At 32.9% G+C, this 72,089-nt stretch overlaps 4 protein-coding genes across 5 annotated transcripts; 3 read left to right on the top strand and 1 right to left on the bottom strand.

Moving 5' to 3' along the window:
- Nucleotides 1-20,555: 20,555 nt before the first annotated feature.
- On the top strand, nt 20,556-22,644 carry LOC111390330. The gene is made up of 5 exons (XM_023015350.1): nt 20,556-21,139; nt 21,441-21,513; nt 21,624-21,794; nt 21,866-22,004; nt 22,103-22,644. The coding sequence occupies exons 1-5, from the start codon at nt 20,556-20,558 to the stop codon at nt 22,642-22,644; spliced, it is 1,509 nt and encodes a 502-aa protein (XP_022871118.1).
- Nucleotides 22,645-28,727: 6,083 nt separating this feature from the next.
- LOC111390329 lies at nt 28,728-29,579 on the top strand. The gene has a single exon (XM_023015349.1). It carries the CDS (start codon nt 28,728-28,730, stop codon nt 29,577-29,579), a length of 852 nt encoding a protein of 283 aa, XP_022871117.1.
- Nucleotides 29,580-37,152: 7,573 nt separating this feature from the next.
- LOC111390328 (probable protein S-acyltransferase 19) lies at nt 37,153-46,183 on the top strand. Its single transcript, XM_023015348.1, has 12 exons — nt 37,153-37,689; nt 38,724-38,837; nt 40,051-40,362; nt 40,787-40,843; nt 40,954-41,070; nt 41,157-41,291; nt 42,584-42,652; nt 42,760-42,831; nt 42,909-43,037; nt 43,153-43,233; nt 43,452-43,652; nt 44,618-46,183. The coding sequence occupies exons 1-12, from the start codon at nt 37,645-37,647 to the stop codon at nt 45,812-45,814; spliced, it is 2,529 nt and encodes an 842-aa protein (XP_022871116.1). The 5' UTR covers nt 37,153-37,644; the 3' UTR covers nt 45,815-46,183.
- A 17,637-nt stretch (nt 46,184-63,820) lies between these two features.
- LOC111390323 (tRNase Z TRZ2, chloroplastic) lies at nt 63,821-68,455 on the bottom strand. Of its 2 annotated transcripts, XM_023015343.1 has the most exons (8): nt 67,986-68,455; nt 66,436-66,598; nt 66,283-66,353; nt 65,553-65,648; nt 65,337-65,450; nt 64,561-64,629; nt 64,353-64,427; nt 63,821-64,151 (listed from the first exon to the last, which is right to left on the bottom strand). In XM_023015343.1, exons 1-8 carry the CDS (start codon nt 68,370-68,372, stop codon nt 64,062-64,064), a joined length of 1,065 nt encoding a protein of 354 aa, XP_022871111.1. In that variant the 5' UTR covers nt 68,373-68,455; the 3' UTR covers nt 63,821-64,061. The 2 variants fall into 2 exon arrangements, with proteins under 2 accessions (XP_022871111.1, XP_022871112.1); XM_023015344.1 differs by lacking the exon at nt 63,821-64,151 and having other exon boundaries at nt 64,352-64,472.
- Between the last annotated feature and the right edge of the window lie 3,634 nt (nt 68,456-72,089).

Genomic DNA, 72,089 nt, shown 5'->3' with positions numbered 1-72,089 from the left:
AAAGTCAGCCCATAGTCGATCGTCCAAGTTATCTATCACTATTTTAATGTACTTTAAGTTGCTCCATTGCGAGATGCGTGCGGGCAACCGTACATTCTCGAGCACCCAAAATTGAAATTCTATAATTTCTGCAGATGAAATAATAATGGTCAGACCATAATTCAACAACAAATGAATATTACAAATTACAAGCGTACTTCCGTAGAGCATACAACCACATGAATCGGAACAAGTAATACGAGAAACGTATAAGAACAAATCATCTACCCATACTTGCAGTAAACATTTATTATGGCGAATTGTGCATGCAATCTTCAACAAAAAAAATGTTACCTAAAAATTTTTTGAATGTGCGAAAATGCGTGCGGTAATGAGATATGAATGTTCAACAGACATGTTATTTCTCAACGCACGTGCAAGTCGTTAGTGCCCACAGTCATGTGTCGAGATATTGTCACCAAAGCCTGTGTCGACAGATGACTGCACTCTGCCAGACAGTGGCATCTGTCATCTATCAAGAATGCCTGCAACTAACTATCGGGAACGATAGTTCATCTGTCGGGATTCACCCAACTGTCGAGAATAATAGCAGCCAAATGTCGAGAACGACAGTTTTCAACATAAATATGGCATACGTATGCATGGTGCCCCAACCCACAAACTTGGTACATAACAGCGGAAAACCAGGCTTTCGAAAATTCACAAAACGCTTTAAAACTTAGATGTTACATATACATGGTGCCCTATATCAAAATGTAGAACATGCCAAAATTCGGTCATCCCAAAAATCACAATGAAGGTGAAAACGTAGATGTTAATTCTATAATGTCATTTGATAGCCAGCCATGCAAATAGGTACAAATGTAAACACATCGAAGCAATCAAGTAAAAAACGACCGTTAGAGTAGAAGGTAAGAAAACAAGACTAGTTTTCCCTTTATAACTACATTGAAAACACCAAATCATGCAACTGCCTACCAAGCAATCTAAGAGATATGCAAAGCAGCAAGTTGTTTTGTCAATTTCTTGTGCGAGATAAGTTCAACACATATTCGCACATCACAAAAACAAGAGAGAAGAAAGTGCTTTCACCACGTCTAGTAGTAGCAGTTGCAAAGAGCTATGGACAGATACGTCTTTTTTCTTCCTCGACACTCCACAAAGTTTGGTTCTGCAACAAGAGAAACAAATGTTGCGCATAAAAAACGTATTCAAGAGGAGCATACATTGAAATTGCCACATTTCTTGAATACCAATCTTCAAATATTTTAATTATTAAGCATTATAAACTGAAAGTGTATATCAAGTATAACCAAAAGTAATATTAAAACTAATTTCTAATGGTCAAATCCCTTATCCTGTTCAATCCCCAAAATTTGATTTTATAGATCAAACTAAAATTCAAACATAGCGGACTAAAATAGCACAATGACAATCTTTAAGCTTGGCATTCCAAATGAGCCATAAAATAAGTGCAACAGCAAATAGACGCGTCATATGAAGTTCAAGTTATATCATTTCCAAAACCTACATCAAAATAATTATAAGTATCCCACTGTCAACATTGTTTTACTTTCTCTTCTTGCTTGAGGCAAGCAAAAGAAGGCAGAAGAGATTGAACAGTGATACAGAAATTAATCAACTTACGTACAGTAATTATATGTATTAGTCAGCTAACAAGCGTAAATGGCGTACAATTGCACTTGATTTATATTATCCAAAGATGATAATCCTAGCCAACATGTGCAGATACGTTAGCTAGGACATGAGTAGTGTATTCAAACTCTAATTCCATACTAGAATCCGAAAACAAGACTAACATAGAGAGCACTTCATTTCTCGTCAACTTTGGAAGTTTCAATGCTCAGACGATTTGGAATATTGCTATCCTCTTAAATGTGCTTGATAGCTAGTCGTGGTGCATGTAAAACACACTTAACAAGAAGTCAAACGGTCGTGGTGCATTTTGTGGTTGGCATGTTCTATTACAGGAAGTGCTTTCAGATGTCTTACTCCTTAAAAATGTTGGAATCGATCTACTCGTAATTGTAATTTTTCTTTCAATTTTTTTTTTGCTTTCTTCAGTGCTATAATACCACTAACGAATAACAGTACTATGCATAGAAAACGTCCAAATATCCTCATTATCCCAAAGTTCACCCTCAAATTTGTAGATAAGGATTGTAAACTTATTTGAAAAAGATTTAGTCTTCTCTAGTTATAATTAAATTACGTGTAATGAACTTAAAACCACTCAATTGAAATGTAATGAGGTCAGTCGGGCATCTCCATAATGAAAATACAATGAAGAAAAGTAGAATTATTGTTTTGGTCTAGACGCGACAATTGTGTACATACTAGAATTAATTGTCCACTTTGTCATCACAAGGATTACCATTAATCTTCTTAATAACTTCGTGGACTGGAAGTCTTTTTGTCGTATAAATTAAGGAACAAGAAAATATTTCAAATTTAATTTATTAAACAATTTTAAATTGCTGATTCCATTAATCAGCCATGGCAATAAGTTTAGAATTGGGTATCAATCATATTCATTTCTCTTGAGCTTTAACTTTAATAAGTTACTAATGTATTCAAAAATAAGCAATTCACTTTAGTAGGTAAGTTTTCAACATCATACATGGAACTTCATCGAAAGTAGGCATATATAAATATTGTAAGTTAAAAAAATTAAGTTTTGTACAGATTTAATATATGTTGTACGTATATTCTTTTTTTTTTCTTCTGACAGTAGTCAAACTTAGCATGTAAACTGAATTGTAAACATGCTCTATATTTTGTGGTTGATTACCAGTCGTGGTGCATTTCAAATACACTCAACAAGAACTCAAATAAAACATGCCAACATTGCAAGATACCCAAATAAAACAAGATAAAGTTCAGTGCGTTAGTAAGTTTTTGACAAAATACATAAACAGCTGGCATCCGTAATTATAAAATATGCGACTGAAAGTAGCTATTACTGAAAGGATATCTTTGCTTTTGTATAAGAGGATACATTTCAGCTTTTATTTTTCTAATTCCCACAAAATCTATGTCAGTGAATCGTGATGTACAAGCAACAAAGTTCGATTCATAATATGCATGTAATAGAGATAATAGAAAATCTACTTCTACATATATGTATTCTCTTTGTAATTTTTGTAATACTTGAAAATTTCAACTATAGAAAATTGTTGCTTTGTCTTCAATTGAGACATAGTATATTGATGTTATTGGTGCAATAAAAAAGGGTGTTTGGTTAAGGAAGTTGCACGAATTTGGTTTTATACATAAAGAAGTTCTTCTGTATTCTGAAAGTTTATTTGTTATATATTTAATTAGTAGAAATCATGTTGTACATAATACATCTAAACATGTTAATATTAGATTTCATTATTAGAGATGTTATTTCACAAATGATTGTTAAATTCAAAAAGATTTCTCCTCATTTCATCCTGTAGATATTGGTAAGGAATGTTGCCTTTAAGTAATATAAGTTCTTGGATTGCTTGAGTTTGTTCAATATTAATCCTTGTTCATCACGAGGAATTGATGTTGACCAAGGTAGAACCTATTACACTGGGAATTGGGACTATTGTACCAAGGTTGAGATTGTTGAGATACGTTAAACTGATTAATGGATTTTGTCAACTAAACTCGCATTTTCAATTGAAGTTGCACATCTTGGAAACACGTTTTTTCTAAATAAATGGATTTGTTGAAATGATACCATGTGTCACCTTCTATACCGTTGGATCTGGAGACGTTATGGTGTTTCTATTATACTCAACCTTTGCCTGATTAATTATGGAAGTGAAATCGAATGGTTGCATTCTGTTCTCTACGAAAACTAAAAATCTCTCTCTCTCTCTCTCTCTCTCACAGTTTCAAATTTTCTTCATCTTCATCCTCTAATTTTCTTCTTTTTGAGTGATCAGGATCAATCTCAGGAAAGTTGGACAAAATTACTGATTCCAGTTGCACATTCTCGATTTAAACCAAGTGGCTTCTATATTTGAAATGTATTTTCACTAAGAAATGTATAATCTGAAACAATATTATTCCTCAAAGGCCATGGATGAATGAATAGAGGATCATAGAAGTTACGAACACATGCACAATCACATGAATATTCACCAAGATCTGCAATTATTTCATGCATCATTGCAACATATTCTTTTAGCATTCACAAGTGGAATACAAACATAAACAAACATCATTCACCTATCTTTGCAACTAAATGTTATAATTTCAATTGATTCACTTCATAATTTAAGATCACGTATTTGAACCCACACATCGTACTAAAATAAGAACTGGAACGACAATTACATAACAGCAATAAAAACACTACATACTAGTAAATCGGCACCGTCAGGCTTCAAACTTGATTAATAGAACCATACAAGATTGAAGCTTCATTGATGAACAGAGTTCACTTACCAAATCAAATGGTGAGACTAGTGTAGTAGCGCTTGTGATGCCGTACAACACATATATTCGTTGTAGGTTTACAATTCGAGGATTTGGTCAACTCATGTATACCATCTTTCTCAGCAGCAATCACATTATCATCACTGTTATAATCACCTTCTACGGCAGTAAACATAGGTAACAATTCAGTCTCAAGAGCCATGTTTCTTCCGAAAACATCAATTTACGTTCCTAACTCAACAATGTAGAAGAACTTCCTCTTTTTTCCAAATAACAATATGCAAAAGACAAACAAATCACTAACCTGAACATATTACTGCAACAGACTAAAATCTTGCTTGGCGGTGGAGTGAATGACGATGGACGTCGCCTGCAATCAATTTCAATTTTTATCTCCACCTCCAATACACAAAAAACCATACACCCATAAACAAACACATCTAAAAACACACATAAATAAATACCAAAATGAAAACCCAATAAATCCTTTTCAAAAATGGCAAAGACAACAAATGCAACCACAGAAATCAGATTCACTTACGTACGGGTAGTGCTCGGCAGTCGGCGGCCGACACCTAGAGACCGAAGCAGTGAGAAGATCGCACTTTCAACTTCTGACGTCGTTTGAGGAGTGTGTTTTACAGTTTTCGAGATTCCATATTTGGTGATGAAGAGGAGTTCGCCAGCGGTGGTGTATTTGGTCACAGGGAGGACCGATTTTCAGGGATTTAGGGATTTCGTTTTCTCTTCCTTTCCTTCACGGCATTTTGGTTCGTCGCCGGTGGTCGCTCTCGTCACAGCAAGGAGTGAGTTTTAGAGATTTAGGGATTTCGTTTTCTCTTCCTTTCGTTCAGGGCATATGGGGTTCGTCAGCGGTCATCTCTTTCGCGAGAGAGAGGACTAAATTTTAGGGATTTAGTTTTCTCCTCCTTTCCTTCACGGGATTTTTCTTCTTCAAACGGGGGGGATTGGAGCTTGCATTTTCGTTTTTGCTCTGCATATTTTTCTTGAATAATTCAATTTCCTCTGACAATCTTTCATAATTTTGTATAATTTGTTTGTTTGGTCAAATCAAAATTTCATTAGGATATGTTGGGTATTTAAATTTAGCTTTAAGGCCAAATATGTCTAAAATTGTCATTCTTGCAATGTCAAAAAAAAGTGACATTTTTGTAAATATAAAGGCAAAAGTTGACTATATAGATAATTTCCTCTTATTTTTAGGCCGCTACCTGAATATAGGAAGATAGCTTGAAGCAAGGTGCACCAATCAAAAATTACATCAACTCGGGAGGTGATTTATTTAAAGCAATAAATACAAACATTGATCATAATGAATGGAATTAGAAATATAATTTTCAACGCTATGGGCACAATAAAGTAATAATCAAGCCAACTATTATGTGCCATCTATTATGATTTATAAAATTTGATAAGTGGTGTTTGGTGGTGCATATATAGCTCACAATTGATTTTTAGTATGAGTGAGGTGATTTACACGTTTTTTTATTTTACTATATTTTAAGTAATATATCTTGAATAAAATTAATGACAAAGTAATTCTTGAAAGGGGAATTATAAAAAATGATACTTTTTTTGAAATTGCTATAAAACTTTTGAGGTGCACTAAATTTTATAAAAAATGTCACTTTTTTGGTGGAAAATGTCCAAATTACTCTTAATCTCCACTTTTTAGGAGCATTAAATGCTCATTAATGGTAGTTTTCAATTCAATCAATTGTAATGATTTCATTATTTAATTTGTATATTATAATGATTTGGTAAATGTATATTATATTGTATAATATGAATTTACCAAAAAATAAATAAATAAAAGACGTAAAAAAATTTCAGCAAGCAAAAAAAAGATAAAAGAAGCAAAAAAATCATACTTCACATCAAATACATCCCTTCTTGAAGAAACCCTCCATTTTCTTTCATCTTCTTTATTCCTTCATCAACAATATATTGCTATTTAATTCATCATCCATTTTGAGAGGTTAGTTATTACAAATTATTTATATTTTTATCTAATAGCTTATTATTTTTCACATATTAAAAGTAACATGATCATCAAAGTGAAGAAAGCATTTAAAACCACTATTAATGATGATGGTATTAATATTTCTTTTTGATATCATTTTAAAGGGAAAATATACCAAAAATATTTAGGCAAATATCAACTATTCCACATTAAATGAAGTAGACCTTTATTTATGGAGATCTGTAGAGCAATGGAATAATTGTTGTAGTTGAGAATTGATTATAACCATTAATATTTTGGAGAAAGTAACAAACAAACACGCCTTAAACTTGTCGACGATCTCGATAGTTTATCTGTTGATCTCGACGGTTAGACATGTCGATCTCCACATTTAGAAACTGTAGAGATCGACAGATAAACTGTCGGGATAGAGTTTTCAACTGTCAAAATCGACAGTTGAAAACTGTTGACACCCTTCAGTTCACATTCTTCTATTGCATCGGTTCAAATATTCGAAAGTGCCCCTTCCATGCTATTACATATCGACATATTGACTGTTCATAATTCTTATCATTGTAATCCCTTTATTTTAGGTATGAACACCCATTTGAGATTTATCGTGTCGCATAGGAGAAGGTTTATTCACGCGGATGACGAATGGAAGTGGACAGGGGACAAAACCACATCCATTTTAGTGCCAAGAAATATTACCCTAGCCGGGTTAGACATTTGAACTGTCAAACCCGACATTTAGAAACTGTCGAGATAGACAGATTAACTGTCGAATTCGATAGTAGAAAACTGTTGACACCCTTAATTTTGCCCAACTGCTATTGCATGGATTTAAATAGTCGAAAGTGTCACTTCCATAATATTGCATATCAACATATTGATTATGCAAAAATCTTATCGTTGCAAACCGATTCATCGCGTCGCATGGAGAAAAGTTTGTTCATGTCAATGAAAAATGGAAATGTATAGAGGATAAAACTACTTCCATTTCAGTGCCGAAAAGTATTACCCTAGCCGGGCTTTTATTACGGTTAAACGACAAACTTGGTGTTCTCAACCCGAAAACTAAATGTCTCAAGTTTGAAGTGTAACTCATAGTGAAGACTTGCGGTGCTATATATACTATGGTTTATGGAGGGAAGAATTTGAGGTCATTCACTAGCCAACCATCAAACCCAATCTACTTCAAATTAATTTGGAAGAAATTGGTGTGATAGTTTAAGGTCTAAGTATACCGTCATCCTTAGACTTTGTCTACAAATTATGAAAATTGTTAATCTTAGTACCCATGTGTAATATCATAATTAACTTTGAACCATGTAGTTGGCATTTAATTTTCATTACTTACTAACTAAATCATGTGTAGCATATCCTTAGGTATTTTTCATATAGCATTAAATTTCAAAATCTTATTCCAATCACGAAATTATAATATTGTCTTCATTTAGTCAAACAATCCAACGAACATGAGCAACATGAAACTTCCACAATGCGTAAATACGGCTTGTAATCAACCTCACTCCAAGTGAACACAATAGCATACATAACAACGAATGATTTGTATGACTAATTACAATATAACAAATTGACATGTCCATGTCAAACAACTATGATTTACAAAGAGTAGGTTCAACCACTACCTCAAAACACACACACATGTTACCGGCTCTTCAACATTCAAACTAAGAATCTTTAGGCTAGCAAAATAATTCGACGACATTTTACTAGATGAATGTCACAAAAATGTGTCAACATTAATTGTTGTGTTACACAAAAAACAAAAAAAAATACATGGGCTTTGCGAAGCACCCTTAGTGTCTACACTTCCAATTGGAGTCTCCACCCTCAATGTCTACATCTCATGAAGAGCTTCAGTCACAGCATCCCCATATTCTTCCATGTTGACTTGTCGCGGGTGGTAGCCGTCATGAAATTTCAACAGAAGACCTCAATTTCAGGTTTGCATTTGAATAGCATGTCAGCAGTTACATTGTTGAACATTAAGAATGTGAAGAATAATAGTAGGCATTACCAACTAATCCGCCTCCATTCAACAACGTCGAACAATCAAAATCAACACCATATGGGGAGTAATTCATGACAGCGGTTGCAACCTTATCAAAGTAAATGCATATAGCTCCACATTAGCAACTTTGACAGTACTACATTGAATTTGTATGAACATAATATTTGACACATGGTAATGCGAAATGCATGTGCAATGTTCAACCAAAGTTTGACATACATGTTCATGCGAAATGCATATGTAATGTTCAACCAACGTTTGACATACATGTTCATGCGAAATGCACATGCAATGTTCAACCAAGATGCGTTTTATAATATTTCATACATGTAAATGTGAAGTGCACATGCAATTATCACAGTGGAAATGTGATGTGTCGAAAGAACTGTCACGAAAGTTCATCTCGCAAGATGACTAAACTCATCTATTAGGAGCACCCATCTGTCGAGAATTACTGAGGAAACTGTCGAGAACGACAGTTCATTTGTTGAGAACTACTGAATTCAAATGTCAAAAACGGCAGTTCAATTCAACAGACCCTTGCTTCATTTTCTTACAGACGGAAGCATTAAAACCATAGAAATGTCGAGTATTTATTTATGATGAAGGACAACTTATATCACTTTCAAATTTCAGCAACTAATTCATTTATAAGATAAATAAAGTGTGATATTTTACTTCAAATATTTAATACAAAGCAAAATTTGAATTCATATTCGAATTTACATTATCACAAACACCTACTATGCATCTTTTTAATTTCCTCAAAAATTTAATTTTTCTACCTAATAACTCCATTCAATTGATCCAAATATTGATTTTTATGTATAATAACTAAATGGGTATTTCATAGATGAATTTTCACATCATACTTACTAACATAAAAAAAGTTTCAAAATATCAATTTCATACTAACAAAATATAGCACCACTTCAAATTTGTAGAAACAATTCACAAATATGTAACAGAGAGATTCATGAAGTGTTCACCATGCCCAGAACTTATGTAATATGATTCCTTATCTCATTTGTTCACTTTTACACTCTGGACATTTCAATTTCAAATTTGTAGAAAAAATTTCATCTTCTCCTCAAAATGTAAAAAAGGAAGAAAACAAACCTGAAGATATTAGTGAAAGTCTTCGTCGGAGGTGGGCGTCGCGGTTGTCGTCGTCGTCGGGTGGGAGGTAGGCGATTCCAGTGAGAGAGGAGAGTGCGTGAGAGAAAGGAGTGTGTTTGAGTCGGTTTCTTTCTTCTTGCTTCACCTCCTCCTTCTTCTTTTCCTTTTATATTTTCAACATTGAATAAACTCCCTGACATTTCATAGGTTTTTGTACACTTTTTAATAGTCTAGTCATATCTCATTTAATGAAGAGCACATAAGGTATTGAAATTATTCAGAGGGGCAAAAAAGTCCGAAAATGACATTTTTCATAGAACTTTAAAAAGATGATATTTTTGATAATACAAAGTGAAATTTTGACTCTTATTGTAATTTCCTCTTCCTGAAATGATATCAAACTCTAGGTAAGGGTTGTACTTTCCTCATTATTTTATATTAATTATTCCAACAGACAAGCCTCATTTACTCCAAACAAAATTTTATTTAAGTTGACACTTGAATTAAGGGGAGCGAAATATTAATATCAACCCATTTTAAGTAGTCACTTTGACTAGTTATTTTAGGTCCACCTTTTAACCATTTTTTCATTTTCAAAATATGCTTTGCATACTTGTGAATTCTTCATGATGATACCTCGAACCTCTTTCCACAACCGTGAAATGTATCTTGAAAATAAGTTAAAAGATGTGGCATCCACAAATAGATTTATTTGTGTCATGAATTAGATTTATTTAACTAATTTCATGCAACCATATTAACTCGCTATTATGACATCATCGTCAAGCAACTTTACAAATTGAAATGTGTTTTACTATGTTGCTAGTACTTCAAAATGGTAACAAGAACCTTTTCCTAATGTTTGAGAATTGTACTCCAAAATTCCAACAAATTAACTTGATGGAATGGTCTCTTTTTTGGATCGGCCTTGATGGTGATATTGTATCTAAGGGTGGCAAAAGGTCCGACCCCTTTTATCGACTCGTTTTGAGACGAGTCATGAGTCAAGACAAGCTGAGCTCATATTTTTTTACGAGCCAAATGGTGGTAAGATTTGGACAAGAGTCGAACTCGGGAGTTTACATGGCGGCCCATTGCCACCCCTTTGTATCCGCCCTTGCACCAAAGTTCAGTTTTGTTTTAAATATCGAAAAAAAAAAAAGTTCATAATATAAGATTCATCCTAATTCTAGTACAAAACTAATTTAGCATAATACGCTAATGAAAAGAAAACAAAAGAAAGAAAAATAGCTCAACACCCGAAATTCTTTTATTTGAATTGCCTTTGTCGTTCGCCTCTCCAAGCAATCCATTGTTAAACTCTAATTTAGGGTTGACAATTAGTATTTATACACCTCAAAAGCATCCAAAAACCTGCAAAAGTCGTCAAAATAAAAATCCAAGAAAAAGTTTCCTCATTGAAGTGAAATACAAAAAGGGGGAAAAATAATCTATTTTTGCTCCCACGCCAAACTCCGCGATTACACAGACCAAGGTCTTTGGTCCTGATGCTGAATTCGACCACCCGCCTTGAAGAATTGGGCAGTCGCCAAGTTCAGTAAATTTTTCCAAAACTGCATTTTAATATTTTTGTCATAACGTTCTCTTCCGATATAAGATTGAACTGATTCAAAGTACGTTGAATAGTAACTCATAGGACTACAACTCTTCGTGAAATATCAATTTTCCAATTCAAACATTTACTATGTAAAAAATGATTCTCAATCTGAAGCATAAAACATGGAACATAATTTGTACGGTTGAAAAATGATTTGTAAAAATAAATTGACTATAATTTACTCATTTGACTTTCAGTTCCATCCAATTGATCCTTTGTGATCTTCAATCATCATTTTGCAGTCCGAATCAACTATTAAATTGGTCCATGAACTTTCAAACTAATTGCAAAATCATCATTCTTTCCTTCCTTTCTTTTCCAAATAATTAGAGACGGGTCCAAAACTGAAACAAAAAGAAATTAACCCAAGTTAGGTAAAAATCAACGCTTTGACGATATAAAAACTTAATAACATGGCCCGAATAACTATACAAAATGCACTTATCATCTACTTTTGGCTAGATATAAATGAAATTATGCAAAAATATTCAATATTATTTTCTTGCATTGTCTTAAGATGATGTCCATCACATCAAATATACTTAAAATTAACCTTCTAGATTTGTTGGAATAAAGTGTATCATCAATATATAATTTTTTATTATTTGATAAAATAATACTAGTTCTTTCGAAGCTTTAAATAATGTTCAATGCACGTGATATTGTATTAGTATTATTTTCTACTAACGTTAATCTCAAAAAGTACTTTTGATCTTGGAGAATTTGTGTGTAGTTGCACTACTGCCAATCAGAAAAATTTGATGTTTCATCTTAAATTATAATAATATAGCAGTGTTTATATTTTTCAGGAGCAATAATATAATGTTCTTTAAGAATATTGAAACACCGAATGTTACATTCTCCAGGGCCAATAACTATTTTTTTTTTTTTTTTTGGAATACTAACAAAGTAGAAAGTTGTTTTCTTGAAGAACTACATCTCAATATTGAGTTGTTTATAATTTTTATTTCTTTAGAACACAAAGAGATATATAGCTTTCAAGAATAATAATAAATTTTATATTTTTTTATAAACAGCACAATATTCTTCTAAAATAGCTATATTAACAATTATTGCTTCTTTTCTAGCAATATAATCGTTTCTATAAATATTGATATTTAAACTGGTGTTTTACATTAGTAACATTCTCCTGGAATATTGATCGAGACAATATTCAGGAACTAAAATAAAAAATAATTTAGACTACAACAAAAAAATTTCATATAAGAGTATATAATCTACGACATATTAGAAAATCGTGTATAAGTTGATGAGACACATTAAGGCAATCTTCAGTTCTTGTAAGTTGAAGAATGAAAAATGGTTGTTGGAAATTGAGTTCAATAAGGTGCTCTGGCAAATGTTTTTATTTCATTTTTTCTAAGAATACCAATTAGAATAAAACTATCGTGTTAATAATGTGTTTTGAAATTAAAAGAGCAAGAGGAAAATATGAGAATTAAAAGTGAATTACGTAATTTTTTTATAATGATTGACGTATATTTTAAAAATAGGTTATTTTTAAAATTATTATTTTTCATTCAACATTATAAAAACATAAAAATGAACGAGAATTTCCTAGATTTACAAAATTAATTCAAAGAGTAGATACCGTGCATGTCTAATATCATTTTTTTTTTCACGCACATGGAAACACCAAAAACAAAATATGTGCTTGAAAATTTGATAAAGTAGTTCTTTTACTTCATATCAGAATAATACTCTCCAGGGAATGCTCTGGTACCATTTTAATTTTTAGATTCGTGTTATCCTGAATCCAGAACATCCAAATCATTAAATAAAAAGTAAAGACACGAGACATTTGTTTGACTAAAATTCAGCCAAAAGGCCTACATCACGTTTGAACATCAGCAAGGGATTACACTCAAGCCTTAGTAACTTTGTGTTCACCCTCGAGCAACTCATGCATTAAACGCTTCAATTCAAGACAGAGTTCACATACCATAGCGAACTCTTCAATATCCGAATCCAATCTATTATCTAACCATCGGAGTCACTCAAAAATCAATAAGACCAACTCTATATTACACAATTTAGACGAAGCTTTAGAGACACTTAGTGATAATATGGATCTTGAAAATGAAAATCAAGAGAGAGAAGAGAATTTTATTTTCAAGATAGAGAAAGAGGTTACAGTTAAATCTTAAAATGAATTTTGTTCTTTGCATCATATTTTATCTTTAACATACACAACTAGCTTGCCTTTGATTTACAGTTGAGCGCATAAAAGGAGTTTATGAAGAAAATCAAAAAGAAAAAGACAAAAAATTCAGGTGATAACTAAATATTTAAAGATATTTTTTAATTAAATATATTAATATTATAATTATACAATTAATGGTCACAATCACATATTTATATGCCACATCTTATTTATTGATAACATATTATCAAATTAATTGATCACATATTACTTTTTTGTCACAGTAAAAAAATATGATAGGTCACAAAATTTATTTATTAATCACTAATTAAAAATTTTATAGATCACATAACAATCACATGTTTTCAAATTAGTTGGTCACATTATTTTTCAGTTACAAATTATCAAAATTTTAGGTCACAATTAAATAGCTGATAACAAATAATCAAATAGCTGGTTGATGAGAGCAATTTGTGTATTTATTTATACCACATTATTGAACTTTTATGTCGTTAAATTATTAATTTCTATTTAACTTAGGTTAATTTTCTTTTGTTTTTAGTGAAGGACCTGTTTTGAAGCAATTGGAAAAAAAATGGTCAATTGGCTATTAAATAGAAGTTTGTGGACTAAACCTCATCTAAATAAAAGTTGAAGGATAAAAGCCAACGAAAGAGTGAAGAGAATGACGAACTCTCATTGCATGGAAGAATTGAGGACCCCAAAGCAAATATCAATCTAATTGGGCTCCTTATTGGCTAGTCATGGGTAATTGGAATTTAATGGGAATAGGGATTCTTGGAAAGAATTGGAGGCTGCGGCTGTAGGATATCTCTTTATATATATACACACACATACAAAGAAAAAAAGAGGAGAGTTGTCCACCAGAGCACATCCGAGTTGGTGGATCAATCACATTTGGCGCGCTCGCAACCTCAGCGTGGAGAGTTCGATTCCTGGTGAGAACCTTTGATCCAATAAATGCGCAATTTATTGGTGGATTAATCACTATGGAGGAAAGCTCTCTTGAGGCCATGAGTTTAAATCGGGTGGGAACCTATGATTCAATAAGGGCACAACATGCGGTTTACCTCCGCTAGTCACTGAGGGGCCGGTGGCTAGGGGTCCAGGATTTAGTTTGGCGTAATTGGAAAGCTGCTTGGAGGTGAACACAGGCCAACTGGGATATATAGATATATATACGTCACGCAGCTGGGGGAGAAGAAGACGGAGATACACAATTGCCAGTTGCTTGGAATTTAACATATATACGACTCAAACAAAAGTGGCAGCTTTGGGAAGAATTGGAGTTGGAATAAAATACGAGCTGGCTGCTGGGTTTTATGATATAGACAAAAAGGCAGCCAAAATTGATAGAAATTGGAGAGAAGATTGCTGGCTGCTTGGGCTGAATTTTATAAATAAACAACACACACAATTTGGGGCAGTTTGGAGTAAAAGAGAAGAAAACAACCGGTTACACTCGCACAAAAGTCGAGCAAATTTGTGGAATTTATCACGTTTCATCAATTTCTCGGTGATTTTTTCCAATTTTATGTATTTAATTCCAATCTTATATTAGGCTAATTTTTCTCATGTATTGGATGAAGATAAAACCCGTTATTATTTATTTTTCATTCAAGACACGAGGTTTGGTTAAATTCTTGCAATTGTTGATTATTCTTGCATGCTTAATTTTATTATTTGATTGCCAATTAAATATATAGTTGCTTGTTGTAGTGTTGGGAGGTTCACAATAAGTTTAGAACATTGCATGATTAACATATGTGTAATAAATTTTAGGAATAAGATTTATCACGGGTGCAATCTTTGAGATAATTGTGAAATTGAATGTGTTTTATTCATATGAATTCGGACTAGGAATAGGATCGGGTCGTGAATAGGATAGATTTAATTTGTTTTAGAAAGGAAAATTAATTATAATAGAATTATCGATTGTCAAGAATGTAAGAGCGAAACTAGCTACGTAGTCGAGAATTGAAATAGATAATAATAGGTGGATTCGTAATCCAATACACTCTTCCCATATACATTCTAAATTCGCATTTTATATGTTTTCGTAGATTAAATTAGAATAATTAAAAATCACAAAAAATCGCTTTTAATTTGCTCGCTTTGAATCTAATGAAAAACTAGTACACTCAATTAAATTTTATTCCTCGTAGGATGATACTCTAACTCACTAAATCTATTACTTGTCAACGATCTCGTACGTTTGCGGGTTTCACACGAACAAATTTTTGACGCCGTTGCCGGGGAATAATTTATTTGATTTGAATTTATTAGTTATTTTATATTTGAAGTTTTTTTATTCTTTTTCCTTTTTTATTTACTTTATTTGTTTAAGGCTATTCATTGAACGATCTAAGTATCTTGTTTTACTCTTTTCAGGAAATCATAGTTTATGCAAAATTCTGACGAGATCGAGCTTCTTCCAATAAATCCCGAAATCGAAAGAACTTTTAGACAACGAAAAGAGAGAGCATAGACAAGCAAGAGATATGGCAGAAAACCAACATCAGAATCAAGCTTAGAACCATTTGCCACTACCTCGGCCAATTCAGCCATATCTGTCAAGGGCAGTCGCAAATCATGGGGAAGTTTTAGTGAGAGATTTTGTAAATCCAATGCCAGCACCGATTCAACCTCCAATCATCTATCCGCCCTTTGGACAAGCTAACTTCCACATTCGACCAGATGTCATAAACCTCTTTCAAAATCATCAAGACTTCAGGTTCAGTAGGAAAGCTACGGAAAATCCACATAAACACGTTCAAGCTTTTACCATGTTGTGTGATGTAATTAGTCACGAGGGGATGTCACGGGATGCATTTCGAATGCATTTATTTCCTCACACTTTGAAGGAAGGTGCAAAAATATGGATGATGTCACAACCTTCTGGGAGCATTGTATCGTGGAATGACATGATTAAAAAATTTACCATGAAATTCTTTCCACCAACTCGAGTTCATCAAATTCTGAATGAAATCCACACCTTTAAGCAGAAAGACCTTGAGAGCTATTCAGAGGCATGGGAAAGGTATACAAACTTATTGAGGAAGTGCCCCATTCTTGACATTCCTAAATAAGCACAAATATATATCTTTTACTATGGATTACGCCAAGAATTCAAGAATATGGTAGATGCTTTAGCGGGATGATCGATAATGGCTATAAAAGTGGACGATGCTTATGAGCTGTATGAGAGGATAGCAGAAAGTCAATCGATGTGGCCGAGCAATAAGAAGTCCAGAGGAAAACAATTGGTATATATAATGTGGATGTAGTGACAGCGTTGACAGCACAGATGAAGGCAATAACTAGAAAGCTCGACACTTTGATCCATTCTGTGAATATGGTACAAACTCCAACTCCAAAGTGTGCAGGTTGTGGGGCAGATCACATTACTACAAGTTGCCCTTTGGCTTCTACTCACATAAGTCAGCCAGTAGAGGTCAGTTATGCACAGAACTATCAGAGGCAAAATGGACCTTACCCATACAACTACCATTCGAGTTTGAACAAGCATCCTAACTACGCGGGGGTTGATAATTCAGATCAAGTAAATCAAATGAGGGGCAATCCACCAACGATTCAGCAACAAGAAGAAAAGAAACAATCATTGAAGGATCTACTTGTCAAGTACGTCACCAAGACTGAGACTGTGATACAGAATCAGTAAGCCTCTATACATAACTTAGAGAAACAGGTGGGACAGATAGCAGCTGCATTAGCCTACAGAGCACAAGGTACTCTGCTGAGCGATACAGAAAAGAACCCAAAGGAGCAGGTATCAGTAGTTGAAGCTGTGAATTATGCAACTATCGAGACACCATCAATCAAGCCTGCTACACCTGTTCAAGCTTATGTGCCGCCTATCTCATTCCATCAAAGGCTTCAAAGACATCCTAAAAATGAACAAGTCCAGGCTATCACAATGAGAAGCGGAGTTCAACTGCCAGAAATTACAGTGAAGAAGAAGGGGATTGAGGAGAATTGAGTACTGACCTTGGGAGAAGACAAGTGGGTCAGTCTAAAAAATTATCAAATGTTAATCAAGAATAACAGTCAGACAATCCACAGGTCAATGCGACTGTTCTTACCAATAACAACACACCTTTACTTTCATTCCCTCAAAGGTTGCAAAAACTTGTTCGTGTGAAACCCGCAAGCGTATGAGATCATTGACAAGTAATAATAAGTGAATTAAGAGTTTATCATCCCACGAGGAATAAGGTTTAATGTCTAGTTCGATAGTTTTTGTCAAATTCGATATTATCGTAACACAAAAGAGAGTTTAATTTTTTCTATATTGATCCTAATCTAAGAAAGTGATTAAAATGTATTAATCTAATATGTGAATGAGTGTATTGGAATCTTAAATCCCCCTATTGCCATTAATTTCAATTCTTAATTTGTAATCTAGATAATTTCATGCATTCAAGACAATCGATAATCCACTTTTATTCAACATTATTTTTCAAGATATATTAAACCTATGTTTAACACGACACAATCCTATTCCTAGTTCGAATTCATATGAAAAACATGCATTGATTCACAGAATTTATTACACGTGATTGCAGATGCCATAGAGATTATTCATAATACCTATTGCCCATATATTGATTTTACCGCGTTCTAGACTTATTATGAGTATTCCTATACTACAACAAGTAACTTACTATCCAATTGGTGATCAAGCAATCAAATAGTTCAATGGAAATGCAAAACCAATCAAGAAACACAATAATTAAACTAAATTACCTGTTTTGAATTAAAATAAATAAACAAAATGATTCATCATTCATCTAATACAATAGAAGATTTGGTCAAGCATATTGTTGGAATGAAATGCATAAAAATAGAACGACATCACCAAAATTTGATAGAACTTGAATAATTCCAAGGGCTTGTATCATCTTCCACTGCTCGCGTGCACTTCTACGTGTATGTATATAATAAACATCCTCAATGTTTGACTGCTCCAATTTCGGTCCTTCTTTTCTATCTTTAATAGCAACCGCCTGTTGCCATATATAACGACGAATATTTGGGAGAATGATTTGTAGCTAATTTTCAGGAGATTTATTTAGTTTCCTTTTAGATCAAATAACTGTAAATATATATACTATACACAACACAATGTAAAACGGGTTTTTTGGGACAGAAATTTCACGTATTTTGTTCGATCTTTTTGTCATGGTATCAGAGCTAGGGCTCTAAGCTCTTACTTGCTGTGAATCTCGCCTTGTTCGGTGTATTCGATCATCGTCGGTGCCTCTCCGGGAGATCTCCATTTCGGGTGTTGGGCGTGTGGGTTTGGTCGCCCATTTGCGTATTTCAGGTTCGGTTGTCTTCTACATCTTCTGCGTGTTGGTCAGTTGTCTTCTAAGTGTTGGTCGGTTGACTTCTGCGTGTTGGGCAATTAGTCTGTGGCTCACTAATTTATTTCAGTTTCAGCACGCGGTTTATTCTTTTTTGGTCTAGGTTCTTTATTTGGTTGAATATTTTATTCATCATGTCATTTGATAAGTTAGACTCATTTATTATCCACTTCAATGGAAAAAATTACTCAGCTTGGAAATTCCAATTCCAATTATTTGTGAAAGGAAAAAGTTGTGGGGAAATCTTGATGGTAGTGATCCCGCTCCTAAAGTTGTTGAGGCTTTGTCGAAGTGGGAAATTAAGGATGCTCAAGTTATGACTTGGATCCTTAGTTCAGTCGAACCGCACCTTATTCTCAATCTGAGACCTTACAAAACTGCTGCTGCTATGTGGGATTACATTAGTAAGGTTTACAAACAAGACAACACAGCTCGACGATTTTAATTGGAGTATGAAATGGCTAATTTTACACAAGGAAGTCTTTTGATTGAAGAATTCTTTTCAGGTTTTCAAAATCTTTGGACTGAATATTTAGATATAGTTTATGCTAATGTTCCCGCGACAGCCCTATCTGCTATTTAAACAGTGCATGAAACAAGCAAGAGGGATCAATTCTTGATGAAGCTACGTCCCGAATCCGAGGCTGTACGGTCTAATCTGATGAATCGTACTTGTTTGAGTGAACTTCTTCGTGAGGAGCAACGTCTAGTTACTCAGGCTACCATGGAGCATAGGGATACTATCCGTGCTCCTGTGGCTTATGCAGCACAAGGAAGGAATAAGGGTCGTGACATACGTGCAGTCTAGTACTATAATTGTAAAACCTTTGATCACATTTCTCAAGATTGTCCTAAGAAATAATGTAACTATTGCAAGAAACAAGGACATCACATCTCTGTTTGTCCCATTCGGCCAGAAAAGAGGCATACTACAGCCTATCATTCCTCCACTAGTGCCTCTAGCTTTGCAGCATTGCCTACTACTTCGTACGTTGTTCCAAATCTTACTTCTGCATCCACCCTCACCCCTGAAATGGTACAACAGATGATCAATTCTGCTTTCTCTGCTTTTGGACTGTCAGGTACTCCTAAAACTTCGTCTAAACCATGGTTCTTCGACTCTGGAGCTTCTAGTCATATGACCAACACCATTATTCCTCTTTCCAATGTGAAAGAATATGATGGGAATCTAAAAATTCATACTACTAATGGTAGTTCACTGCCTATCAAAGCTATTGGTGATCTTTCAGATTCCTTAACTAATGTTTTTATGTCTCCCAATCTTTCTACAAATTTAATTTCTGTTGGTCAATTAGTTGATAGTAATTATAATGTTCATTTCTCTCGTTCTGGTTGTGTTGTGCAGGATCCGGTGTCGAGGAAGATGATCGAGAAGGGGCCTAAAGTGGGATGACTCTTTCCCTTGCATACCTCTCCTTTTCTTAGTTCTCCTTTACTTTCATTTGCATGTAATACCATTAGTACTGATAATAAATTGTGGCACAAACGTTTAGGCCACCCAAACTCAAATGTAGTTCGCATTTTATTTAATTCTAATTTATTAGGTAATCAAACATGTTCGTATGAACTTTCTTTTGATTGCACTGCATGCAAATTTGGCAAAAGTAAAACTCTACCTTTTTCCTCTCATGGATCTCGTGCCTCACAATATTTTGATATTATTCATAGTGATGTTTGGGGGATTTCACCTATTATTTCTCATGCAACTCTATTTTTTCCCTCTCATGGATCTCGTGCCTCACAATATTTTGATATGATTCATAGTGATGTTTGGGGGGATTTCACCTATTATTTCTCATGCATGTTATAAGCACTTTGTTACATTTATTGATGACTTCAGTCATTTTACTTGGGTTTATTTTTTAAGAGCCAAATCAGAAGTCTTTTCAGTCTTTAAGCGTTTCTTTGCTCTTGTTGAGACTCAATTTTCTAGCCTCATTAAGATCTTGCGATCTGATTGTGGGGGAGAATATATGTCCAATGAGTTTCAGAACTTTCTCCAAAGTAAGGGTATCATCTCTCAACATTCTTGTCATTCGATACCACAGCAAAACGGTGTTGCTGAAAGAAAGAATCGTCATCTCCTAGATATGGTAAGAACACTCTTACTTGAATCATCGGTACCTTCTCAATGCTGGTGTGAAGCACTTTCCACTTCGGTAACTTCAAGTTTGATCAGGGAAACCACAGAAAATGAATCTGCTAATGCAGGTTACAGATTCGGTCAAGGGGAAGGAACTTATAATATCTTAGCCGCTCATGGTTCTTTAGGTTCTTTAAATTCTGTGGGTGGCGTAGCTACCGAGATTAATGCAGTTAATTATGTCTCTCCTAGAAGTTGGTCAAGAACGTAGAGGATGTAGGATGGGCAGTTGGTCAGATCTAGTATGGATCATACATGGACGGTAGTTGGAGTCGGCGGCTTTCCCAGGGGGGGTTTCCAAGTCCATGGCCAAGTACTTATTACTTCTTGGGTTGTAATTGCTATCCTATTAGGTTTTTAAATCATGTTTCTCCATTTTTTAAACTGTTTGGATATTCACATTCCTATTCTGATCTGCGTACATTTGGTTGTGTTTTTTTTTTGTATATCTACTTGCTCATGAGCGACATAAATTTACTGCTCAGTCTGTTAAATGTGCTTTCCTTAGTTATGATGTCTCTCAAAAAGGTTATATTTGCTATGATTCTCATGCTCAACGTATTCGTATTTTTAGGAATGTGGTTTTCTTTGAAAACCAATATTTTTTCCATCTCATTCTGAGCTACCCCCTACATCTTCATCTATCCTGCCTAGCTTCTTTGATTCCACAGATGTTATAGCATGATTTAAGCCAGGACTTGTGTATGAACGACGTAATCGTAGGTCTGATCCTCCTGCTGATGTGCCCCCTCCTGATCTCGAACTGGCACCTGATCCTCCTACAGTTCCCATCTGTCTTCGTCGGTTTACTCGTCATTCTCGCCCACCTGATCAGTACGGTTTCTCATCTCCTGTTTCTTTTGTAGCTACTTTATCTGCTATTTCCATTTCCACTTGTTACAAATAGGCCATGGAACATGAGTGTTGCGAAAGGCAATCCAAGCAGAACTTCAGGCCCTTGAGGTGTCTTGCCTTCCTACTGTGAAACCTATTGGAAGCAAATGGGTTTTCTCTGTGAAACTTCGTTTTGACGGCTCCTTGGATCGGTACAAAGCTCGTCTTGTAGCTCTGGGTAACAGATAGGAATATGAGGTTGACTATGAGGAGACATTTTCTCCTGGTGCCAAAATGACCACAGTCAGGACGATCCTAGCTATTGCTGTCTCGCAGTCATGGAACCTACATCAGTTGGATGTGAAGAATGCCTTTCTTCACGGCGATCTTCACGAAGAGATTTATGTGAAGCTCCCTTCGGTATGTCTACTTCATCTCCTCATGATGTTTGTAGACTACGAATTTCTTTGTATGGACTCAAGCAGGCTCCCCGGGCTTGGTTTGAGAAGTTTCGTAGCACACTCATTACCTTTAGTTTTGCACAGAGTCAGTATGATTCTTCTCTCTTCTTCCACAAGTCTACCTCTGGTATTGTACTTCTCTTGGTTTATGTGGATGATATCATTATTACTGGCACTGACTATGGTTTTATTTCAAAGCTTCAAAAGTTATTACATGCAACTTTTCACATGAAAGATCTCGGCCAACTCACATACTTCTTAAGACTCAAAGTTCATCATCAACCCAATGGTATTTTCTTAAACCAGCATAAGTATATTCAGGATCTTATTGCGTTAGCGGGGTTGGAGAAGTCTTCTTCTGTGGATACTCCTATGGAAGTCAATGTAAAGTATAGGAAAGATGAAGGGATCTTCTAGACGATCCTACACTATATCATCACCTCGTTGGGAGTCTCATCTATTTGACTACCACTCGCCCAGATCTCTCTTATGCCGTTCATCGGTCAGTCAGTTTATGTCTTCACCTCGACATCTTCATCTTGCGGCCGTTCGTCGTATTATTCGCTATATTCGTGGATCATCCACTCGTGGGTTATTTTTTCCTAAAAGGTCATCTCTTCAGCTTTCTACCTACAGTGATGCTGATTGGGCTGGGTGTCCGGATACGCGTCGTTCTACTATGAGTTGGTGTATGTTTTTGGGTGATGCATTAATCTCTTGGAAATGTAAGAAACAGGATCGCGTCTCTAAATCATCTACTGAGACTGAGTATCGTGCTATCTCTACAGCTTGTTCTGAGATTATTTGGTTACGAGGTCTTATGGAGGAGCTTGGGTTTTCTCAAGATAATCCTACTCCTCTTCATGCGGACAACACTAGTGCTATTCAAATTACAAATAATCTCATATTTCATAAACGTACGAAGCACATTGAAGTTGATCATCATTTTATTGGTGATACTTTGATGGATAGGGTGATATCTCTTCCCTACATTTCTTCTGATCTCCAAGTGGCAGATGTATTCACCAAAGCATTGACTTGATTACGACATCATTTCCTTGTTGGCAAATTGTTGCTGGTTGACCTCCCAGCATCAATTTGGGGGGGATGTTATCATATATAATGGCGAATATTTAGGAGAATGATTTGTTGATAATTTTCAGGAAATTTATTTAGTTTCCTTTTAGATCAAATAACTATAAATATATATACTATACACAACACAATGTAAAGCGGGTTTTTTGGGACAGAAATTTCACGCATTTTGTTCGGTCTTTTTGTCACCGCCAATGTATGTCTATCTATTCCCCAAGCTTCCGTCCTCTCTCCTGCCTTTTTGTGTGAGAATTGAGATGTATATTAAATATAATTCATCCCACCAATCCTCTCCTTCTTTTTCTGCCAGAATGTGTATATTATATTCAATGTAGCCCTGGGCAGTCCCCTTTTCTCCCGGCTCTCTGTGTGTATATATAATATATATTATTTTAACCTAGCCGCCAAGTTTGACTTCAAAGGGGACTCCAATTCAAGCTGCTGCCCAGTCTTTTTTCTTCCTAACAAGAGTCCAATTCCACCTTACATCAACCAACAGGGGTCCAATTGGTTTCTTACTTTTATTCCTTTTTCAATTGCATTTGAGGCCAAATTGTTTTACTACCCAATAATGCTTTTGCTGCCACAAGTCTTCATTATTTGGTCCAAGTTGAGGCCCATTATGGTAGTATTTGGTTCCAAGTCCCCAATTCTTTGAAAATAATACAATTTCATCCTTCAATTTCTAGAGTCTAGACTTTGATATCCAAACTTTGCATTCAATAGCCAAGTTAATCCCCGTACTTTGGACTTCACCATTTTTCACCAATTTTTGCTTCTTTTATTCAATTCTTCATTCAAACACAAGTTTTACCTAAGAAAAAAATAATACAATACAATTTAGGTCATATTTTGTCAAAAAGACAATAAAATTCTGTAGTTTAAAACCCCGAATAAGTGTAGAAAATATACTTATCAAGCCCCCAAACTTGATTCTTTGTTTGTCCTCAAACAAAACTAAAACCCAACAAACACACCAAGACATAATGCTAATTACCTAATTGGTGGCTAGTTAATCAAGCAATGCAGAAAGATTTAGCTAGATAACCCAGCTTTTTATCTTAGGATTGGAATCGTAAAATCAGATCTATGCACAGCTTCAAAATCACAATATAGAAATTAACATATACTTTTCCAATGCAAAGTCAACACGTGTGTGTGTGTGTGAAGAATTAAGCGTAGCATTATGAATTCATAAGTTGTTCCATTCCCAACCCTTAATAGCCAGATATGCTCTTATCCTCACTCGTGGGATTCACACACTCCCAAACTTATTCTTTTTGCTCTTTTCAAGTGTGTGATCTCAGGTTGATTTTTTTGTACTATCATCACTTCTCTAGTTTAGGTAAATCTCATCAATTGCAGTTCAATATGTCGATAAATAAGGATTCTCCTTTAATTTTAATTGCTTCAATCTCAACGATTTAACTAGGTTAATTATCCCTCATCGAAAGTCAAATTCCATCAAATAAGTATTGGGACTTAACCAAGGCATTTAGTGCTTTTGCATATTTATTTTTATTTTTATTTTTGCACTCCCCCTTAAGCTTTCAAGATGGTCCATGTAGTAGACTTTAGGCCGATGACTCTCAAATCAGATGATTTTAGGGCATCAAGTTTTCAAATACCCTCACAGGCTAATAACTCGAGTCAAAAAGGTTTCGAAGAGAACAATTTTTTTGGACAACTTCATCTCTGATTGCTTTTTAAATGACCACTGTAATAAGTTTTAGGCTGATGACTCCCAAGTCAGATGACTTTAGGGTATCAGGTTTTAAGATACCCTTGCAGGCTTAATTGCTCGAGTCATAAAAGTTCCAAAGAGAAATTTTAAATTTCAAAATATATGCCTTGATTAGTACTGTGCCCCTTATCACACACTCATTCAAGCAAATCGACCTTTAATTTAAAATTTTCACACAATTTCATCATATTGACCTCAGACAATCCACGCAAGATTTTCAATATCACACATGGAATCCCCATTTATCTCAACATCTTCCTACAACAGTGAAATCTCCCCAAACTGTTTTACATTTGGTCTAAGAATGTAAAATATAGTGATTTTAGATATAGCATCTGTGGTCCACTATTTCAACCTATCCAATTATGAAATCAATTTATTCCTACACAATGTTTAATTTAATTCACGTGCTCAATATATATCCAACTTCACATGGAAAAGCAAAAATTAACTTAAGCATGCAACATATTCATCATTCATAGATCAATTCATAATTTAATATATGCCTTATTGTCAGCCAGGCTAATTAACTCATGCAAGCACACAAAAAGAAAATATTTTTCAATTTTTTTTCAATTCTTTTTTTGTATTTTTATGATATTTAAAACAATAAAATATGCATAAAAACACACAAAACAAATGAAAACTTATATTTTCCACCCAAAACTTAAATTAGACATTGTCCTCAATGTCTTAAATCCTAGTCCGCATATAAAGGGGTGGAGAAGAAATTGAAGAGAAGACTTCCCTGATATGGTTTAGAATTCAATGGCTAGCTTTTCAATGTCTCCCATTGTTTCCTCTGTAATAGTTGGTTCAAGTGTCCCACGACGTCATGTTCCTGTACAATGTGGATAAATAAAGTATTAAGGCACAAAAAATCTGGAGCAAGTTTTACTTGGCTCAAACATCAATAAACCAATAAGTGACCTAAGGAAAAATGGGATATGGATGATGATTCCCTAATTAAAACTATAAAAATAAACTAAACTACCCTATAGCTAAAAAGCAAAATAAATAAAAGGGATGGAAAAATTGGGTTACCTCCCAACAAGCACTTAATTTATAACCTTTAGCTAGACTTTGTTGTTTTTGCTCATGGAATTCTAAAGAAAGCTTTTGATGACTTGCCCAGTTTGCTTCTTTTAATTTTGGTCCACTTTTCATTAATTCTCCAAATCTTGTCTTTGCCTCCTTCAATGTAATACGACCTGCCTATTTCATCCGATTCGAAATCAACTATGTACACTTCTGCCTCCTCGAGTTTAATCACAAATTCAATTGTTGGACAATCAATGATATCGAAAGAATGGGTGTTAATTTCATAATCATTAATTGTCACTTCTTCGATTGGTTCCTTTGTAATTAATTTCTCGTCCTTTTTATGCTCTTCTTCAATAATTGATATCTCCAGAGTTTGAATGGTCGGTTCACAATCTAAATCCATGGGCACTGACAATTCTTTCTTTTCAACCTTTTCAAGTGGATTGTATCCCCACCTTTTAAATTCGATCCAGTATATGCCATCTCCTACGCACGCACATCTTGTTTCATCTAACTTGGCAAGATCAGTATAGTATTTTGCAAGTACCTCCTCGTCTAACATAAGAGGACCAACTCCCACAAGCGTGTCTGAAGGGACACACTCATCCGCAGGCATGTAGTCTTCATTAGCATTGTCAATTACTAATCTTCGCTATCACAAATATTGTTGAAATCGTAGGAACTTGAGCCTTCCTGGTTCGGTACATGTATACAAGCAATAGCTAGTATAATGCACCCCATAGCAGAACTCACAATATATATTTTCGTCCTCATCATCCATGTCAAGATTAATTAGTGCAAAAATAATTCTACCGTGCCAGCATTAGAATCTTGCATATTCCGTTGAATAGCACTTGGAAAGAATATCAAATAAGAGAGATCGTGGTGGGTAGCCAAAATCAACAAAATAAAAAAATAAAATAAAGTGAAAAAATCGAATCTAATATAAACTACTAAACTAAAATTAAATTTGTTATTCCCTGACAACGGCGCCAAAAATTTGTTCTCGTGAAACCCGCAAGCGTACGAGATCGTTGACAAGTAATAATAACTGAGTTAAGAGTTTATTGTCCCACGAGGAATAAGGTTTAATGTCTAATTCGATAGTTTTTATCAAATTCGATATTATCGTAACACAAAAGAGAGTTTAATGTTTTTCTATACTAATCCTAATCTAAGAAAGCGATTAAAATGTTTTAATATATTATGTGAATGAGTGTATTGGAATCTTGAATCCCCCTATTACCATTTATTTCAATTCTTAATTTGTAATCTAGATAATTTTATGCATTCAAGACAACCGATAATCCACTTTTATTCAACATTCTTTTCCAAGATATATTAAACCTATGAAAATCCGATCCTATTCCTAGTTCGAATTCATATGAAAAACATGCATTGATTTACAGGATTTATTACACGTGATTATTGCACATGCCATAGAGATTATTCCTAATACCTATTGTCAATGTGTTGATTTTACCGCGTTCTAAACTTATTGTGAGTATTCCTACACTACAACAAGTAACTTACTATCCAATTAGTGATCAAGCAATCAAATAATTCAATGGAAATGCAAAACCAATCAAGAAACACAATAATTAAACTAAGTTACCTGTTTTGAATTAAAATAAATAAACAAAATGATTCATCATTCATCCAATACAATAGAAGATTTGGCCAAGCATATTGTTAGAATTAAACGCATAAAAATAGAACAACATCACCAAAATTTGATAGAACTTGAATAATTCCAAGGGCTTGTATCGTCTTCCATTGTTCGCGTGCGTTTCTGCGTGTACATAAATAATAACCAGCCTCAATGTTTGACTACTCCAATTTCTGCCCATCTTTTCTGCCTTCAACTGCAATCGTCAATGTATGTTTATCTATTCCCCGGGCTTCCGTCCTCTCTCCTGCCTTTTTGTGTGAGAATTGAGATGTATATTAAATATAATTCAACTCACCAATCCTCTCCTTTTTTCTGCCAGAATGTGTATATTATATTCAATGCAGCCCTGGATAGTCCCCTTTTCTCCCGGCTCTCTGTGTGTATATTTAATATATATTATTTTAACCTAGCCGCCAAGTTTGACTTCAAAGGGGACTCCAATTCAAGATGTTGCCCCATCTTTTTTTCTTCCTAACAAGAGTCCAATTCCACTTTACATCAACCAACAGGGTCCAATTGGTTTCTTACTTTTATTCCTTTTTCAATTGCATTTGAGGCCAAATTGTTTTACTACCCAATAATGCTTCTGCCGCCACATGTCTTCATTATTTGGTCCAAGTTGAGGCCCATTATTGTGGTGTTTGGTTCCAAGTCCCCGACTCTTTGAAAGTAATACAATTTCATCCTTCAATTTCTAGAATGTAGACTTTGATATCCAAACTTTGCATCCAATAGCCAAGTTAATCCCCGTACTTTGGACTTCATCATTTTTCACCAATTTTTGCTTCTTTTATTCAATTCTTCATTCAAACACAAGTTTTACCTAAGAAAAAAAATAATACAATACAATTTAGGTCATATTTTGTCAAAAAGAACAATAAAATTTCGTAGTTTAAAACCCCGAATAAGTGTAGAAAATACACTTATCAGTTGCAGAACAATAAAATGGACAAGCAATTCAAGAATTTTTTGAATACCCTCGGACAACTTCACATCAAAATTCCTTTTATTGACGCTATTCTACAAATTCCAAATTATGCTAAGTTTTTGAAAGAGATGTTGACTAAGAAGAGAAAGTTGCCAGAACATGAAACAATAGCACTATCTGAAGGGTGCAGTGCGATCATCCAGCATAGGATCCCTCCCAAACTTAAAGATCCAAGGAGTTTCACTCTACCTTATTCCATCGGAAATTTACATGATATAAATTGTTTAATTGATTCAGGAGCGAGTATTAATTTAATACCCTTACCTCTTTACAGGAAACTGGGATTAGGAGATCTCAAGGCGGCATCTATTATCCTTCAGCTAGCGGACCAATCACTAAAACACCCTTACGAAATAGTCAAAGACATTCTTATCAAGGCGGGGGAGTTTATTTTTCCAGCTGACCTCATCATCCTCGACATTGAAGAGGCATCTCAGATGCCAATAATTCTGGGAAGGCCCTTCTTGTCTACAAGTCAAGCCTTGCTAGATTTTGATGCTAATGAGATTGTCTTGATGGTGGAGGATAAGCAACAGAGCCTCACCATGGAGAATCCAATCAAGCAACCATCATACTTTGAGGATTGCCAACGAGTTGATCATTGGGAGAGTTACAAAGGTAGGCTAAATGAAGGTGGAATTGTTGGTAGGGACAGCGATGAAAATTTAATTGTGCAGAGGGTGAAAGATGAAAGAAGGAAGTGCAATCAGTGTTACCCAATAATGCTTCTGCCGCCACATGTCTTCATTATTTGGTCCAAGTTGAGGCCCATTATTGTGGTGTTTGGTTCCAAGTCCTCGACTCTTTGAAAGTAATACAATTTCATCCTTCAATTTCTAGAGTAGTTAAAGACTATAAATTAAGCGCTTATTGGGAGGCAACCCAATTTCATTATTATTTATTTATTCTGCTTTCTGCATCGCATTACATATAGACTTGTTTTGATTATTAGTTTGCATTAGAGTTAGGCACGTTTAAATTTAGAAGCTATCTTCATCCTATCGTGTTTTCGTTCAGGCCTTTAAGTTTAGTGTTGGTTATCTCGAGTGTTTAGGCTAAGTAACACATGTTTTAGATTATTTGATCTCTAATGTTTGATTTGATTGTCATATGCAGGAACATGGCATCATGAAATACTCAAACCAACATAGACCAAGGAATAGCATGATGAGGAACAATAACCGGCCATTACCCATAGTCTTCCACACTCAACAGAAAAATTCAGGGAGTACCTTCGCCCTTTTCTTCCCGTCTCCCTACATTTTTAATTATGTTTTAAGACATTGAGGATAATATTAAGTTTAAGTTTGAGGGTGAGAAAAACTTTGAATTTTTTATTTTCGTATTTTTTTTGTGCATTTGTTTTTGTGTGTTTATTTAAAAAGAAAAAAAATTGTTTTTTTTTTTGGGCAAGTTTTAAAAAAAAAATCGTCAATTTTTTTTACTTATTCTTGGTCGTGTGCTTGTATGGGTTAAATAGTCTAGCTGACAATGATGATTAAATTTGAGATTTGGTGTTAATTTACAAACTGTGGATATGATGCATGCTAGATCGATTGAAGCTTGAATTTGCAAAACTTGGTATTATACATGCATTAGACATGAGCTTGACATTATGATGAAATGAGTTGATTCATACATTTGATAGATTGATTTAAATCGATATAGATGCTTTACCTGAACTATACTAATTAATTATCCTTAGATCAAATTTAGCACAATTTGGAAAGATCTTACTGTTGTAGAAAGATAGGATATGAATGTGGATTCCTTGTGTGAAAAGTTTGTGTGGATTGCTTGAGATTAACACGATAAAATTAGGAGAAAGTCTTAAATTGGGGGTTAGTTTGCTTGAATGGGTGTGTGATAAGGGGCATTGTACTAATTAAGACATATATTTTGAAATTTAAAATTTCTTTTTAGAGCTTTTATGACTTGAGCAATTAAGTCTACAAAGGTATCTTAAAATCTGATGCCCTAAAGTCATTTGACTTGGGAGATACCGGCCTAAAACCTGCTACTTGGGTCATCTAGAAAGTTTAAGGGGGAGACAAAAAAATTTAAAAATTAAAAATCAGAGAAAAAGTAAGTTTAAAAAAAAAAAAGAGAGAAAAAAAAAAAGCAAAAGCAAAAGCAAATGCCTTATAAGTCCCAACACTTGTTTGAGAAAATTTGACTTTCAATGAAGGAATAATAGCCTAATCGAGTCTTGACGGTCGAAGCAATCAAATAATTTGAGAATCCTTATTCATTGATGTGTTGACTTGCAACTAGTGACGTCCATCTGAATTGGAGAGGGTGAGAATAGTAATGAGAAATTCAATTTTAGATCACACGCCGGGAAAATAATGAAAAAGAATAAGTTTGGAGTGTGTGTGAATCTTGCGAGAAATGAAAGGATATATTTGACCATAGAGGGTCGAGAGTTGGAAAAACTGGTTAATTCATTTATGTCAAATTAGTTCTTCACACTAACACGTCAGTTTTGAATTGGTAAAGTGGATATTAGTTTGGTATTGTGATTTTGAAGCAATTAATAGATTTAATGTCGTGATTTCAAATCCTGAGGTAAACAGCTAAACGTCTAACCAAATATTTTTGCATGTTTGTTTGTTTATTGTTATTTAGGTTATAGTTTTGTTCGAGGACGAACAAAGGTTTAAGTTTTGGGGTTTTTGATGAGCACAATTTGTGTATTTATTTATACCACATTATTAAACTTTTAAGTCATCAAAATATTAATTTCTATTTAACTTAGGTTTTGTTTTTAGTGAAGGACCCGTTTTGAAACAATTGGGAAAGAAAATGATCAATTGGCTATTAAATAGAAGTTTGTGGACTAAACCTCACCTAAATAAAAGTTGAAGGATAAAAGCCGACAAAAGAGTGAAGAGAATGACAACCTTTCATTGCATGGAAGAATTGACGACCCCAAAGCAAATATCAATCTAATTGGGCCCCTTATTGACTAGGAGTGGGTAATTGAAATTAATGGGAATAGGGATTCCTGGAAAGAGTTGGGGGCTGCGGCTATAGGATCTCTCTCTCTCTCTCTCTCTATATACACACACACGCGCAAAGAAAAAAGAGGAGAGAGAGGAGGTAACTACCGGCTGGGAAGATAATTGGAGAGCTGCTTGGAGGTGAACACAAGCCAACTGGGATAAATAGATATATATACACATCACGCAGCTGGGGGAGAAGAAGACAGCGATACACAATTGTCGGTTGCTTGGAATTCTTGGAATTTAACATATATACAAGACAAACAAAAGTGGCAGCTTTGGGTAGAATTGGAGTTGGAATAAAATACAAGTTGGTTGCTGGGTTTTATGATATAGACAAAAAGGCAGCCGAAATTGATAGAAATTGGAGAGAAGATTGCTGGCTGCTTGGGCTGAATTTTATAAATAAACAACACACACAATTTGGAGCAGTTTGCAGTAAACGAGAAGAAAACAACCGGTTACACTCGCACAAAAGTCGTGCAAATTTGTGGAATTAATGGCGTTTCATCAATTTCTCGGTTATGTTTTTCCAATTTTATGTATTTAATTCCAATTTTATGTTATGCTAATTTTTCTCATATATTGAATGAAGATGAAACCCGTTATTATTTATTTTTAATTCAAGACATGAGGTTTGGTTAAATTCTTGCAATTGTTGATTAATCTTGCATGCTTAATTTTATTATTTGATTGTCTGATCGTCAATTAAATATATAGTTGCTTGTTGTAGTATTGGGAGGTTCACAATAAGTTTAGAACATTACATTATTAGCATACGTGCAATAAATTTTAGGAATAAAATTTATCACGTGTACAATCTTTGAGATAACTGTGAAATTGAATGCATTTTATTCATATGAATTCAGATTAGGAATATGATCAGGTCGTGAATAGGATAAATTTAATTTGTCTTGGAAAGAAAAATTAATTACAATAGAATTATCGATTGTCAAAAATACAAGAGCGAAACTAACTACATAGTCGAGAATTGGAATAGATAATAATAGGTGAATTCGTAATTCAATACACTATTCTCATATACATTTTAAATTCGCATTTTATATGTTTTCGTAGATTCAATTAGAATAATTAAAAATCACAAAAAAATCACTTTTAATTTGCGCGCTTTGAATTTAATGAAAGACTAGTACACTCAATTAAATTTTATTTCTCGTGGTACGATACTCTAACTCACTAGATCTATTACTTCTCAACGATCTTATACGCTTGCGGGTTTCACGCAAACACTGATCACATGCATCAAACACCCCATCCACTACAATACTTAATCACAAATCAACCATATAGTTGGTCACAAACACTTTTTATCCCACCTCGTCATCATTGTCGTTGCCGCCAACATAAACACAACAACTCTACCACCAACAACACTGTAGCTCCAAATGACTCTCAAACGGATTCGAATCCTGAAGCTGAGCAAGTAACCCAACTCGAGCTCAAAATCGATGAACCGGTCACCGACGCCTGCATTTCTTATATTAATGAATGACTTTTCGGTTTGGATTCGTCCACCATCAACATTGTCCCCTCCTTCTCGTCGGAGCTCTATCACTGCTAGTCGGTCTCCATAAATCTTGATTTTCAAAATAAGAATAATAAATCCAACCATTTGAAATTTATTGGGTGCAGCTTCTATTTTCACATAAATGTGGGTTTGGTGGGAAGAGTGAGGAGAGAGAGACGGAGAGAAATGAATTTTAGGGTTTGGGATTAAATTGGACTTAGATTAACACCCGATTTTTGATTTATGATTTTGAAAAGTCTTCCTCCACACCCTTTTAAACCTCTACGTGGGCCTTATTTGCATGAGGACCACCTTTCCTCCACACAGCTTCTGCCTTTTTCCTTTGGTAATCCGGCTGGAGATAGAAAATATCGTCGTGTCTAAGGACTCGTTACTTTTTTTTTTTTTTTGAGAAATAGTGAAAGATTTCAATTAATTTGCAAGTACAGATTTTTTTTAATAGAATTGGTATACGAAGACTGTCTTTTTGTGATTTGCTGTTGCGAAAAACTGTTTTTGGCAACAGCCAATTACAGAAAGACAGCTCAAATTCTATAGGAAAATTTGTATTTATAGCATTGTTCAAAATATTTTGTTTCACCCTGTTAGGCAATTGGGGCAGAGACGTGAACAAAGAATGTGATCTATACATAAATTTTTTTTATTTCATTTTTATTTTTTAGAATAGTTATATAGTCGATCCTATTGAACCGTCCAAATTCTATTAAATCGTTATCCATTCATTTCATGGGCATCCTTAAAGAGCTAGTTTTTACTTTTCTTCACCTGGATTAGTGTCCATATAAACTAATAGCCTGTTTGATTGGCCATTATTTTCCCTAGAAAATGCAAATGGAATTTCTGTTCTCACAAAATGGCTTGTTTGATAGCCTTTTAATTTCATGGAATCGGAATTCCACCAACCTTCGCCACATCAATATTTTCCTTCTATTGATTGAATTTGAATTCTCACCAAAATGGTGAGAATTTGAATTCTAGTTTTATTTTTTATTTTTTATTTTTTGTGGCAACGGAAACAAATTCTAAGAGTTATGTAAAAAAATATTTCCTTTTAATTTCATGTAAAACAAAACCAAACGAATACTAAAAGATAGATGATTTTCTTGAATTTTTTTGGATTTTGGCAATGGAAACAAATTTCATCCCCAATACCAGTAAATTTTATCTCTTTAATTGACAATTTTCATGTAAAATAAAGTCAATCGAACATCAAAATACACTTTTATTTCAACATTTTTCAAGTAGAAAATTATACCAATCAAACACAATAATTTACAATTCTCAAGAAAACGATTTTTAGGCAATTCAATTCGATGAAACTCGTTTTCTAAGTAATTCAGTTTCATCTTTACAATCAAACATACTTTAAGTGATGATTTAACAAAATAATAATAATAATAATGATTAGAGAAATGCTAAATGACCAGGGTCATTTGCACAGACCCTGGCCAGATTCTCTCTTATAGGAGGCCCACCCCATTTTTTAATGCCAAAAAATCATCCCCCCTCTCCCCCATAAAAAAGAATCTAGCCAGGGTATGTGCAAATGACCGTGGCCATTTAGCATTTCTCTAATTATTATCACTTGAGAATGAGCATGTAATTATAATACAAGGTCATTCGTTATTAATACATTAGGCACTAATGTTTCTATTTTTCCATTTTTTTACTTGGTTCATTTAGATATATATTTTTATATTGACGATTCTAAGATAGATAAAATGTAAGATACCGATTTAAAGAGTTCAACATATGTTGATGAAAAAATGAAGGAAAAAATTGGAAAATTAGAATTGGGCTAACATAGTTCTCGATTTTCAATCTTTCTAATCCCCAATCTATGTAAATTTGGGTCTCCACGTCAAGAATCGTCAAAATAGTAAGCAACTTTGAATTGGAAATAAATATTAAGTAGCTTGATAATTTTTCCTCTAACTTTGAGTGGCGTAGAAATTGTAAAGCGATCTTTAAGGTTTCAGAAATTTAAATAAATAAGAGACTTAAAACCACATTTTGAAGGTTGGGACATTAAAAAAGAAGAAGAATGAGAAGAAGAAGTTGTGTTATAACTCACCAACTCAATTATCAATTATGCTGTTACTTTTTTTTTTTTTTTTAAACATTTCACAAATAATATTAAAGATAAAAACTAATTCCTAATTCACTTCTGAACATTTTTTTTTTATTATTGTTGTTGTTATTATTTATATTAATATAAAATTTCCATTTTTATTATTTTTTAGTTTTAAATTTTTTTACAATACACTTTGCAACACAACGTGTTACAATGTTTTATATTATATTATTATATACATATGCCCTTATTTTAATTGCTATCATCAACATTCTTGCTATTGTGGAGATTGTTACAATTCCATTGCCTCATTGGAATCGTCATCGATAATCCGCTAGGCCTATTACCCCCTCCCCGCTTTAACATCTAATTGGGTGCGCATGTTTTGTTGCATAATTTTCTTTTCTTTTAATAACACAACTATGTTATTCCCTTATTTTGTTAATGTTTGAGTTCAATTCTTTAAAAATAATTTGTAATCATATATTTTCATAATAAAATAATTTACTTTTTTTTTATATCTACTCTTTAAATAAAAGTTAATCAAAAATTTTATTTTTTGTAAGATAATTTTTCCTCTAACTTTAAGTGGGGTGGATATTGTAAAGCGATCTCAAACAGTTTCAGAAATTTAAATAAATAAGAGACTTAAAACCACATTTTGAAGGTTGGGACATTAAAAAAATAGAAGAAGGAGAAGAAGAAGTTGTGTTATAACTCACCAACTCAATTATCGACTATGCTGTTACTTTTTTTTTCTTGAAAACATTTCACAAATAATATTAAAGATAAAACTAATTCCCATTTCACTTTTGAACATCTTTTTTATTATTGTTGTTGTTGTTATTATTTATATTATTATAAAAATGCCATTTTTATTATTTTTTAGTTTTGAATTTTTTAACAATACACTTTGCAACATAATGTGTTACAATGTTTTATATTATATTATTATATACATATGCCCTTATTTTATTTGCGATCGTCAACATTGTCGCTATTGTGGAGATTGTTACAATTCCATTGCCTCATTGGAATCGTCATCGATCATCAGCTAGGCCTATTACTCCCTCTCCGCTTTAACATCTAATTGGGTGCGCATGTTTTGTTGCATAATTTTCTTATGAATAACACAACTATGTTATTCCTTTAGTTTGTTAATGTTTGAGTTCAATTCTTTAAAAATAATTTGTAATCATATATTTTCATAATAAAATAATTTACACGTATTTTTTAAAAAAAAATCTACTATTTAAATACAAGTTACTCAAAAAATTTATTATAGAAAAAAGGGACTCAAATTGGGTTTTTATAAAGCACAAAATTAATCGAACCTCTTTGAAAAGGTATAATAAACAGAAAAAATAAAAAGAAAAAATAAATGCGCCTGGTAAGTATGATAAACAGAAGAAAATAAAAAGACAAAATAAATGTGCCAGGGAAGTCCAACCAATGGTAGTGCAAAACCCACAACTCTGCCCCACGAGGGCATAACTCAGCGGTGCAAAAGATAAGAGCGAGGTAGTCTCAATCTTGTTGACAGTTGCAGAGTGAGGGTTCGATTTTTGAGATATGAAATTGGACTCTTTGTGAGTATCAGTGTACGGACAAACTCTTCTTTCTTAACCTGTTGGGGCATATTTTTCGATTTACCTCCCTTACGATGCTCCAAACACGAGACCGGGGGTGGGGGTGTCAAGTTTGGGTTTCAACCCTTTTTTTAATTTTTTAATTTTTTAAACTCACCACTCTAATCACTTGTACTTCACCGGCCGTAAACCCTCACTCTCTTCGACGTCATTTGTCCATTTGCGTTTGTACCTTTGTTTTCTTCTTCCTTAACTGGAAAAATCGAACAGAAAACTTCCATCTTTGTCCATTTCTCTCTCTTACGTTCGGTATCTTGTAATTTTGTTCCGAACTTATATTTTTATTCTTTTCGAATCTTGGGAAATTATAATGATTTTCCAGAAATGTTTCTGTCTGTTGTTTTGAAAATTTGCTATTTACTTTTGCAGACCCAGTTTTATAACGATTTTCACGAAAATTCCCTATCCGTAGTTTTCAACTTTTTGTAGTTTTGTTTAGCAAATCAAGTTAGTTTACTTTCTGGGTTTTGAAGGGCAAAAAGAAAAAAAGGTCAGTTCTATCTCACTTTTTTCTATCTCTATCTCTCACACACATACTCACACTATAATGCGTGTGAATTCGACTGTGAACATAGAATTTGGCGAAGTAAAGAAGCTATGGTGAGAAAACACGGGTGGCAACTACCAGCTCACACCTATCAGGTTCTGCTGCAGATTAATTCTCTCTTTACCTTGTTGTATTTTTCGAGATATTCTTTTTGCGCTGTTAGTTAATTAATTGATTTGTTCTTGCTGTTTATAATTGAAATTGCTTACAGTTGGGGGAAATGACAACGGTGGGCTATTTTGCTGGGGTATTAGCTTATGGAGGAGTAGTTGCTGGATCCAAATTATGAAGAAAAGTGAAATTGGTAAAAAAAAAAAAAAAAAAAAAAAAAAAAAAAAAAATCTTCAAGGATATAACTTATGGGACAAGTAGGTAAATATAATAATTTTATATTCATATAGGATGATGCATAAGGAGATTTCCATTAACTGAAAGAGCAATCATCTGACCAATATTCTATCTTGTACTTCTCCACCTTAGGGTAGACTTTGGTGATTCTATTATATAATATAAAGAATGATAATATTTAGCATCATTTGCAATGTTGTAAAAATCAGACCGGATAGGACCAGCTGGTTCAACTGCTCTCTCTCTCTCTCGCTCTTTATTTATTTATTTTTTGCTTTTTCGAGTTTTAAGATACCCAGCATGTTACTTCGATTTATGGTTGACAAATTGGTAGAGACTGAGCTGTGGAAATAGGGAATTCCAATTTAACACAATCAATTAAATAGATTAATGGAAATGGCATATCAAAAGATTAGGGATAAGATAAATATAACTAAGATTGAAAACAAGATTCCGAATAAAATAATGTGAAACTAAAATTATTTAATTTATTTTAGGGTGTGACAAAGGTGGGAGAAGTTTTGCATGTTTTCTTAATCACGTGGAAACAGCACGTGTATTTTTTTTTTTTTTTATCTCTTGATACTTTGATGAAACTGTTTAAGTTGCAGCCATATAATTTTATGTTCGTCCCTTAACGTAATACTGGTGATTAATTAATGAAGGTACTTCGCTAATGTGACATAACTGGATTTTTTAATGTTGGATCTCATGAGAATTTGCTTTTTTATATTTTATCCACTTAAAAATACTGACTTAACCTGGACGTTATCTTTAACAGGTTATTGCTATCACTGTGTTTTGCATTTTAGTGGTTGCATTTTATGCTTTCTTTGCTCCTTTCCTTGGAGGCGAGATCTGGGAGTATGCTCTCATTGCTGCCTATTCTCCAGTGGTATGTAAATTCAGCTGACTCTGTAAGGCTTGCAAGTACCAACATTCTATTCTTTGCACAGATTTGAAAATAAGAACTTATTGATGAGAACAAAAATGACTGAATTTGAGTAGAGAATAGTCCTGACGATTGAAACAAAATGATGAAAGGATCGTTTGAACAATGAAGCAGGGAACTGGAGCTAGTTGTAAGCCAATCAACTTCTTTCTGGCTGAGGCACTAGGTGAATTAACTTGCGAAGAGTTCAAAACTACCAGGGACTATTAAGTGTAATTGGTCTAATTGATGTGAACTGTTCTCACATATTCAAATGCATCACCACTATTACTATGGGCAGATCCGCAAAAGATTTCATTCAGATTTAATTGTAATATTTGTGATCCATTATTTGGTCAAGATTTGAGACGCTTAATGAAGGCCTCATGTGAGGCTCGCCTCAAAGCATAAGCCTTGAGTTCTTTTCAAAATACTGCTCGACATAGAACCTTAAACTTGGGACACTTCGAGCGAATGAAAGAAGGGAGTTCGACTATTTTGTGAGACCAAGCTGAAAGCTAGGACGACAATAGTAGAACATTAGAAGAAAAGGGGGGAGAGAGAGAGAGAGACAGACTGACAGAGACAGATAGTAAAACGGTAACCATCTTCGAAATATGAAATTTTGATGTTTCAGGTAGAACAGTATTCATAGAGGAGCTGTACAACCCTAGCTTTTATCTTGCACCTGCTACCGTCCTATAGGTCTCAAGTCAGGAGAGTGATCAGTCCCCACATATTAGGAAAAAACTATATAATCCAACTAAATAGAAGAAGACAACACTGAAGATAATAGTAATATCCACAATACAATTGATAATACTAATTTTTGATATATAGGTATGCTATGATACATCGACAGAGACACATGTATCCGACACGACACATGTCAGACATGTCATGCATACACACGATTTTTCAAAAGCGTATTGACATGTAATGTACCTCTTGAAAATATTTCTTTGACAGTTTTAAGCAGTGATTGATATTTATATATTGCTCATGTCTTTACTGCTTTCATTTTTATTTAAACCTTACATTACATGGGTCTTCAACTTTGTACACTTTGACTCGAAAGGTGCTTACTGGCCTGTGTATCTTCGGAGTTAGCCATGACTCTATTTTCTGGATATATACACGTATAGAATTAAGATGTTGTGATGTTTAACCAATGCAGGCACTCCTCGTTTTCATTCTTTATGTTCGGTGTACTGCTATTAACCCAGCAGATCCTGGTATCATGTCGAAATTTGATCCTGAGCTAACACAGAAAGCTAGGGAAAAGCACGGATCGCTTGCACAGGGTCTGCCTATAAAATTTGATGAAATGAGTAATGGGACTCATTCACCTTCATCCTCGGCTTCAAGAAGCTCTAGAGCAGGAGCTAACTCGAGTAAGAACGGTTCGGTTGAGTCTGTGAGAACCGCTAGTCAAGTTATATCTCCAAGGAGGAAGTCATCTTGCCATAATTTTGGAGGAATATTCTGTGTAACCCCACCCAAAAAAAAAAAAAATGGAAAAAAGAAAAAAGGATCAGAATGGTGTGGAATAGCTGTATTTCTTCATGTTCTATATATAGGAAAGTTAGGAAGCCAAAAGTTATATTCACTTCCCTATTATGTCATTGGAGATGCAATCACCCCTTATAAAGTCCAGCTTATACTTACTTCTTAATATTAGCATAGCCACTTTTATATAAGAATGTTAAAAGTTTTCATAATTTGATCACTCTTGAAGATGGATCGCAGTACGCAATGAACATTTCAATGAAACATAGAACTCAAACTGATAACTGTTTTCTTATTATAATACTCTGAAGACTTCTTAATTCTAAGATAAATTATTTTAACACCTTGCTGATTCTCAAATCTGAAATGCATTCTCTAGCCTGTAAAATTTATTAAGGTATCAGACAAGACCAATGAAAAATAATTACATCGAACAATCCCACCCATTGGAGAAAATGCTGGTATTGCCATTGGTTATCAGGCATTTTAAGCATGTGGTGTTTCTTCAGAGACATGGTTTATGATCGACGTCTTATATCTGTGCCAAGTTGACTGCCATTATTGAAAGCAGCTTTCTTACCTTTTCTACAGCAGTTTTGTTCTACTTCAGGGGATGTTTAATACTGTGTTCATAACAGAACTTTTTTATTGCATTAAGCTCATCTTTAAAGTTGCAAAAAAGGAGCTGGCATAGACATTGGTTTTGTGGTTTACACTTGTTAGCTTTGTTTCCTTTTATTAAGACCTTGAAAATCTATATTGAATGTGATTAAGACCTTCAAAATCTATACTAAATGTGTTTCTCTCACTGAGAAAGTGTCCAGCCTTGGAAATATGCATGCTCGGTCGATATTCACTTATCAATTATGTAAGAGAGAGACAGTTAGTGACAGTCACTTATTGGTCAAGGTGTCCAAGATTCTAAAGTGGTAAAAAGAGTTGAGTAAAACAGTATAACAAGAGCCATTAGAGGAAATATTTTAAAGGTCTCAAAAGGCAAAGTTATCTGAATTATGTAAACCAACATGAGTGAATATATTTTATCTCATAACAAGCGTATGATACAACATTGTTGTCATATTAGTTGCAAGTAGAACTAATGCATGCACTCAACAGTATGCCTTGATCAGAAACAATACATCGGTAGTTGTGTCGCAGTTTACATTTTTTGTATATGGTTGGCTCTCTGTCTTTTTCTCTATCTCAACCAATGTTTTGTTTCTTTAAGAATAACATATGACAGGATTGATTGAAGACTTGAACTGAGTAGAAGTCATACTGATTATGGTGCTCAGAATTGATCTGTGAACGAACCAACCTTGAAAATCAAACAAAGAGATTGATTGGAAATTAGGTGCTACAGGGAGATTTGTATGCTTTAGAGATTGTTTTAGTTGATTACAAAGCTTCCTATTTCGGTTCATAGAAGGTCTATATTAAGAAGCCTTGGCGATCTCTTGACACACCTCTTAATTGATTTGACCACCATGTACGGTGGTTTTGAAAGATGAAAACCGCTTCTCCACATATGGGTTACAGGGTGGTAAATCCTATCTTTACCCAGCAGCAGTTGGAGCCTTATGAACTGGGCTGATCTCCTCTTCACTGGGTTTCACAGTATTTACAGAAAAACCAATATTAGTCAGATAACTCATTAATTTCATATCTATAGATGTCCAACACTGCCCAATATTCTTAGATCTTCTTATCAACACGTGGACTTCAGCCTTTTCCTATCACCCTAATGGGTATTTTCAACATATGATTTAACACTTTGTGAGTTAGACCATAACTACTGTGTTTTGATTCATAAAGTCTCTTGAAATTGATACACAGTTGTGACCTTTCTTGAGAAAATACACACTGGATTCTTTACATATATTTTGGATCGTGTAAAACTCTCTTAATCATTGATGTTCTAGCATTGGAACTTCTTCGATGAATTTTAAATAACCTCCTCCATGGATTCTATTAAATGGATTAAGTATACTCCTTTTAGACTGAAAGTACTAATCTTATGCAGATGGATGGGAAAAAAAAAAACGAGAGGACTTTGTGATAAAATGCGTACACAAATATCAGTTTCTATGTCATTATTTCTTGTACTTATGTATCCTGTGTTCAGAAATTTCCATGCAATGTTGTTTTTTCAACTTAACTCATATATCTTGGCTCTCATAACCAAATCTGCTACTTTGTAGGTTGGTAAGTTCAGTAAACATTGTAGAAGTTGCGACAAATGTGTGGATGGATTCGATCACCATTGTCGGGTACTTGATGTGTATGGTTTACATTATGCATCTTTCATGTCTTCGGGTATTTGAGATAGTAATTCTTTAAATTAAGGAATCTAACTTCATTGTGTTGATTATTCCAGTGGCTGAACAACTGTGTTGGGCGAAAAAACTATGTAACATTTATATCACTAATGGCCATCAGTCTTGTATGGGTACGTTTGGAGGGAAACTATAGACTGAATGGATGTTAAGCTTTAGATCTCTGAACTCTGATCTCTTTCTATCTCAGCTTGTTATTGAAGCTGGAGTTGGAATTGCAGTTGTAGTTCGTTGCTTCGTTAATAAGAAGAGCATGGAGACTGAAATAGTTGATAGACTAGGAAATGGTTTCTCTAGGTCTCCATTTGCAGCTGTTGTGGTAATATTACCTTCAAATATGACTTCAAAGCTAGTTTCCCCCCCTTTTTTTCTTTTTTTCCCCATTAACTAATAATGCCAATAGTTCTTATCATGATTAATATTCCGTTCTGCAGATCGTATGTACAGCAGTGTCTTTGTTGGCTTGCATGCCCTTGGCTGAACTTTTCTTTTTCCACATGATACTAATTAGAAAGGTATGTACCTTGAGTTCTATTTTCTCTATGATTTGCCAATCTATATATAATTTCTAATGAATTAGGAGTACAGTTTACAATCTTCAAATACTTTTACAGTGGAATGTTGCTTTTGAATTTGTAATAAATTCTTTAAGGGGATCTATTGTTTTGAAAGAGATACCTGGAATGGAGGATTCTAAATTCAGGTGATCATATAACTTGCTGTGTTGTATCAGGGAATTACAACTTATGAATATGTTGTGGCAATGAGGGCCATGAGCGAGGCACCTGCTGGTGCTTCTATGGATTTGGAACTCCCTAATATAATATATTCTCCGTCTGGGTCTGCTACTACTGGCTTCAGTGGTGGAAGTTCAATGGGCCTGCAGTATAAAGGAGCATGGTGCACCCCTCCTAGGGTGTTTGTTGATTATCAGGTGAACTTAAGTTTTACTTTCTGGTTAGATAAGACATGCTAGAAGCTGTTTATGGATATACAGAATTATGAATGTGTTTGGCGAAGCTTAAATAGTTCTGTTATGAGAAGTTATGGGAAAGAGTATGTTACAGCAGCTTTAATGATTTTTTTTTGATTGATTTTTTGTTTCTAAACATGTCTGGAAAGTAAGAACTTAATTTGAGAGTAACTCTTATGTTAATGTTAGAATAAGTAGTTTATTTCAAGTTTTGATCAATAAATCCAATTATATACTTTAAAACTTGCTTACTTATAGTTAACTTTTTAAGCTAAGCGAAAGATGCTCCATATGTAGCTGTTTGGTTTTTTTACTTACCTCTGACTTGTGCACCTGGCTGGAGTTTATTTAATTACAAATTTTTTGGCTGAACACTGACAATTCTCACCTGCTTGTTTATACACTGTCAGACTTGTTTATGTTTAATGCCTTTTCCAAAATGGTTCTTCTTATGGAAGAATCGACAGTATAGTACAGAATACTACTTTAAACTGATCATAATGCAGTCGTTCTGCCGGTCAGATTTTCATAATGCAGTGGTTCTTTGATCAATCTAAAACACACACAGTTATCTTGTAAGTTTCTGCTTTGTGAATTCTTGTCAAATGGAATGTTTGCAAAAGATTGAAATTCTCCGGAAGCTTCAACTTTATTTTCAACAAATTGCTGTCCAATTTCTTACTGATGCTTTCTGGCCATGAGCTTTTCACCATTTCAATTTGAGGAAAAAATAAAGAAAATTTTGGCTCCTGTAATTAATCTCTTGACAAATAGTTTTACAATTCCCATTATTTTTCTTTAATTCTGCTATCCTTCATTCAATAAAATGTATTTCCTTTGCCTCTCGTGATTATTTACTCTCAACTCATCTCAAACCCTAGATTATTTCATAATTGTTCACTCTGCATCTTAACCGTGAATATCAGGAAGAAGTTGCACCTCAGCTGGGACCTGGAATGGTACGGTCAACAGTTGATCCAGATGCTGCTGGATTTGGTGAGAAGGGAAATAAAGCACTGAAAAGACAGGTTCGTAGAAGTGCATGGAAACTTGCAAAACTAGATTCCAATGAAGCTATAAAAGCAGCTGCAAAAGCGAGGGCATCGTCCTCTGTATTGCGTCCTGTTGATAACAAACGCTTACCAGATTCTGAATTAAGTTCCAGCGAGAATGCGAGTGTTAGAAGCAGTGTAAGCACCGAAATTGGAGGAAACAAAAATTTCAGAAACGATTTGAAACTCTCTCCTCCGCGAAATTTTCATGCCCTGAGTCAAGGCAGCCGTGATGAATATGAAACTGGCACTCAAAGTGTGAGTAGCTTCAGCAGTCCCAGCCATGTTCATGAATCAGTCATGCTAAGTCCCCTTCCTCAAGCTCATGGTTTGAGACACTTTGTTGCCACTAATTCAGCACCAGCCGGTGTGGTTCCTGATCGACCTTTAACCTCAAGAACCGTTTTCCCGAGTAATAGTCCTCCAGTGTTGCACACTTCATCAGGGTTCGATGAAAATATCATGCAAAAGAGTAGCACTATGGATCCATTACTACTCTCTGCTCCTGCTCCTGCTCCTGCTCCTGCTCCTGCTGTTCCTGCTCCGGCTCCGGCTCCGGCTCCGGCTCCGGCTCCTGCTCCTGCTCTGGCTGCGGGTCTGGGTCCAACTGCTTCTCTCCTCAGAGATGTTAAAAGGACATCTGTTGTTTGGGACCAAGAAGCTGGAAGGTACATCTCTGTTCCAGTGTCAGCTTCAGAATCCCGGAGAAAATCATCTTTACAAGCAGGAGTATCAAACCCAAATACTGCGCTAAGTAATATTGATAAGAGACCTGCAGTTCTACCTCGGGAGTCTTTGCAGCTGCCTGCTATAAAGCCTCCTGTCCGGCAGTCGGAGAAGCTAATGTACACCGGGGAGTCCATCTTCTTTGGCGGCCCACTTTTGACCGCTCCAATTAGAGATGGTTTGAAGACTGAGACAGGCCCAAGTTCGAGAGATGGCCAAGATAGGTTGCCTTTAAGTTTGCCACGAGAAACAAGATTCAAGAGGGACTCTACCTCGAACCAGCTTCCAGTCTTTGTTCTTGGGGATTTTGAACCGAATCATCCATCTGGGTCAGGTCTGAAGTAGTTTATCTTAATCTCCTGCTGTTCATTCTCCAATATATCAGTGTGAAATTGGAGAGTAACTATGGAGCAGCTTTTGAACCCTCTGGAACTTTTCCCAATCAATTGCAGCTTGTGATGCAACTGAGTGACTAGGTTCCGGCATCTTTTTCTTGGTGGAAACTTTCCCATCAATTTTGCATTAACACGAAAGTAGTCGTAATCAGAGATGATGTCCGAGAGATCTACTCCACTTTCCGGGTATAACCTAAATTAATCTCTTCTATGCATGAGCGAGCTCCATTCGTATTCCTAGAAGACTACCATTCTATCAGATTTGGTTGCAAGTTTGATAATTTCTTCCCGTTAATATATTGCTGAGTTTGCTTGTTTACAAGTAGAGGCGGACATGGTCCCGTTCGGTTCGGTTCCATACCATAATTACATTTTAAATATTTACAACAATACTATATAAATACAACTAATAACATATTCAATTATAGTTTTTACAAATTAATGAAGTCCAATAAAAAAATATATAAATAACAAGTTGTCCAATAAGATTAATTTACCAACATATAGTCATATACAAATATCAAAAAGTGGATACTAATATTAAAATATTGACGATTCATATCAATAATTTATTTGCTTCAGCCTTCAAGTCTACATTAAAAAAAAAAAAATCTTGGATTAGAAGTCATAGAGATAAAATATTTTTAAATAATATTAATACTGACTAACTATTTGATTTAATTATCAATTGGGTCAAAAAATTGGATTTAGGAATTGGTTTGGTTAGGTCAAACTAGTTAGGCAAGGGATTGGGAGATAGAGTATCAATCAATCACATAATTAGTTACTTTGTTTAAAAAAAATTTAAATAATTTGATTTTTTCAATATAAAAAAAATTAGAAAGATTCAGTTTTTATTCGGTTCTTGGTCTAGAACCGAGAAACGAACCGTATTCGTCGGTTCTCGATTCAAATACCCTTTCGAGTATTTAGTTTGAGAAGAATTTCGGGTTTGATTTGAGAGTTTTGTCCAGCTCTATTTACAAGTCTTGGCTTCCCATTTTATCCACCTAACATTCGATTTTGCACGAAAACCCCCCTCCCCATCTATTTTCTTGTTGTCTTCAAGTGAAGGAAATGGTCATCAAGCATACTTGTAAGCTGTGTCAGGGGAGTTGTTGTCTATCGTCATCTTCGATGATAGAATGATTAGCCTAAAAGGTGGTGGTTTACCTTGTGGTAGATGTTAGTGCTTGCTACTAGATGACTTGGACTAAATTAGGCTATGTTCTAGTAGTTCAAACTATGTGAGTGATCGAATGGGTTCTCCTATATCTGTTGGTTCGTCCAACGATCTACGGGAATTCGAATGCAATAAGCACACTTTTTATTTGGATTTAGTGAACAAAATAATTTTTGGAAAACTTTTCTTGCTATTCCAATGGCAGAATATATTGGTTTCTTCATTTTTGACAATTAACAAGACATTGTTTCTTGAGTCGATATATTACGACTCCCCGAGTGGTCAAAATCAAAGCCTAGACTTTATTGGGGGTGGATATTGTTTCATTTGATTCTGGTTCCAGGAGAATTGAACCGAATTGTGAACCAATGATTTTTTTGATTAAAAAGCCTTTTTTTTTTTTAAGATATGGAACCGAATCATTTTGTTCTGATTTTTTTGGTTTGATTCTAGTTTCACTACTGATTGAGGAAAAAAAAGAAGAGAGAGAACATTTGAAAAAGAAAAGTAGAAAGTTTAAACTTCAATTTTAGAAATCCATGTGGCAATTACAGTTGAGATCGACTGTAAACGACTGGCAATAGTTGTTGATTTCCATGTGGGAGTCGATGTATAATTGAAAATGAGAGAAAATGAAAAATAAATTAGTGTCTAGGTCTCCAATGTCCACATTGAAAAATGGGTAACCAAAGGTCCATGACCTTTCCGATTTTCAATTGAATTTTGAATTTTTTTTTTTTGTGAATTATAATTTGTTGGAAAATAAATAATTTAAGTTTTAAATTTTCAAATTAATACTTTTAAATGTGTTGTTTCTATTTTAATATCAATTTAATATAAAATTAAATTAATAATATTATAATGTAACATACATGTTAAATGACTTAATTCTCATAAGTGTAGGGGTTAAATTTATTTATCCCCATAAAAGAGAATGATTTTCATAGAGATGAAAAACATAACATGAAAACACAACTTGAAGTATTATTCTATCTAATCTTGTACACTATACTATTTTGACAACTCGAAAAGATGCTTGTTCATTTATATTTCTATGGTTGTGCCCATAGGAAGAGAACAAGTTGTGAGCAATATAAGTTGTATCTTGGAGCCGTGTAATATCGAAAGTATCCACACGAAAGGGAGGCAACATGACTTTAGGATAGTATTTTCGACGTGACTCCTAAAGCTTGCATTTCTAACCCTTCTCTTTTTATGTTTATATCATGTTGAATTATAATGTTATCGTATTACATGTTTATGCAATAATTGTATTTTTTATTTTATTGTGTTAATTGATAATTCATCTATACACAGATCACCCATTTTTTCCAACAATTTAAAGTCATGTTTGTAATTTGTATGCAGACAATTCTTGGTATGTGATTTGTGCATAGATTTGTGATGATTAAGTGTGACCTTCAATTGTGTTTGTAAGCTATGAAACTCGTGTAATTATATTATTATTACACATTTAAACATGTGTAACTCCTATGATAACATTTATATTACTTTATGGGTTTTGAAAATTGCACCATATAAGATTTGTATATTACTGTTCTTTGACACGTGCGTTGCACGAGTTTTGTATTTATTGTATTTTTATTAGCGTTAAAACTATAAATTTTTTAAAATTGGTTGAAGATTCGAAATATTTGGTAAATTCTAATCGTTTGGTTCATTACATTAGCGCAGGATACATGGAGATTTCTTTTTCGTTTTATATTTTTTTCCTCATTTATTTATTTTTTATTTGTTTTATTCATATTATAAATATTTTTTTCGATTTAAAATACTTTTTAATTTTTTTTTTATGAAAAAACTTAATTTTTTCAATTTTAATTAAAAAATATTTACACTGTAAGAAAACACTGCAACACGCAATTTCCATACCTCCCAAAAAATTTAAAAATAAAGATAATATAAGACAGAAAATTTTTTACAAAAAATTACTTATAAGTAAAAAATTTGAAGAGAAAATAATTAAAAAGAATTTTAAATTGAAAAAAAAATTAGTTGTAACGTAAAACTACGATACTGATTTCTCTCGGCACCATATTCATATGTATTTATATTTTGTGTTTCATATATATTTAATATTTATTTTATGCTTATATTGAAAAAATAAAAATGTGGAAAAATTTTTGAAATTCGGTTTGGTAAGTGAATGTACGATATTCTGCATTCTCGGTATTTGTAAATGTAAAAATCGATATATAAAAATACGGCAAATTGCAAATACGGTAGGCAACATATACGGTAAGCTGCATATATGGATTTATAATTTGTTATAAATGTATAAAATTTATTTAATATTGAATTTCTTAAGTATTAAATGTTTTAATTCAATATTGTTTCCTTTTTTATAATTGTATTTCCGAATTTTTTTTAAAAAAAAATTTGTTATGAAATTGCTAATTTTTAAATATGTTTTTTTGTTGAAAATAAAAATGATTTTTTATGTTATTTGTAAAAAAAAAATTATTGTAATTTTATTTGCGTAATAAGAAGATTTATTATGCATTTTTATTTTTTTGCATTTTGTGAAGAATTTTGTTTATGGTGATTGACAAATATTTTTCCACACACACATCATGCTAACAATATTTAAAAAATAATAATTTAGTATATATTAAAAAATATATATATATTATGGAGACAAGGCCTCCATATTATGGAGCAAAGCCTCCATAATACGGAGGCTTTATGGAGAAGATAAAGCCTCCATAATATGGAGGCTCATGTGTGCTCCTCAACGTGCATTTTTTTACTTTCTGATTTTTTCGTTGGCTCTCAGTATAATAATTTAATTTCATTTAATCAACTTAATTTTTTTAATATTCTTAAAATAAAAATACATAAAATAATGGAGGCTTACTCTTTCTCCATTTTTACACGCTACAACCATGCTTCTCTATTTCTCTACATTATCTCTTTCGTCATTTTCTCCCGCTATCAACTATATATCTTTAGAAAGTTCATTTTTGAGTACATAAGTAAATTTAAATAAAAATATTATTTTTATATATGTACGTAAAAGGTATATAATAACCATTTGGATGACCAAAAAATAATATCAATCAAAATGTTTACGAACCGTTTAAATAATAATTTATTGAGTGAGTTAATTCAAGAGCAAAAGTGTGAATTCCATAATTATATGAAATATATTTATTTTTCGAGAAATGAACTTTTATTACCATTTCATTTTTATCATGAAATGATTCTAATTTTAATATGTTAGATTGTGTTTCAAAATTTGATAATCTACCAAATATAATTTTTAAAATTAATTTTTATAAAATAATATGTTTTTATGATTTTTTTGAAGGTGAAATATAATAATACTAAAAAATATAAATTTTTTATTAATTTTAAAAAATAATATGTTATGGAGGCTCAACATGGAGGCCTCCAGAATTCTGGAGGCTCAAGCATGAGCATCCGGAATAACATGCTTGAGCCTCCGGAATAACAGAGGCTCATGCTTGAACCTCCATAACATTATTTTACTAAAAAAATAAATTCATAAAAACATATTACTTTATAAAAATTAATTTTAAAAATTATATTTGATAAATTATGTAATTTTTAAGCACAATCTAACATATTAAGATTAGAATTATTTCACGATAAAAATACAATGGTAATAAAAACTTATTTTTCGAAAAATAAATATATTCATTTGTTAACATGTTTGGTCTTCATTTTTTAAAATTTATTTTTCTTCAAACATATTTTCAATCATATATTTATGGAATTCACACTTTTGCTCTTGAATTAGTGTGGAGAAATAGAGAGGCATGACTGTAGCGTGTAAAAATGGAGAAAGAGTAAAGAGGGCTCTATGACATAATTCTTCACGCCGCGTAAATTGAGAAAAAACAACAAAGTCACTGTATCAAACACATAAGATAAACAACGTCGTTGCTTTCTCTCAATTAAAAAAAAAAGGTTACAGTGAGACAAAATGGAAGAATCTACTGTTCTTTTTACAGTAGTAAAACATTGTCCTTTTTATATAGTAGTATTATATAAATGAATTTGAGAATGAATATGCATGCACTTAATAATTATAAATATTTTAAAAGGATAAACTATAGGTTAAAGTATACATATCTTCAAATAATAATAAAAAAAATGTGAACGTGTCCACTTGATTATATAGTTTGGGTGGGTTGGCCAAGTAGGCTAATTAGTACACAATCATCCATGTTTTATATTTTATTTCAACTTGTTCTAATGATAGAGAAAATAAAAACATTCTTCTTTGTTAGATAACAAATGACGCAATCCTATTATAGGATTGATCATTTCACTTTGTAGTTTAATGAAATTTCCTTGCAATCTTCTTGTTTCTATATAAATGGCAAAATTGCTTGAGTCCAATTATAAATTCCTTTCTCAATCGGATCTTTTCTGCGAGTTTGATATTACAAGTAAATTCTGCTTTTTGTTATTTGACACGGAATTTAGTTACCTTTCATATATAAGGAGATTAATTCTGTAATTATATACGCCTTGTGCAATCTGGTAACTATTCCAATTTTACATGTTGGATTATTCTCATACCTGATTACAACCACTAATTGAATTTACGTTCTTCTTTATTTTGAATAAGTGGCACAAGTAATAATGTATTGTTACCACAAGATGGGTTGTAATGCTTCTTTGACTGCAATATATACAATGTTCTAATTCTTGATGGATGTAGGTTTTGATAATTAAGCAACCTTTTATTTTGAAAGAATAATGCTATTGGCAGTGAAAACTATCAGCAATCGTCCTATGTAGCGTATACTTAGCAATTTTTTATTTGATGTATAATTCAAAAAATAACTACCATATCTATATATCAAATAACAAATTGCCAAGTGTAGGCCACACAGAGCGACTACTGACAGTTTTCACTACAAATAGCATTACTCATTTTGAAAAGCGTTTTAGGCATATCAATAGCATCTAGTTGCCGTTTACATGGATAAGAAATACATGTGACACGTGCTGGTTATTGTATGAAACCTATGGAACAATCAAAAGCATCTTCGAGCCAACTGCAAGACAACACTTCTCCATTGCTGCGATTCTATGGTCATTGTTAATTGTGAAAAAAGTTATGAGCTATAAAGGAAGTAAGATTTTTCAATCTATTCTCTACTCTCTTTTTTTTTTTTTTAATAAATAATGAGTATTGCAGCTTTGTGTGCAATATATTGTGGGACAGTTTCGTAACAAAATAAATAAAGGTGAAAATTTTGATAATTCTACATCCAATGAGGATTGCAGTGAAATTGGTTTTTGTTAGAAGTTTTAATAATGCTAAGGTAAATAATTGATTATTTTATAAGTGATATTCTAAAATGATCTACATGCATATAGGTGGAAATGGAAACTTGTTGAATAAATTATGCTACAACATAATTGCTATCCATTTTAAATTTTATTTTAACCAATTGGTAATAAAAGTTATGAGAATAATGTTTCAAAGAGAAGTTTTATATTTTAAACATTATATAAATGTTGCAACTTAAGTTAAAAATTTTCAAAACTTAAAATTGATTTTAATTTTCAGTTTTCTTTTTTAATTGTCTTTCAATACATAATTAAAAACTCATAATTTATATTGTAACCTATATGGTTTAAATGTTTCTTTTTCTCCAAGACATAGTGCAAATATCTTAAATCTATGAGGTAAAATGAGATGAGAATGTGAATTTGATTTGTGGTAGTATTTTAATCTCATTCACAATTAGTGTTACTCCTATTTCGCAAGGTATTCTAAATATAATCAATTATTTGGTTATAATTTATTGTTATGAAAATAATATTTTGCTAATTTGTTTAATAAGTTGTGGATCTATTGGTGGATGAAAATCATGAAAGTGTGGGAAACATGTGCATTAACCATCTCCACACAATGTTGGATCCAAAAGAAAAAAAAAATTGTAAAATCGTATATTCACTATATTCAAGCTGGATATCTTTGGAATGTGCGGGTTTTTAAAAATTTCAAATAAATGCACCTTACATACGTTATTGTTAAAATGACTTTTGAAAAGCATTGAAATAAAATTGTAGACATGCAGGTGAAATACAAGAGCTTAATGGATGCATTAGCTCAAATATATTACTAGAAGTCAATTTCTAAAATTTATTTGTTTGTCCTACTTAAAAATGTGATAATGACACTTGAATTTTAAGAAAACATTGTAGGTGTGCATATTGCAGGCCGAGAATAAAAGCTTGTAAGTATTATGGTATCAATTATTGTTCAAGAGAGACATGAATAAATTGTAGTCCGAGATGGATATACATAAATCATCGAAGGGGATGGGTTAAGCCCAAAAGGGAGTCATTTTCGGGAGTAACCCAACCTTTATGATTAAAGATCCCATGAAGAAGGTTCAATGTGGTAAAAATAATCCCGTACTGTGTGACTCATAATAGAACTTTATTACTTGTGCTCATTCCTATGGTGATAGTGTTTATAATAATGTGATGTTAGAAAATGTTTAACTCTGAATAAGTATCGAGGTGACAATTCTCGAAAGGTATGGATCACACATACCCTTAGAGGACTTGAGGCCATGGCTATTGGATTTGGCTTTTCCTATAGACTTCTACTAGAATCAAGATTAGAGTATATGGTCATTAAGAACGTTACTCGCTATGAACTAGAGCATAAATCCATATTGTGTGGAACAATTGAAATTTGATTAAAGGGATCTAATTCAAGACTTAGTCTACTATGGCTCTCTCAAATGAAAATTGTTATTACTAAGTGAGGTTCAAGTACAAAAGACACATACACTTATTACACAATATAACGTTACCACTATATATTATATATTTAGCTATTTTGAAAGTTTAAAACTTGTGGGGGATTGTTGGAAAATAAATAATTCAAGTTTTGAAATTTTAAATTAATACTTTTAAATTTGTTGTTTCTATTTTAATATCAATTTAATACAAAATTAAATTAATAATATGATGATGTAACATATTTATTAGATGACTTAATCCTCATAAGTGTGGGGGTTAAATTTATTTATCCATATAAAAGGGAATGATTTTATTGAGATGAAAAACATAACCTGAAAAAACAACTTGAAAACTAAAATACAACAACTTGAAGTATTATTTTCTCTACACTTATATACTATTCCATTTCGGTAACTCAATGAAAGGCTCGTTCATTTATCTCCTTATAATCATACATGTAGAAGGAGAATAAGCTGTGAGCAATATAAGTTTTATCTTGGAGTTGTGTAATATCTAAAGTACCCATCCGAAAGGTAGACAACACGACTTTAGGACAGTATCTTCGACTTAACTCCCAAATATTGCATTTATAACCCTTCTTTTGTTTATATTATTGTTGAATTATAATGTTATCATATTATCATGTTTATGCATTAATTGTATTTGTTATTTTATCATGTTAATTGATAATTTATCTATATATAAATCACCCATTTTTTCCAACATAATTCACCAGAATCATTATTATTTTTATTTTTTGTTCTGATTTGGTCTAGTTTAATTTGGTCATTTTGTGTCCACCCATAGACTTTATGATATTTCCATAACACTTGAGGCAAAGGGACTCTATAATTGGGCTAATTATACTAATTATCATGGTACTTTTAATCAGTTCATTTACCTCATCAAGTTTTAAAACTCATTTTAGTTATACCCCAAGTTGATCAATCATACATTTTTAACCAAAAATTCTACGTGGAGAAAACATTTTGTTAGATTACTAATGTATAAATGTAACCTACTAGGCGAGATTGGCAACCAAACTTTACCCCGTAGGGCACTAATATCATTAAAATTTGAACCATTTTATTTATTTAAAACTTATTTAAAGCTTGTTTGGTATTGATTTTGAAAATAAATTTTTTGACCATTAGCTTGAAATGTGAGTCTCACCCATAATTGAAGAAGACAGTCAAAACATTGATTTTTTACTTGAAAAATCATCACCAAACAGGGGTTTTAATGTCACCACCACATTTGTCAGCCAACAATGGGGAATACAACACAAGATGGATTTCTACTATTTGTTGTGTTTTATATATATTTAATTCCTGTTTGATAGAGATTACAATCAAATTTTATTAGATTTTGATAATAGTTAATGAAATGTATGATTGAAGTTACGAATTCTATGACATATGTGGTTAAAATTAATTGTTGACTTTGACTTAGAAATTTTAATCCCTGCCAATTAAGGGCTTAATTCATTTAGGGTTTGATGGCTCTATAAATTATTTTATTCATTTGAAATTGAGTCGAATGATGCCTCTTTTCATTGCACTTCTTGTTCATAGAGATATTTCATTTTATCAATCAATTATTTTTATCTATATATTTCGTAGGACTCATAAATATCATCTATCCTATATTTATAATTTACATTGTTTGTAAACAACTCCGAACATTTAAAAATAAAATAAAATCCACATTATAATTTTAAGAAAAACCTGAATTTCATAATTTTAACAAAATTTACACCCTGTTTGACCCACATTCTTTTTGAAAAATGTATTTTTCAACAGTGATTTGACATCATTTCAACCACACATTCTTCAATAAAATAAGATTATACGTAAATTCCAAACTTTTTCTTATTATTTAATCACACATTTTTTATCAATACACTATTCAAAAAATGTATTCTTATGAAAATAATGTAGCTCAAACAAGGGTTAGTCTTCCCTCATCCAAATCAGAACTTACATTCGCAATCTCAAGTTCAGCAGAAAAATAGGGATTTCAGCCTATCTTATTAAGAGAAAAAGAAAATAATAATAATTGAGGTCCTATCTTGCTACATTTCCAATTGGGGACCCCAACTATAATTTTCCGTAATTAACTATGCTAGAATCAAAACCTGTGTTTAACCAATACAATAGATTGCCACCAACAAGAGGGGTCGATAAATCTCGTAGACTTTTTTGGTTGCCCACAAAATATAAATGCAATGGTAGGGTCGTGTGGGTGGTGGGGTGGGATGGGGTGGTGGATACACAAATGGTCCGAGTATAATCTTTTTTTTTTTTTTTTGATATCTAGGTATCCACCTTACAGTGACTAAATCCTGGAGTCTACACCTTGGCCCCTCAAACTGCAGACAGGTTAAATCGCAAGTTGTGTCTCATACTGACCAGTGCTCAAGAGCCCCCCCAACTGATCTGCGAAAGTGCAAAGCAAGTCGTTTCCCATCTTTGCACCTTGCCAGTAGAGCTCCTGCTTTTCAGGATAAATCATGCCTTTCAGGAGAATATCTGTCTTCCAAGAGCCTTCCAAGAATCGAACTCACGATCTCTGATCTGCCAGCCTTGAAGCGCACTCATCTTTGCTAGTTAGGATGTGCCCGGGGGGGGCTGGTCCGAGTATAATCTTGTTTCTAAGAGGCATAGACCATTCCTTGATTAAGGAAAAGGCTAGGGGAATTCAAATTCTAAGGGCTTAGAATAAACAAGAGGCTAAAGGTATTTAATACGTATGACATAGAATATATGTATACTTAATAGCAAGATTCAACATCCAGACAAGAAGTTAAATAATTTTGATCCTGCATTGCATTTGTTGGTGTCAAACGTCAATATCCCCAAACATTCTTATTATCACACAAAAAATGAGTGTAAAAGTGTTGGATGGTGCCACCATTGTGAAATTTGTGCATGACGAAGAAGGTTTCGATGAGTCCATTCAAGGCCGCTTTTTGAAACTCGATACAAACAACGATTGCCTACTTTTATATGACGAGATGTTGGCTGAGTTGTGGAGTTCAGGAGTTTTCGAATGCCACTATGGTTTTGATGTCAAGACTGATCTTGACGAGGTGTGTCTTTGCAATGCTTGTGCAGTTTGATAATGACTTGAATGGGACAGTGGAATTGAAAGAATTCAAGGAAGAGAGCAAGAAAATGAAGTTAGGAATAGCAAATGGATTAGGGTTCTTGCCCGTTCAAATGGTGTTGGAAGAAGGCAGCTTTCTAAAGAATGCAGTAGAAAGGGAATTAACCAAACTGGTAGCAGCCTAAACAAATCAATTCCCTTCAGAAGTGTATAATAACTAATAGAGTAATGCTACTTGTACATAATGGTTTACATACAGATAAAGTGTCAAAAAGATAGTAGAGAATTTATTATTATTGTTGTTGTTGTTGTTGAAAAAAATTTGATTTAATTATATCTCACCATATCATTTATATGTAAACCATTATTATAAGTAGCACAACCAATGAAAAATCAACATTTTACATGCTTTTAATTTTATATGTTTGTCTTTTTAATTATCGTAATTAAAGTTAAATGCTTGTAACCAATTTTACAGTGTGTAAAAGCTTTTACCACAAGTCAATTTTAATAAGTAATTGGAGAATTTTCATAAATGTCACCAAATTTGAAAGTTCTCCTAAAATTCCTATTTGCTCCAAATTCTTGCAAAAATGTCACTTTTTGTTGCAAAAGGTCCATTTTACCCTTTGTCACACCTTTTTAGGAGTAATAAATACTTGATTTGAATGTAATTAATAAAGGTTAAATCTCAACCTTGAGTGCCCCCACCATTGAATGTAATTAATGATTTGATGTGATGATTTGTTTTCTATATTTTAAACAATGAAATAGATTATTATTCTATATACAAAATTGAATTTTTGTTAAAAAAGTGGGGTGAAAAGTTCAAGAAAACACACAAAATACGTAAGATTCAAACCCTTCTCCTTCTTCATCCTATTCACTCCATCATTAAGAATGGAAAACTATTGGATTGATCATCCATCTCAAATGTGAGCTATTAGAAATTGTTTATATTTTCATCTCATAAAATGCTTGATTTAAATATTTAGTACAGCATGATCATATTTATTTGAACTTATTAAATCCCTTATTCATTGATGTGTTTTATTTTTGATATATTTTTTAAAGGAAAAATACCCTCATATTGATGTGAAGTATTGAGTTATTAGTTATTTAAATGAAGTATTGAGTTATTCCTTATTTGGTTTTGGGAAGATATTGTGTGTTCTATTCGAGAATTGATTATCACCATTAGTGTCTTTCATAACTTCTTCCAAAGAACCAAGTACAAGATTTTCAAGCTACACCCAAATTTATAGCACTTCAACTGTTGAATTAAAAAATCGAAATCGTCGGTTTAGACGTCTAAACTATCGTACTCAACATTTAATAACTGTCGGGATAGAGATTTAACTATCAACCTTGACACTTGAAAACTGTTGAAATCCTTTATTTCCCTTTCTGCTATTGTATGGATCCAAATATTCGAAAACTCCAATTTGATGGTATTAAATATCGACATATGGAATATGCAAAATTCTCACATTTGCAATCCTAACATTTCAGGTATGAGTCATCACTTGAGATTCATCGTGTCGTATAGGGGGAAAGTTTGTTCAACCCCCGATGTAGTATAAGTTTTTTAAATAACCGCTTGATGTTGTTGTTGACATTGTATGTCAAATGCTTCCCTACTGTGTTGTACATTATCAAGTTATATTATCATTTTGTTGTCATTATCATTTGCGACCATTATTGCTCCTTATGTTGTCATTGTTGAACTCTACTACTGTTGAAAATAATTCAATCACACCATTCAGAAACTGCTATCAGAATCCATTAAAAAAATCTAATTTTAATCCTCACCAAATACCTTATTCGTAAGTTGTAAATAGATGACTCACTTAATGTATGAATGATAAACACTACCAATGTTAAATCGTATTACTATGGAGAAAATGAGGATGACAATTACAAAATTGGATTAAATTATTTATTACAATATTAGAGGTGGAGTATTTTTGTACATAAAAAAAAATCAACAATTTATCGTTTTTGTTATTTTTATTCCTTTTTATCATGCTTATAATTTATTGATTTCATTGGAGCATACATATCTTGCATAAATTTATTTTAACCCTTACGGTGTTTTCCAACACATTCTCAACTTACATTGCTATCTTCAGCTTACATCGTTATTATTATTCCCACATAGTTTGTAGAGAGGCAAATACATGTTCAACTTCACAAGTAAATACAGATCCTTAAACAATATATTGCATGACAGCCTGACAGTTCATCTGCGTTCCCGATAGATTATTTCTGTCATTCTCAACACTTGGTCCGAATTATACAAAAAACTACACGCAAGAGGCATAAGGAACATGCCCATGCTAAAGTTTAGGTAAAGACATTACCAAATTTATCCCTTAAAAAGATAAACTATACATAACTTATTACACAACTACATTTTATAGCTACCCATTTTATTCGTCGTCGACATTTGAACCTTCTTCCCACTTTCATCATCAGAATATGAATCTCAAATCATGAGTACAGTTTTATCATAAAGTTTTATTTTGTAGCTATTGGTAATCAATGATCCTGAATACTTTTTTTATCTTAAATGTTGCACTTGCCGAAAGAATGTATACTTTATTATTAGGGAACATTGAAACGTGTACAATGTAAATAAACGACAAAGAAAATGATGAATGATAAAATGATAAGTTCTCATATCACAAAGATAACAGCATTCACCCTACATATAATCAACACAGCATATAAGGTTGATCAAATGCAAAGTGTCTCAAATGATAATGTACCAAAAATATTAATTTTTGATGTTGGGGATACACCATTAGATGAGAATTTGGATAAGCCATTATTCTATGTTCACACTTGATGAACAAACAATTAATTAAACAAAATTAGTTGTAGGCATTAGTATGTAGAAATATTAACTACGGGCATAGTAGTTTACAACATATTTTATTACTTGCTGACAGTTCAACAATCGGTCACGACAAATTCTATGAATAATTTTCGACAGTTCATTGCAAATTCATAATGTACACTGAAAATTTCAACATAACAGAAATTTAGATACACACCATTATGTACATACATTATTATGTGAATCCCTAACAGAAATTAGAGACCATAAATATAGTCTACATATAAGTATAAATAGTTGCAAAATTAACAAATTTAGCTATGTTACCATTGAATTTCACCTAGGAGCACACAACGTTTAAGTGACGATTACAGCAAATTAAAATATTTGTGCGCATCACTAATAGAAACTGTAAAATATTTTAAAATAAAAAGTTACACAAAGTACTATCACGATATGTTTCTATTATGAAATAAACACATCCAAAAGTACTATCACGTCATTAACTACTTTAAATAACAGTTATGTTATCCTTAAGAATATGTGACTATTTTCCTAGTTAATTTTTACAATGTATTTGATATATTGCTTGATTTAACGTTGGTTGACTTTCTATCTGCTCCCCCTCGTGAATGGAGTCTTAGTCGATGCAGCAGGCACTCGAACACTCGTCGATCGTTGCATATTTGCATTAACGTCATCGTCACCTTGAACAGGTATGGTTGATGCCAATGGTAAATCAATGTGTCGTATTAATTACCAAATTTTAATAATGAAAGAAAATTACAAATTCTACCAAGATTTGAAGTAAAACGTCAAAATGATACATTTGTCTTCAACTAAACATATTTAACGTAAAATATAAGAATTTGACATTGTATAACTACCTCATTATGGAACTTACTGTCTGCCACAAGCATAGGGAACTTTGCGACTGTCCGATCATATACCTTTCGGGTCGACGGGTCGACACCTTCACACGAAATAATCAAATTTCAAATGTCAAGGTTTAAAAATCAAAACAGTTGAGTAATTTTTTTTCAAACTGAAAGTAGTAACACGTACCAATTGCCTCATTTACCCTACTAGTCAATGAACCTTTCGATAATTTGGGCTACCAACTTTCAGGTTGGTATTTTCATACGAAACAATCATATTTGAAATTATAAAGATAAAAACTCCAAACAACGAGACAAATGCATTTTTAAATTAAAGTGATATACATACCAATCTCCTCGTTTACGAAGCTAGCCGATGGACCCTCCGGTAGTCCAGGCAAGCACCATTTGGGTTGGTGACTTCTCTATCTAAAATGACAGTTTATCTATACAAATGGATTCATAACTATTATGTTAATATTTCATGAGGTAATAATGGTGCTCAGATGATATATTATACATTTCAACCCCTAAAATCACACTTAAAAGGGAAGTTTAACAAAATTTCACTTCTGCAACCAACTGTCGAGATAAGTGGGTCAACTATCGAGAATTTTAAAACCTAATTGTCAAGAACGACAGTTCGTCTTGATAGATGATTTCGTTATTGTCGAAATTGACATTTACATTCACATTCATATTGATTTTTCAAGACATGAAGGGTCAAGTTATGACAAACATGATGTGTTATACTTATAGCTTCAAATAGCACAACTTTTCATATACTCAGCCATAAGTTTTATATGTAAATGTAAAGACAATTTCAAGAATGAAAATAAAACAATTTAACACTTAAAACAATATTCAAATAACCCTGAATAATCATATAAAGATACACTTAACCAAGCTTATTTGTACATGTTGACTAGAATTTACCCAGTTCAATCTTTGCTCATTTCACAAACTCAAAAATTAAACCCAAACTCAATTTGCTTAATAATGACCAATAACCATTATTTACATTAAAGAAAAGTGAAAAACATAAGGGTAATTAGCACAAAACGTCCCTACCTTTCAATATTTTTGTGAAAAAAGGTCCCTACCTTTCTTTTTTGGCGGATTATACCCTCACCTTTACATTTTTTTTGCTCAAAACGTCATTCCGTCAACTCTCCGTTAAAATGTTTCGTTAAATAAAAAGGGTAATTAGCACAAAAGGTCCCTACCTTTCAATATTATTATGCAAAACGTCTATACCTTTCATTTTTTTAGCATAATTAGCACAAAAAGTCCATACCTTTCAATATTATTATGCAAAATGTCACTACCTTTCAATTTTAGCACTTTCACCCCACTTTTTACCTTTTATTGCGCAAACAGTCCTTTTTATCCATTTTTTCAATAAAATGACGATTTTACCCTCCTATTCAAATAAAACAAAAAGAAAAGAAAAGAAAAGAAAAATAAATAATTAATTGCAATATAGTCCTAAATCTTTCAAAACATTGTAGATAAGTCATAAATTCTCTACTACCGCCACTTTCACAACCCCATCAAGCCATCACCTATAGATCCATATAGCACTACCTTTCGGCCACAACACTTATCGGACTCCACCACCACCAGCCTCGCCTCACTCTCCCGAATATCCTCCTCCATAGTATTGGTCATCAATCTGTCCGAAACAACCACATTTACGATGGTGGAGTCCGGTGGGCATGGTGGCCGAAAGGTGGTGTTATGTGGATTTATAGTTGGCAACTTGATAGGTTGTGAAAGTGGTGGGGTTGAGAATTTATGATTTCTTTGTAATTTTTAAAAAATTTAAGGACTATAATTGTAGTTGATAATTTATCTTTTTTCTTTGTTTTATTTGAATATGAGGGTAAAATCGTCATTTATTGAAAAATAAATGAAAATGACCTTTTGCGCAATGAAAGGTGAAAGGTAGGGGTGAAAATGCTTTAAAAAATGAAAGGTATGGACGTTTTGTACAATAACATTGAAAATGTAGGGACCTTTTGTGCTAATTATGCTAAAAAAATGAAAGGTGTGGACGTCTTGCACAATAATATTGAAAAGTAGGGACCTTTTGTACTAAATACCCTTTGATTTAATGGAGCATTTTAACGGAGAGTTGACAGAAGGACGTTTTGCGCAAAAAAAAAGGTAAAGATGAGAGTGTAATTCGTCAAAAAACGAAAGGTAAGGACCTTTTCCACAAAAACATCGAAAGGTAGGGACGTTTTGTGCTAATTACTCAAAACATAATTATAAAAAAATAAATTCATAGATAACTTACACAAACCATAATGTTAACATTTTCGTAGAACTAGAAAAATAGACAACAAAAATAAAAGAAAAGTAGATATTGTACCAACCCAGAGCAAAAATTGTGAAGAATAAAAATATAAATACCCGTAAATTTGAAAAATCAAAGGAGAATAGACCAACGAATGCAAAAGGAAAGAAAAAAGAAAGCTTCAAGAGATTAATGTTGATCTTCGTCGACGGTGGACTTATTAACATTCATTCGACTTTAAGCCTGAACAAAAATGGAGAGTTTCAACATCTTCAATGGCCTTGAACGAGAGAAAATGAGAGAGTAAATTGAGTCGTTTAGGTTTAGGGAATAAGAGAGAGAATGAAAGAATTTTTACCTTTTTAATTTTCACACACACACACACAAATATGATTAAAGCATTTGATATGATATTTTAAAATCTTTTGAACTATTTTTCCATCTAGTCAAATTAGTTTTTAATGAAGGACGTATAAGGTATTTAAATTATCTAGAGAAGCAAAAATATTCAAAATTAACAATCTTGCAAAGATTTTAAAAAAGTGACATTTTTATAAATGTAAAATCAAAAATTGACTATTTTGATAATTTCTACTAATTAATAAATTTAATTAATTTTGTCTCCGCTCAATTCTTTTGTAGGTTTCTAGCTCTAAACCTGCGCATTCTACAATATTGACCATTTCAAAGACCTGAGACTTCTTCATCGCTTAAACGAGTGCTAATCAGCATTATTCAAGTTGAAAACTTGTCCCAATTAGGTAGGTCAAAAGTTCGTAGCGTAAGTCGGACTACTTCGATAGTGTTTTGAAAATATTGTAATGTAGCTAAACGCCAAATTTTCATTTAGAAAAAAAAAAAAAAAAAAAAAAAAAGAGGGGAAGAAGAAGAAGAAGTACTTTTATGTAATTATATGATGCATACATAGCAACCCTACAAGCAGAACTTCTCATTAATCTCATAAATCCAGTGAACTTGCTTCCAAGGATCAATGCATAATTCCCTGAAGAAATTGAATTGTCCATAATAATGGTGGCACTCGAAAATCCACACTTTTCCAAGCCCTGAAAAGGGAAGGAATCAGGCCAGAAGGCATAATCCATGGACAACCATAGACTTTGTCTATGAGTACTTTGATTTAAAGCCTTCCGTTAGAGCAATCACTTTAGCTGAAACCTTAGACTTCAATTTCGACTGAGCTTGTCGAATGTCCTGCAATTACAAAATGACAGCATACGCACTTTTATTTGTTATCTAATAAAACATTTGCAGAGAGCATGCATAATGCACTAAGTAGCGTGCTTCTCACTACATAAACCGGTCCACCAAGCATACGCAAGAAATAAAGATTCGAAGAAAAATAAAAATAAAAAGGAAAATGGGATCTAAAAGGCAACTTTTTGCAGTAATTACCTCAATATCGTAGCGGGATGAGAAATGAGTCAATACTATGGCTTTATTCCGAATCCATTTAGCACGTTCTATGATCTGCACTTCCAATAATCAGAGTTGATATAAAACATCAACTGATTTCTGATGGTCAAAGGATAAATGTTGCATTATAAGTATTTCAAAGCCAAAAGCAATATAACTGAGGCAAGTATTTCAAACATCCAAATACCTCAAATAGATGGGTATGGCCATGCTCTCTTGCGTGCTCAACAGTGACACTTTCGTCCAAAAATGTTGCCTGTCCAAACATAATATTCCCCAGTTAAGAACTAGGATTCCACTATTTCCAGAATTACAGTAACTCCACAGCTGTTCACGAGCATTCATCAAATATAATGTCATTGTAACTCGACAAGAAGAAATAGGAATATGAACATTTTACTATGTCATGTTGTTCATTTTTTTATTTTTTTTATTTTTTTTCCCTTTTTGCAGATTAACCAAAATTCCAAAATTATTAGATATGCCTTGAACCAAACATTTCAAACCATGGTGACGCAAAATTGATGTAAGCATGATGAAAGTACTGAGTCCCTTTATCCAAATATTTGGAAGTGATAAGCAATCCCAGTATCTGATGTTTATGCTATTTGACAAAGGAAATTAAATGGTTGTATGTTGAACAACTGAATCAATTCTTACATGGAGTTTTTTTTATTTATTTTGTAATTTTAAGTCATTTCTGTTAATAAATTTTTTTTTATTTTATTTATTTATTTATTTATTTATTTATTTATTTATTATTATTATTATTATTATTATTATTATTTAGGTGGACAGCATAGCATGAAGGGATGTAATTTGACGTTTTTGGATACTTGCAGGGCCCCAACAGTTTCAAAAACTAAGGGAAAATAGGCTTCATCAATATTTACTTTCTAAGGAATAAAGGGGAAAGATTATCTAAAAAGCAATTATGTAAATTCTAACAAGAAGATAAAATACTTCAGTTATAAGAATTTTTGCGCGCAAGGCATCAGCACTTCGTGGATCCAGAAAAAAATCTGACATTGTATCTCCTGTAAAGGCTACCTCAGGGCACAGTATCGTATCTGTGATCTGACATGTAAATAATTATGAATCAGAAAAACAGTTTCTGATCACTAAAAATTGATTTTTAAGTAAAGCAAATGCGAGGAAATCTTGTCAAGAGTAATATACCTCAACACCAGACTTTTTCAGTTTCTCAATTTGAGTTCCTTTTAGATGCATGTATTGCTTTTTTAGCTTCTTTCTAACAGAGTAGATAACATAACCCTACAAATATAAGAAATGAATTATCATGTGCTGTGAGTGCTTTGTGAATATGTTAAGCATAACATTAAAGACTGCAAAATAGAGAATTTTTTCTTCAGGGCTTGAATATTTGTACAAAATGTCAGGTTCATCATTTCAGCAGAAACCATGCACAAGAGAACCCAGCAATTCAGCGGGTGCCTTGAAAAGTAATCAAGATTTGATTATTTTGCACTGTAGAGTGCTAAAAGTCTGTGCAGTTTATTTCAGGTATCAAATCATAAAAAAGATTTAAGAAATCTTTGGCCATGAATGCATATCATAGGCCTAACAGATTGAGTAATGTGAAGAAAGGTAGATCAGTGACTAGAAATTTAGAGAGCAAAACATAATTTTTCAACCATTGTGAATTGTGTTGTACGGGTGAAAAATGAATTCATGCAATTGTTTGTCCAGTATATGCTAAGTGAGAAATCAAATCCTAAAGACTCTTTATGCAATCTTTTAACATGTCTGCATAAGATAGGTCTGGTGGGCTGTGCATAGAGAAAGGAAGACAGGATGGTGACCGTAGAAAAAAGGCTACTGAATTTCAAACTTTCCACCATTGTGAATTACTGGATTATAGTGTAACACTTAGTCAATGCAACAATACCTGGCTGGGTATAACATGGTGAGTTTTAAATGGTCGTACAACAAGGTCATTCCGCATTTCATACGTCTCCCCTGATGCAAGTTTATGAATTATATACAAAGAACGGGGTACATAAACTGATCAATGAAAGACATCTGAAATCCAAATTTTTACCTACATCCAGAGCAACCAAATCAAAGTTCAGTTCCACCTGACCCATGGCCCTGTGAATATCAAATAGCCGTTCAACATCCTCTTTTATGCCAGGAGGCACAACCACTGTTGGAGGTTTTAAGCTGTATAAACCACGAGTAGCTACATACATCGGAAGTCCACCCTGAATAAGTGGATATGTAAAAACTTGCTGTAACCTCTGTTTCCAGGTGCTATGTTATGCAAAGTGCAAACTTTACATGCAGTTGTGAAAACTACTAGAGCCGTTGACAAGGAAGACTGGTTGTTGCATTTTAAGATTCCTTGGATTAGGATCCAATGATGATTTTAGGAGCAAATGTCTCAAGTCATGATATGATTTTCTACAAGTACAGCAAATTAGAAGTGTCGCTAGTTTGCAAAACGGAATGATTGTAAATGCGATGACCTTGTCAAGTTACAATAAGGCACAAATTTAACGACTAATGCAACCACTATTAAGATGAGGTAATTAGGATGTTGCAATAGGTAACCTCTTTCTCTCTCTTATAATGCATTCAAATGTAATGTACAAACACAAAGAAGTCTGAATAGTGCAACTATCAAAAATCAGAATAATATCAAATTTTATGTCCTGCTTGCACATAGACATGAATGATATTCATTGGAATTTAAATCCTCGTCTAAGTTGAATCAAGTCAAAAATTAAAAAATATATGATCATGAGTTGTACCCTCATGCTCTTTGACCCGTGCACTAATATTAGACAATATCCCTCTAGGTATCATCCCAAAGTGATAATTTATAGATGTCAATAGTTTTCGGTCAAGTTACAGTGGAGCCACCTTTCAACACGATAATGACCAGCATGGTCGGTGCATGCTATGCTGCATAAGCTTGGGCTAACACCCAACACTTCCCCAGACATAATAACCCAATGATCACTCTCGGAAGATTGTTTATTGATATTATTATTTTTTCAAAAACACACAGCAGAAATTTCATTAAGCTAAGTCATATGAATGACAAACGAAATAAAAATCGAAATAAAATCAATCCAATTGTGTGTAACTGGAGAAGAAATAGCAAAAGATGCAGGTTCATGGGCCACTTATTCCCCTTGCAGGTATAAAGGGACACGAACCACAACTTGTCATATACTGTTGGATACTTATTATGAGAATTGATTTTTTGACCTATAAAAGTGGGTCTCACCCCTGTGAATGAAGAATTTAAAAAAATTTGCTATCAAACGGGGGCAAAAGTGAAGTCAGAAAACAAGCTCTGCATCGCACGACCCATTTATTATATTTTCTAAATGGCATGTTTAATTACTGAAACCATTAATTTAATCAGAACTTCATTGGTTCTATTAGCATGTACAACTATACAGGTGTGCTCCAGTTGTACATTACCTAAATGCTGGAACTATTTATACATTGCACTATCACTAAGAAAACCAATCCCACAAAAAAATAGGGGAAATATCAGCTCCCCTATGTAGTTGCATATAAAACAGCAGCGGATTTGATTTAAAATCAAGTTAAGGATAAAATAAAAAAAGATCTTACAATATGATCAAGATGAGCATGGGTAATAAACACGAAATTCTGCTGAACAGCTCTTGAAGGGCACCTCCCAATATCAAAAGCAGACTTCAATTCAGGCACAATAACACACGTCTCATGCCCACCAATCGACAACCCTTCAATGGAATAGCCTTCTAAACCCAATCCCTTTCTATTCACCTCAGCCCTAGCCTTTCTGTACTCTTCCTCCTCGATTGTCCTCCCAATTGCTGAGAGAAAACCCGACCCTTTAACCGCTGCACTTGCAGTTACAGGGTGGCATTTATTATGGGGAACTGGAAATGGGAAATTGGGTCTGCGAATGGGCTGGTGAAATGGAGAGAGATTAGGCAAATTTGAGAGTGTAATTTGGGGAGATATCAGTTGCATGTTTGGATAAATCAAAGCAAGAATGAGGAAGAATGCGTGTTTCTCGTTTCAATGCGAGTGTGTCAATGACTCAATATTAGTGTCGAGGGAGTATTTATGTTTGGCTAAGGGGAAAATTAACTTGTAGGATCATTTTTAATAGCGTAAAATCGAGAATTAATTGTTTCTAACCCTCATTGAACTACTCACCGTATTTTAATTTGCACTTCATTACTCACTAAACTTTATAAATTTGCACTCCATCATTCACTAACTTCCATGCATAACTATTGCTTACGTGGATGATGAATTTCACATGTGGCCGATTAAATGTCCAATTCAAAAATTAAGTGGCATGTCATTAAATCCCAAACATGGTTGAGTGAATGTTCAATTGAAATCATGAGATAAAACTCTCATTTCAAACGCAACCTCCATTTTTTGTAGAAATCACAACAGCTCCGAAATCTGAAATTTCCAAATTGATCGTGAACGCTAACCCCCAAATCGAATTTGATCCAGAATCAACAGATCGGGAAGAGTGATTGATGATGGTGCAATTATCGTTACCGTCAAAGGCGCAAAATTATGGGCTCCAATTTCAGAACTTAATGGACTTGAGCTCACTTCTAGGTCAAGTGGAGGGCAATTCACTGATTTGCCCAATGGTCTGAGCCAAATTGTTCAAAAATGCAATCAAGAGAATTGGATGGTAAACAAGATCCGTGTTCAAGCCATAATATGGGCCTCAGTTGATGGAAATGGAGGTAGACCATCATTTGACACACAAGTGGTGACTGGGCAAATTGATCTTGAAGAAATGGATGATGAATTCGCTTTCTTTTTTAATTATTTATTTGGAATTTATTTGTACTTTTTTGAAAATTTTGGAAATATAGTTGCAATTTCTTATTTATTTTTATTTTTATTTTTCTTTATTTTTGTTTATTTAAATATGAGTGTACAGCTTTTAGCTGAGAAATTGATGAAAATAACGATTTTCGTAATGAAATATGAAATAAGGGTGAAAATGTCAAAAAATAAAAGATAAAAAATATTTTGCACAATAATAATGAAAAAATGAACGTTTTGTGCTAATTACCCTTTTAATAATTTATTTGGACTCATTTGTAATTTTTAAAAAAGTTTAGGAATATGATTGCAAGTTATTCTATTTTTTATTTTTTTATATTTAAATAGGAGTATATTTATTATTTTGCACAGGAAATTTGATGAAATTGATGTCTGCCGTAATAGAAAAGGTGAATGTAAAGGTAGAAATCCCAAAAAACGAAAATCAACAACGTTTTGCACAATAACATTGAAAGATAAGAACATTTTGTTCTAATTACCCTATTATTTTTATATTTTATTGCAAAAATTATTATTTTCATTCATTTTTTCAATTAAAAGCTGTAAAATAACAAATATACCATCATCTTTAAATAAAAAAATAGAGAAAAGAAAAATAAAGAAAAAATTGCAACTATACTCCCAATTTTTTTTTAAAAAATACAATTAAATTCCAAATAAATAATTAAAAAATCTTTTGAAATTTTGAAAATATAGTTGCAATTTGTTTTTTATTTTTCTTTATTTAAAGATGATTGTATATTTGTCATTTTACAGTTTTTAATTGAGAAAATGGATGAAAATGACAATTTTCGTAATGAAATATGAAATAAGAGTAAAAATGTCAAAAAATGAAAGGTATGAACATTTTGCACAATAATAATAAAAGGTATGGATGTTTTTTATTAATTACCCTTTTAATAATTTATTTGGACTCATTTGCATTTTTTTAAAAAATTTGGGAGTATGATTGATATTTATTCTCTTTTTTTATTGCTTTATTTAAACATGGGGTATATTTGTCATTTTATATGAGAAATTTGATGAAAATGATGATCTCTACGATAAAAGATGAATGTAAGGATAAAAATACCAAAAAATGAAAGGTAGTAACGCTTTGCACAATAATATTAAGAAATAAGAACATTTTGTGCTAATTACCCTTACAATTTTTATCATAACCTTTCATTTGTTACACTCATAGTCCCAAGCTTTTCATTCCGTGTGACATCCATGTCTGTTAGTTGACCAGAAGAGATGTCATTGACCTCATTTTGACTTTTAAAAGCTAAAATGGTAACTTTTTATTTTGGTAAATTACTTATTTTCTTTATTTGTTCTCTTTCTATTTTTATTTAATTAATTTATGTGAAAAATATAAATCCAAGCACATGAGATAAAATTTCAAGCAGGATAATAGATGATCATCTATATGTAAAGAAATCTGTATTGAAAATTAGAATGTCTAATTACAAATATTTTAAAAAATAAACTCTTCATAAAGTCAAATTCGAACATATCATACACAATTGCTAGAGTCTTCAATTTCAGAAATTAAAAAGAAAATCTAAAATTGTAATTTTCAAAAAATCTTAGGAGTATGATTGCAATTTATTCTATTTTTTATTTTTTTATATTTAAATAGGGGGTATATTTATTATTTTACACGAGAAATTTGATGAAATTGGCGTTTGCCGTAATAGAAAAGGTGAATGTAAAGGTAAAGTCCCAAAAAATGAAAATTAAGGACTTTTTACACGATAGCATTGAAAGATAATGACGTTTTGTGTTAATTACCTCATTATTTTTATATTTTAATGCAAAAATCATTATTTTCATTCATTTTCTCAATTAAAAGTTGTAAAATAACAAATATACCATCATCTTTAAATAAACGAAGATAGAGAAAAGAAAAATAAAGAAAAAACTTCAACTATACTCCTAAATTTTTCAAAAAACTACAAATAAATAATTAAAAAAGCTTTTTGAAATTTTTTGAAAATATAGTTGCAATTTATTTTTTTATTTTTCGTTATTTAAGATGATTGTATATTTGTCATTTACAGTTTTTAATTGAGAAAATGGATGAAAATGACAATTTTCATAATGAAATATGAAATAAGGGTGAAAATGTCATAAAAATGAAAGGTGTGAACATTTTGTATAATAATAATAAAAGGTAGGGATGTTTTGTGTGACTTACTCTTTTAAAAATTTATTTGGACTTATTTGAATTTTTAAAAAAAGTTCGGGAGTATGGTTACAATTTATTCCCTTTTTTTATTGTTTTATTTTAACAGGGTATATCTGTCATTTTATATAAGAAATTTGATGAAAATGATGATTTTCACGATAAAAGATGAATGTAAGGGTAAAAATATCAAAAAATATAAGGTAGTAACGCTTTGTACAATAATATTGAAAAATAAAAACGTTTTGTGCTAATTACCCTTACAATTTTTATCATAACATTTCATTTGTTACACTCGTAGTCCCAAACTTTTCATTCCGTGTGACAGAAGCAAATTTCATCCATGTCCGTTAGTTGATCAAAAGAAATGTCTTTGACCTCATTTTGACTTTTAAAATCTAAAATTGTAACTTTTTATTTTGGTGAATTATTTATTTTCTTTATTTGTTCTCTTTCTATTTTTATTTAATTAATTTATGTGAAAAATACAAATCCAAGCACATGAGATAAACATTCAAGCAGGATAATAGATGATCATCTATATGTAAAGAAATCTGTATTGAAAATTAGAAAGTCGAATTACAAATATTTTAAAAAATAAACTCTTCGTAAAGTCAAATTCAAGCGTATATACACAATTGCTAGAGTCTTCAATTTCAGAAATTCAAAAGAAAATCTAAAATTGTAATTTTTAA

This window comes from Olea europaea, unplaced genomic scaffold, assembly GCF_002742605.1.
Source record: "Olea europaea var. sylvestris unplaced genomic scaffold, O_europaea_v1 scaffold671, whole genome shotgun sequence".
Taxonomy (NCBI): Eukaryota; Viridiplantae; Streptophyta; class Magnoliopsida; order Lamiales; family Oleaceae; genus Olea; species Olea europaea.
The sequence above is the reverse complement of the archived record's forward strand: the minus strand, read 5'-3'. Positions and strand labels throughout refer to the sequence as shown.

Bases quoted from the DNA above. Each gene is read 5' to 3' on its own strand.
- LOC111390330 (XM_023015350.1), top strand. From the start codon at position 20,556: ATGTTTGGGGGGATTTCACCTATTATTTCTCATGCATGTTATAAGCAC. The intron at 21,795-21,865 runs GTAGCTACTTTA...GTGTTGCGAAAG, and splicing joins TCTCATCTCCTGTTTCTTTT to GCAATCCAAGCAGAACTTCA. The intron at 22,005-22,102 runs GTAACAGATAGG...GCTGTCTCGCAG, and splicing joins AGCTCGTCTTGTAGCTCTGG to TCATGGAACCTACATCAGTT.
- LOC111390329 (XM_023015349.1), top strand. From the start codon at position 28,728: ATGGACAAGCAATTCAAGAATTTTTTGAATACCCTCGGACAACTTCAC.
- LOC111390328 (XM_023015348.1), top strand. From the start codon at position 37,645: ATGGTGAGAAAACACGGGTGGCAACTACCAGCTCACACCTATCAG. The intron at 38,838-40,050 runs GTATGTAAATTC...TAACCAATGCAG, and splicing joins TTGCTGCCTATTCTCCAGTG to GCACTCCTCGTTTTCATTCT. The intron at 42,832-42,908 runs GTACGTTTGGAG...TTTCTATCTCAG, and splicing joins TGGCCATCAGTCTTGTATGG to CTTGTTATTGAAGCTGGAGT.
- LOC111390323 (XM_023015343.1), bottom strand. From the start codon at position 68,372: ATGCAACTGATATCTCCCCAAATTACACTCTCAAATTTGCCTAATCTC. The intron at 66,599-67,985 runs GTAAGATCTTTT...CCACTTATTCAG, and splicing joins ATGCTCATCTTGATCATATT to GGTGGACTTCCGATGTATGT. The intron at 65,649-66,282 runs GTATTGTTGCAT...TTATATTTGTAG, and splicing joins ACCATGTTATACCCAGCCAG to GGTTATGTTATCTACTCTGT.